Source organism: Schistocerca cancellata, chromosome 2, assembly GCF_023864275.1.
Source record: "Schistocerca cancellata isolate TAMUIC-IGC-003103 chromosome 2, iqSchCanc2.1, whole genome shotgun sequence".
Lineage (NCBI taxonomy): Eukaryota > Metazoa > Arthropoda > Insecta > Orthoptera > Acrididae > Schistocerca > Schistocerca cancellata.
The window spans coordinates 364,662,538-364,734,626 of record NC_064627.1 but is presented as its reverse complement, the minus strand read 5'-3'; positions in this window follow the sequence as shown (position 1 = coordinate 364,734,626).

The following is a 72,089-nucleotide window of genomic DNA, read 5'->3' as shown; positions in this document are numbered from 1 at the left end:
GTCTAGAAGTTCGCGGTGAGACAAACACGTGCTCCACATGGATGGTGGGCAGTAACTACTTCATCCAGTTTAAATATGGATGTACGAAGACATACGAGGTGCATCCAAGTTCTAAGGCCTCTGATTTATTTCTCCGGACTGGAAAGAGAGAGAAACATGCGCATTGTTTTAAAATGAGGCCGCGTTCATTGTCAATACGTCCCAGAGATGGCAGCACCGTACGGCAGATGGAATTTTACCGCCAGCGGCGACAATGAGAACTGTTTTAAATACTTAAAATGGCGATGTTTTCCTTACTTGAACAGCGTGCAATCATTCGTTTTCTGAATTTGCGTGGTGTGAAACCAATTGAATTTCATCGACAGTTGAAGGAGACATGTAGTGATGGAGTTATGGATGTGTCGAAAGTGCGTTCGTGGGTGCGACAGTTTATTGAAGGCAGAACATCGTGTGACAACAAACCGAAACAACCTCGGGCTCGCACAAGCCGGTCTGACGACATGATTGAGAAAGTGGAGAGAATTGTTTTGGGGGATCGCCGAATGACTGTTGAACAGATCGCCTCCAGAGTTGGAATTTCTGTGGGTTTTGTGCACACGATCCTACATGACCTGAAAATGCGAAAAGTGTCATCCAGGTGGGTGCCACGAATGCTGACGGACGACCACATGGCTGCCCGTGTGGCATGTTGCCAAGCAATGTTGACGTGCAATGACAGCATGAATGGGACTTTCTTTCGTCGGTTGTGACAATGGATGAGACGTGGATGCCATTTGTCAATCCAGAAACAAAGCGCCAGTCAGCTCAATGGAAGCACACAGAGTCACCGCCACCAAAAAAATTTCGGCTAACCGCCAGTGCTGAAAAAATGATGCTGTCCATGTTCTGGGACAGCGAGGGCGTAATCCTTACCCATTGCGTTCCAAAGGGCACTACGTTAACAGGTGCATCCTACGAAAATGTTTTGAAGAACAAATTCCTTCCTGCACTGCAACAAAAACGTCCGGGAAGGGCTGCGCATGTGCTGTTTCACCAAGACAACGCACCCGCACATCGAGCTAACGTTACGCAACAGTTTCTTCGTGATAACAACTTTGAAGTGATTCCTCATGCTCCCTACTCACCTGACCTGGCTCCTAGTGACTTTTGGGTTTTTCCAACAATGAAAGACACTCTCCGTGGCCTCACATTCACCAGCCGTGCTGCTATTGCCTCAGCTATTTTCCAGTGGTCAAAACAGACTCCTAAAGAAGCCTTCGCCGCTGCCATGGAATCATGGCGTCAGCGTTGTGAAAAATGTGTACGTCTGCAGGGCGATTACGTCGAGAAATAATGCCAGTTTCATCGATTTCGGGTGAGTAGTTAATTAGAAAAAGAAATCGGAGGCCTTAGAACTTGAATGCACCTCGTAGAATAGTGGCGTTTGTGTAGAGTTATCAGTGCTAACAGACAAGCAACACAGCAAGAAATGACAACAGAAATTTATTTAGGACGTACGACGAACGTATCCGTTAGGGCAATGCTGCTAAATTTGGGATTAATAGGCTATGGCAGCAGACGACCCTAGACTACTGGAAAACAGGGCCTGGTCAGGTGAGTCCGGATTTCAGTTGGTAAGAGCTGACGGTAGGTGTCGAGTGTGGCGCAGACCCAAGTAGTCAACAAGGCACTGCGTAAGCTGGTGGTGGCTCCATAACGGTATGGATTGTGTTCACGTGGAATGGACTGGCTTCTCTGTTCCAAATGAACCGATCATTGATGGAAATGTTTATGTTCGGCTACTTGGAATCCATGGACTTCATGTTCCCAAATAACGATGGCGATTTGTTTGAAGAACATTCTAGACAATTCGAGCGAATGATTAGGGTCATCCATCGAATGCTTATGGAACTTCATCGTGAGGCCAGCACAAAATCCTGCATCGGCAACACTTTTGCAGTAGTGGACGACTATAGAGGTAGCACCGATCAGTATTTCTGCAGGTGACTTCAAACGACTTATTGAGTCCATGCCTCGCCGAGGTATTGTACTAGGCCAGGTAAAAAGGAGCTCCGACACGGTATGAGGACGTATCCTATGACTTTTGTCACCGCAGTGGAGATGACCACCAGCTGGATAGAGGGACAGAAGTGAAAAATCAGCGGCTGTGTAACGGGGACGCGGCACGCCACGGAGGGACGGAAGGAGTGTGGTGGCCGCTAATTGTAGGTTCGGGCATTGTGGGCGCCGCCATCTGTCCCACACTTGCCACCGAGTGCTGTTTACGTGCCTCGGCAGGCCTCCTAAGTACACAGTCACGTAGCCCACAGGTGGACAGTGCTTCTGCGGCTTGATGGTTCGACCACTCGTAGGATTTACTAAGGATCTTAATGAACCTTTGACTGCTGGTAGTAACACTTCGTGGAGAAGTATAACGGCATGTTCCATGCCGTCAGCAGCAACCCCTTTCGTTTTTGAAAATTCGAATTACTGATAACTTGTACAGAGTGCTTGGCTGTTTTAGGAACAAAGGAAATGGGCGAGTTGAAAACAATAAGCCAAGCAGATTATCCTAATAAACATAGATCCAGAAACCACTGGCTTCTCTGATGCAGTGTACGCACAAGTGCAATAATGCTTACGTTACAATAGTTAATGTCTAAGGCTACGTTTATTTCGAAACACAGCAGGTGCGGCGTAAATTACGACGTGATGAACTGCCCTAGTTTGATCTTATTATCACTTCAGGTATCTAAGTACTGGTAAAAAGAGTTTCGACAGCAAATGTGTCGGTCTTGGGTAGCCAATACCATGGCCTCCCAGGTCTCCTCACTTGAAACCCATTGGGTTTTTTTGTGCAAGGATATTTAACAGCTTTGGTGTGTTCCAGTCCTGCTGATAGTGTCGTTGAACTCACGGATCGCATTGTGAATGGTTGTCAATCCATTCGGATCACATCTGGGATTTTTTAATGTGTACCGGATCTATGAATAGCTATGCTGAAAACTGCCAGTGACCACGTGGAACAGTCGTTGTTATTCGTTTCTTTTTCATTTGTTTCTTTTCAAGTGCACACTGCAGTTTTGGTCCTCGGAAACAGTTATAAGGTTAAATGCATTCGTCAAGTAATGGAGTGACATGTCTCATGCATCACTACCTTTGATTCAGTTTACAACAACTTGTACCATAAATTCTTTGGAAGTTTGTGGTAAGGACTATGGGACCACACTGCTGAGGTCATCGGTCCCTAGGCTTACGGACGACTTAATCTAACTTAAACTAACTTATGCTAAGGACAACACACACATCCATTCCCGAGGGAGGACTCGAACCTACGACAGGGAGAGCCCCGCGAACCGCGACAAGACGCCTCAGACCGCACGCTACCACGCGCGGCATAACTTGTACCATATTTCTAATGACTGATGAGTATCTGATGCTGACAATACAGATGATATTGGTGACTGCCAAGATCGAGACACTCATACGTTCAAAAGTGGTTCAAATGGCTCTGAGCACTATGGGACTTAACTTCTGAGGTCATCAGTCCCCTAGAACTTGAAACGTCCCCTTAGAACAAATTATACACGACTGTGCTTATGAAACGTCCCCTTAGAACAAATTATACATGACTGTCCTTAAACTGACACACAATATTTTTAGCGCAACGCAATCTGACTATCAAAGATCCCTGCAAAAGAATGGCCCTGAGTAACATTAAACTATACCTTTCACAAATCACTTACCTCACAACAATCTTCGTTACTCGAACTACTGCAATACGGCGAGCGCCACTACTGCCAGATAAATAAAAGATTCAAACTACGGAATAACACGTCCTAATTTCTCTTTACATGTGTAGTTAACTGCATGTACCACGTTAGTCGTATGAATCTGATGGAGCCTTGGATGGGTCACACTATGGGAAGGGGCCAGAGGCGCTGGTGACTAGGTCCTGGAGATCCCTGGGGAGAATAACCTATTTCGGAAGAGGCCACTTAGAGCAGGGGAGGGCGACCCAGGAACTGACCGCCACGGAGAAGTTTACAGGTCCTGTATTGTCGAGTGTAGTGCCAGCAAATCGTGTACAGTGAAGATTCCACAAACTGCTTCCTAACACTCACTAAACTGTCTAGAACTCTGGCTAAAAATCCAGTATTATGATCCATCTCGCCCATCCAGCCACTGCAGAATAAACTATTTCTGCAAGTCAGACTCTCTGTACAATGAACAGCTTGGTGGAATGATGTTTTGGCTTGTAACGCTTTTCCGAGAAAACTGGACGGTGCCGGGCTAGTGGAGAGATATTCATCTACTCATTTCTGCTTTTTCATGAGAACCGCGGTGGGTGGTTGTCGTTAAAAATTTCCTCCCCTTGTGGGAGTGGAAGTGCAAGAGCTGGGAGCCACTCCATGTGGATTGAGAATTTATCTGTCTCGCATGCTGGGAGAGTAGTTCATTGGGTGGTATGGGTGATCTAAAAAGATAACTGTAAGTTGGAGTTTAGTATGCTGTTTTCTAGAAAATTCAGATGTGCGAAAACAGGCTACTGGGCGACAGAAAAAGCTTATTGAGAAGTGGGAGTTGGTAAATCAGTTTTCTCAGAACTGTATGTGAGGGAAGGTAGATCTTTGGATAAGTTGTAAGACATTTGCTAGGTAGAGTGTTGGGCCGTTATTTGGAAAATATTTAGCACAGTGGACACACCAGTTTTAAAGAGGTGGACAAACAGATACTCTGAATCGTTATATGTAAGAGGACGGGCTGACTTGCATTTTTGTGGATCAGCCCGTCACACAGTGGCTAATAAGTAGGAGTTGTCAGCAGACCGGGCCATATGATGGCTTTGACTCTCCAGCTTGTTAACTATGGACAGAATATCTAACACCAGAGGATATGAGGAAACGAGTATATTTACCGGTTCTCAGTGTGCTGTTTTTAATCTTGAGTAGGTCCTGTGATTCAACACTTCGTCAGGTGTTTGAGGTTTCATCCCTGACCGGACAGGTTTAGTAGTCATTTGTAGGTGGATTTCGTACACCTTTCTGGCACGATCAGAGCAACCTCTTCTCGCTCACCCACGGTTATGCTTTCTAGCAAATGAGTCGCTGAGACGACAGTCACTCCCATCTCACTTGTTCCTCGCAGGCTTTGCCAAATTAACCTAGCACTGATTTACATTTATTTCAATGTTCATTACTGGCAGTTCCATTCACTCTTCATTTTGTTAATCACGTTAAAGTGTAATCACTGCTTTCTTTTTTATGTAGGTGCTTCTAGGAAGCAATTGTAAGAAATTGGTGTCAAATTGGACCCACATTTTTAATCTCAGTATTTAGATGAACCCCTCCTAATTAATTAATCCTTTAATGCTGTTTGTAAGAGCCATTGCCGGGAACTGAGTTACGAGTGTCACTCTATTCATACCGTTCAATCCATTTGACAGATTTATTTCTGTATCTCTGTTCATGGAGAATGATCTGTATCTCGGTGGGTCCAACTGTTGCAGATCATTATAGAAGCCAGAAGGCCTGCTAGCTCGGTTGACGTCGTATAAAGGTGGTCATGTACTCAATCGTAATACATCATATTGGAGAAATCATTGGTCACTAGACCTATGTTTGTTAGGATTATTTCCTTTTTCTATTGCCCTTTCCTGGTGTCTTTCGTGTGTACCTATACATGTCAAGCAGCTTGTATAGAGCAAAAGGAATTTGAGGATCTGCTAGATGAAGATTAGTTTGTTTTTAAGAATCAAAAAGGCGCCACAGAGACAGTTTATGTCGCTGGGCTCGAGAGACGAGGAAAATCACTTTTCTAGGATTTACTGACCTAGAAGAAGCACGACAATAGTTTTGCAACACGCTGCAATCTGCAAAAAGGTAGGTATACGCTACAGGCAAAGACAGGTAATGTACAATGTATACAGGAACCAACAGAGAACAGTAAGTTTGAAAAACTAAGAGAAACTTCCTTTAATTAGGAAGGGCGAAATGCTGGGGTGCTGTCTCCATACTATAGTGTTCAACATGTACGCCAGAGAAGTAATGAAGGATATGAAAGAATGATCCGGAAGCCGAGTACAATTTGGTGTCCAAGGATATCAGTAATACTATTCATTGATGTTATTTCTATTGCCTTTGATAGAAATATTCACAGGGTCTATCGAATGGAATGAACAGGGTATTGAGCAAAGTAAATCTCTGAGAGTGAACCAGAGAAAGATGGAAGTGCTGAGGCCATCAGAAATGAGACTAACGTTGAACTTAACATTGTAGAGTAGCGCAGCACGTGCCGGTGGGCCGTTTATCTGCATACTTTAGTTTTCCACGGTCCTTAGTATGGACAGCGACTGCAATTTTTGTGTGCGGATGCGAGCCGAGTTGGTGACACTTCACTCTCAGCTTCAGGATGTGATGGCTTCGGTTACACAGATTGAGGCTCCAGTGGATGGGCACCACTGTTGTGGGCCGGCCGTGGGGATCCAACGGACGTCCAGCTCGTCAGAATCCTCCGATCGGTTCTCACCGGTGGCCAACCCAGTTACTGTTCGCACTGTGGCTGACCCCTCACCTGTGGTCGAGTGGGAGGTCGCCCCGAGGCGAAGCAGGCGGCGAAAGACTTCCCAGGCGGCCGCACGTAAGGCCTCCCCGGTTTGTCTGACAAATAGGTTCCAGGTGCTGTCTGACACTGTCGCTGAGCCAGATGCCGTCACTTGTCGTGTTTCAGAGGAAATCACTCAGCTTGCAAGATGCAGGCAGTCGCAGAGGGTGGGATTATTGGTAGTTGGGAGCTCCAACGTTTGGCTGACAAGAAGAGTAAGAAAACCAACGTGCACTCCATGTGCATACTGGGTGGAATCATTCCAGATGTGGAAAGGGTCCTCCTGGATGCCATGAAGAGCACAAGGTGCAGCCAACTGCAGGTGGTTGCACACCTCGGTACCAATGATGAGTACCACTTTTGATCTGAAGAGATTGTCTCTGGTTTCGAGCGGCTAACAGAAGTGGTAAAGGCTGCCAGTCTTGCTTGCAAGATGAAAGCAGAGCTGACCATTTGCAGCATAGTCGACAGGACCGATTGGGGACGTATGGTACAGAGCCGAGTGGGGGGTATGAATCAGAGGCTCAGACGGTTCTACGACCGTGTAGGCTGCAGATTCCTCGACTTGCACCAAAGGGTGGTTGCGTTTCGGGTTCCGCTGAATAGGTCAGGTGTCCACTGTACGCAGGAGGCGGCTACACGGGTAGCAGGGGCTGTGTGGCGTGGGCTGGGCGGTTTTTTACGTTAGAGGGAAAGCAGAGGAAGGGCTTCAGTCACAAAGGGAACAGGCTGAACAGAGGAAAAACGTAGATGTAGGAACCATTGGTATAACAGTTGTAAATTGTCCTAGCTGTGTTAGGAAAGTACCAGAGCTCCAAGCGCTAATAGAAAGCACTAATGCTCAAAGCGTTATAGGCACTGAAAGCTGGCTAAAGCCGGATATAAGCTCAGCCGAAATTTTTGCGAAGAACCTAACGGTGTTCTGAAAGGGCAGGCTAAACACGGTTGGTGGTTGCGTGTTTGTTGCTGTCAGAAGTAGTTTAACTTGTCGCGAAATTGAAGTAGATACTTCCTGTGAGTTAGTATAGGCAGAGGTCATTGTTGGCAACCGGAATAAAATAATAATTGGATCCTTTTACCGACCTTCCAATTCAGATGATACAGTTGCTGAAAGATTCAAAGAAAACTTGAGTTTGATTTCAAACCCGTACCCGTCTCATGCGATAATAATTGTTGGTGACTTTAATTTACCCTCCATATGTTGGCGGAAATACATGTTTAACTCCGGAGGTACGCATATAATATCATCCGAAATTGTACAAACGCATTCTCTGAAAATTATTTCGAGCAGCTAGTTCATGAGCCCACGCGTATAGTAAACGGTTGTGAAAACAACAAATATACCTGAGTTGATAACGATCATCAAAACCGATTCAGTGATTAGTGAACACAGAGTTCTCGTAACGAGATTGAATATTGTAATCCCCAAATCCCCGAAAAATAAGCGAAAAATATATCTATTCAAAAAAGCAGATAAAAATTCACTTGACGCTTTCCTGAGAGACAATCTCCACTCATTCCAACTTAATAATATAAGTACAGACCAGATGTGGCTTAAATTCAAAGAAATAGTATCGGAAGCAATTGAGAGATTTATACAAAATAAATTAACAAATGACGGAGCTGATCCTCATTGGTACACAAAGCGGGTTAGAAAACTATTGCAGAAACAACGAAACAAACATGCCAAATTTAAACAGACGCAAAATCCCCAAGATTGGCGATCTCTTACACAAGCTCGAAATTTAGTACGGACTTCAATGCGAGATGCCTATAACAGTTTCTACAACGAAACGTTGTCTCGAAACCTGGCAGAAAATCCACAGAGGTTCTGATAGTATGTGAAGCATGTCAGCGGCAAGAAACAATAAATGCCTTCTCTGCGCGACAGCAATGGAGATACTATCGAAGGCAGTATTGCCAAAGCAGAGGTACTATACACATTCTTCCGAAATGCCTTCACAAAAGAAGACTAAGTAAATACTCCAGAATTCGACTCAAGAACAGCTGCCAACATAAGTAACATAGAAGTAAATATCCTCGGAATAGTGAAGCAACTTAAATCACTTAGTAAAAGTCTTCTGGTCCAGACTGTATAGCAATTAGGTTCCTTTCGGAGTATGCTGATGCATTAGCTCCATACTTAACAATCATATACAACCGTTCGCTCGACGGAAGATCCGTACCCAAAGACTGGAAAGTTGCACAGGTCACACCAGTATTCAAGAAAGGTAGTATGAGTAATTTACTAAATTACATGCCAATATCGTTAACGTCGATATGTAGCAGGATTTTAGAACATAGGGAACTGATGACCTCAGAAGTCCCATAGTGCTCAGAGCCATTTTGAGCCATGTAGAACATATATTGTGTTCGAACATTATGACTTACCTCGAAGAAAACTGTCTATTGACACGTAGTCAATATGGGTTTAGACTACATCGTTCCTGTGAAACACAACTAGCTCTTTTTCACATGAAGTGTTGAGTGCTATTGGCAAGGGATTTGAGATCGATTCCGTATTTATGTATTTCTGGAAGGCTTTTGGCACTGAACCACAAAAGCGGCTCGTAGTGAAATTCCTTGCTTATGGAATATCATCTCAGTTATGTGACTGGAATGGTGATTTCCTGTCAAAGAGGTCACAGTTCGTAGTAATTGACGGAAAGTCATCGAGTAAGACAGAAGTGATTTCTGGCGTTCCCCAAGGTAGTGTTATAGGCCCTTTGCTGTTCCTTATCTATATAAATGATTTGGGAGACAATTTGAGCAGCCGTCTTCGGTTGTTTGCAGATGACGCTGTCGTTTATCGAGTAATCAGTTCATTAGAAGATAAAAAAATTGCTTAAATATTTAGAAAAGATGTCTTCATGATGCGAAATTGGCAATTGACCCTAAGTAACGAAAAGTGTGAGGACATCCACGTGAGTGCTAAAAGGAATCCGTTAAACTTCGGTTACACGATAAATCAGTCCAATCTAAAACCCGCAAATTCAACTAAATACCTAGGTATTACAGTTACGAACAACTTAAATTTAAAGGAACACATAGAAAATGTGCGGAAGGCTAACCCAAGACTGCGTTTTATTGGCAGGACACTTAGAAAATGTAACAGATCTACTAAGGAAAGTGCCTACACTACACTTGTCCGTCCTCTTTTAGAATACTGCTGCGCGGTGTGGGATGCTTACCAGATAGGACTGACGGAGTAGATCGAAAAAGTTCGAAGAAACGCAGCTCGTTTTATATTATCGCGAAATATGGGAGAGAGTGTCACAGAAATGATACAGGATTAGGGCTGGAAATCGTTAAAAGAAAGGCGTTTTTCGTTGTGATGGAATCTTCTCACGGAACTCCAATCACGAACTTTCTCCTCCGAATGCGAAAATATTTTGTCGACACCGACCTACATAGGGAGGAACAATCACCACGATAAAATAAGAGAAATCAGAGCTCGTACGGAAAGATATAGGTGTTCATTCTTTCCGCGCGCTATACGAGATTGGAATAACAGAGAATTGTGAAGGTGGTTCGATGAACCCTCTGCCAGGCACTTAAATGTGATTTGCAGAGTATCCATTTAGATGTAGATGTAAATGGGGAACACGCAGTAGATGAATTGCAGGAATGTTTTTACAATGGGAGCAAAATATCTCATAACGGACGAAACGAGGACATGAGAAGCAGACTAGCACAGGGAAAGAGAGCATTCCTCGTAAAAGAGGTCTGCTACAAGTTATGTTATTCTTGAAGAATCAGGTTTGCGATCATCCAATGACGACAGCATAGATCTGTTGTAAGCGGTCATGGTAATTGTGGTGTCACCGCCAGACACCACACTTGCTAGGTGGTAGCCTTTAAATCGGCCGCGGTCCGTTAGTATACGTCGGACCCGCGTGTCGGCACTGTCAGTGATTGCAGACCGAGCGCCGCCACACGGCAGGTCTAGAGAGACTTCCTAGTACTCGCCCCAATTGTACAGCCGACTTTGCTAGCGATGGTTCACTGACAAATTACGCTCTCATTTGCCGAGACGATAGTTAGCATAGCCTTCAGCTACGTCATTTGCTACGACCTAGCAAGGCGCCATTACCAGTTACTATTGATGCTGTAAAACATGTACCGTCAAGAGCGATGTTCACCAATTATGAATTACAGTTAAGTATTCCAGTAGTTACGTACGTTCTTTGCTACTGTAACGTCCTTGTCCAGTTCCAGATCTCACGCCAGCCTGAGTGAGCTTAAACGCGTGCCTTTCGGCTTCCTCCTAGTGGATTGGCTGTCTTGCCAGTCCACAACAGTAATGAAAAGAATTGCTAGCGATCTTAACAAACTCGATTCTTCAAGACTAATGTAACTTTCAGAACGCCTCCGACGATTGACGTAGTGTCAAACATCTACCATTACAAGTAACTCAGACGTAGATGCTTACTAGAGATAAGAAACTTGTTACAATGCACTTCTGAGGTACTGTACTGCATGGTGGAAGTGATTCAGGGATGTCGGGAAAAACCATAAAATAGAGGAACCAATGTCTTTCAGATGTGGCGTTTAAAATAAAATCGACCAATAAAACCGACAAATAAGATAAGAAAGGAGGAGTTTATTGGGAGAATCGACAAGGGTGGAACGTATGGAGAAAATTGACCAGAAGAAAGGACATGTGTTTATATAACGAGGACTATCTTCTGCAGTACTACAGGAAGCCGCATATAAGAAGGCGAAAATGCCATTAGACAATAGGGATTGGAATATAACATACAAATGCGAGCGTTTGGTGTCAATACTACTCTGAGATGAAGAGATTGGTGCAAGAGAGAAAAACCATGTCGAGCCACATGAAGTCATTGTGACCACAAAGAAACTCACTGATTGGCTACTTATATTTGTTTACTGGGTTTTGTACTTTCCTATAAGATGATGAGTACCTTTTGCTGAGGAGACGACTGGTGAAGCTGCCACCTGCCTTCCGCGTGCGTGAGCGGTCATGGCACGTTCCCTTTACCAAAAGGCCTCCGTTATCAGACATGCTGAAGAAGAATGAATCCCCAGTAATGGGTCATGAGCGAAGTCTACATTACTACAGGTGGTAAAGTCAACTTTACCACCTTACTTAAGTATTTATAAGATTGACATCTTCAACTTTTATAGTCCTGTCTTCCTCAGTTGCGAATAATATTACGGTATATTAATAACTTTTTCTTATGGACCGTCTGACAGCAACTGAATAAAACACAATTTTAGTGCCATACGCGTTTCGCCTTTATTTTCTGCAAGGCATCATCAGTGGCCTGGAATATGTACATATGTTAGCTATTTTATTTACATTTTTGTCATTGTGCCTATAGGTTATAAACAGTTCTGGTGGTTGGTATTTCCTATTAAGTAGTAATGTTTTGAACTGTACTTACAGGTTGCGTGGACAATTTCCTACATATTACGCTCCTGTTGCATTTTTGGTGTTGTTCTTCTTCTTATGAACGCCAATTTGCGGTTTTTTCCCCCATTCCACAACACTATGCACTGAACGCTTGTTTTAAAGCAATGTTTTGGTTTCTGTTACCGACTGTCAAATGTTTTTGCCAAAGATCGAATGGTATTGCCAAACTTATGAGAAAAAAAAATAATACACATACACACACACACAGCACAAAAAATATATATGACACCAAAAAACACTCACACACACACACACACACACACACACACACACACACACACACACACACATACATACATACATACATACACAAACGCATACACGAACAGACCACAGATACTTCAATAGTTACACTCATAAGTTTGGCAATAACATTCGATCTTTAGCAAAAACATTTGACAGTCGGTAACAGAAACCAAAACATTGCTTTAAAACAAGCGTTCAGTGCATAGTGTTGTGGAATGGGGAAAAAAACCGCAAATTGGCGTTCATAAGAAGAAGAACAACACCAAAAATGCAACAGGAGCGTAATATGTAGGAAATTGTCCACGCAACCTGTAAGTACAGTTCAAAACATTACTACTTAATAGGAAATACCAACCACCAGAACTGTTTATAACCTATAGGCACAATGACAAAAATGTAAATAAAATAGCTAACATATGTACATATTCCAGGCCACTGATGATGCCTTGCAGAAAATAAAGGCGAAACGCGTATGGCACTAAAATTGTGTTTTATTCAGTTGCTGTCAGACGGTCCATAAGTAAAAATTATTAATATACCGTAATTTATAAGATTTTTCACAAATTACGAAAGATTAATCCAGAAGGCGTAGATGTCACGAAGAATGATAATAGCGGATTAGAAGAATATTAAGGGTGTTCACTGTAAAAATAGCGAGGCAAAAGTTGGAGGCACTGATTAGGTAAGAAAAAGGCTTCAAGGGGGCTAAAATAATAGATAATTAATAAATAAGTTGACAGACAACATTTTTATTGAACTTTTATATGGTAACAGTTTAAATGTTACCTTAGAAGACGGATGCATTGCCGAGTAAATTGGAAAACGAAGAGAAAATGACCGCATAACTAGTATCCGTAACATTAACACGAAATGTGGGCTGTATTGTGTAGGTGGTGTAGGCATTAAAGCGGTAACGTGAGGAAGATTGGGACCATTTTTTTTCCTTTATTGTGATTTTTATCACCTTACACAAGGCGGGCTGTCAGCAGCAGAGTACGCCGCTCTTCAGCCTTGAGTCTTACAATAAGTAATATAGAGAGGGGGCACAGAGAATACAAACAAAACGGCGGGCAAAACAATGTAGACACTAAAAAACAAAAAACATGGAGCTGTTCACGCTGGACGAGAAAACATTATTGACACTAGTGGACACGGCGCACATAACATGGATGATGGCGACGGTACACGCGAACAGTGGCGGCGTGACGGCGAAGTTTGGGACCATCAGATTCTTGCAATATATCATGGAAGTGACTGAGAGACAAAATGAGATGTAGTGATATTTATGCTGAATTAAAATCTCGTCGTCCGAGAAAATGGGAAAAGAAATGTAATATACTTCTTCGCAATGTGTGTCGACAACTGCTACCGGTACTAATAGACTACATATTACTCATCAACATCAGTTTTCTGGCGTTTGAACAGGTCCTCTTCGTTAGTTTTTGCGGCCAGTAGTTCCTTTCTTCAGTCTGACGGATTTACATTTACAATTAAGCACATAGTCTACGATCTAAGTCCTAGTCTTAGATTGCCATCTTTTTCGCTCAACATAAATTTCTATCGTCATTTTTACCTGTTTTCCGTCTTTCCCTTAGTTGCTCTAAATTCGAGGAGGTATGTCCCGTCTACGCAACTAAATGAAAGCAGTTTGTCTGTTCCCATACGCGTTTCGCTTCATTTATTTGAGAAGCCTCATCAGTGGCCTGAAACGCATGTTTCTTTTTATACGTACAATAAACGTATTATGTGATAGATATAATGTGCTGATATATTACAATTGTCATGTTTTTCGCTTGCGTATTACGTTAAAAGCAACTTTTGTAGCACAAGGTTCGTATTGTGAATGTATAGTTCGGTGTTACTTACGATTTCCAGCACTGTTAACGTATGTGTGTGTTCCTGGAGATGTTTGTTGTTCTTCATAATCCAGCTGCCGATTTCTGGCGTTGTTTCATACCCACTTGTCACATCACATGTTTCACTTTCACTTCCATTCAGTAATCAACGTATGTGTGTTTTCGGTGTGCAGTGTTGCCAACTGTTGTTAAGTGTTTGCCTCTCTTTTATTTCTGTTGTGTTTGATTTTTTCATTTGTTGTGTGTGTGTGTGTGTGTGTGTGTGTGTGTGTGTGTGTTGGTGCACGCGCGCGAGCGTCTGTATTCTGCTATTTTTTATTATAAATATGAGTTTGTGTGTGTGTGTGTGTGTGTGTGTGTGTGCGTAATTTGCTGTGTGCAAATGTATTTTTTACACCCACCCACCCACACACACACACACACACACACACACACACTCAACAACAAGAAACAAAAAAATCAAACGTAACAGAAACAAAACACAGACAAACACACAACAACAGTTGGCAACTCTACATACCGAAAGCACACATATGTTGATCACCAAATGGAAGTGAAAGTGAAACATGTGATGTGACGAGTGTGTATGAAACAACGCCAGAAATCGGCCAGCTGGATTATGACGAACAACAAACACATCTCCAGGGACACACACGTGTGTTAACAGCGCTGGAAATCATAAGTAACACCGAACTATACATTCACAGTACGAAACTTGTGCTACAAAAGTGGCTTCTAACCTAAAAAGCAAGAGAAAAACACGACAGAATGTAATATATCAGCATATTATATCCATCACATAATACGTTTATTGTGCATTTAAAAGAAACACGAATTTCAGGCCACTGATAATGCTTCCCAAATAAATGAAGCGAAACGCGTATGGCAACAAACAAACTGCCTTCACTTAGTTGCATAGACGGTAAATACCTTCAGGAATAAATTTCTAATTTATTTAGTTTGGTTTCTTAATGTCTCATCAGTTCATACTGAATCAATTTTCTTTTCCCTGCAATTATATTCAGTAATCGCCAATTGTCTCCCACTTTTTTCAGCATCTCGTCGTCGTTTCTCACTCTCTCTATACAAATGGTTCAGATGGCTCTGAGCACTATGGGGCTTAACGTCTGAGGTCATCAGTCCCCTAGAACTTAGAACTACTTAAACCTAACCAACCTAACGACATCACACACATCCATGTCCGAGGCAGGATTCGAACCTGTGACCTTAGCGGTCGCGCGGTTCCAGACTGAAGCGCCTAGAACCGATCGGCCACTCTGTCTACCCATTTCATTTTCATTAAAGTCTTAAATGTCTACTTTTCAGTAGTCTGTAATCGCTCCCTGTCTTCCTTATTCATGATTCAAGTTTCGTCAGCGCCCAGTAGGAAACTCGAAACGAAACACTTCATCAACATTTTCCTAAATCCCGTTTCCGTACCAACACAGAAAATCTTCCTCTTTTCAGAGTACGCCAACTTCGCCACGTAGATTTTCCATTCAATCTCTGTGCAGGACATCCAAGTGCTACACGTTCTACTTTCTAGGTTCAAAATGGCTCTGAGGACTATGGGACTTAACATCTGAGGTCATCAGTCCCCTAGAACTTAGAACTACTTAAACCTAACTGACCTAAGGACATCACACACATCCATGCCCGAGGCACGGTTCGAACCTTCGACCGTAGCGGTCGCGCGGTTCCAGACTGAAGCGCCTAGAACCGCTCGGCCACACCGGCCGGCTACTTTCTAGGTATTTAACGTCTTACACTTTTTCCATTTTGTCTGAATTCAGCATTGTTTTGCTCTTTTCATACCTTTCTATTGGCATTATTTTCCTTTTCTTGTTTAAATTCATTCCACCATATATTTTGGTAGTTTCTGTCTCGTGTACCATTTCTTCGGTCGCTTTTCCATCCGTAGTTAGCAGAACCATAAAATTTCCTCGTTCAGCTTATGGAAGACTGTGGAGCACACTGTTAAACTGTAGTATTGATTAGTAATCAAATAAAAGCACCAGTTGCGCTTATAGTTGTAATTTTTTATTATTGCCGCGACTGATTTCGGCCGCCAAGGCAGTTTACCTGACAGTTTGGCTCTGTACTCTCACTCCGGTAGACATATAGCCACTGGAAAATGGCCTTGGGGAACTAAAACGATCGTGGCAATTGAAATGTGCGACCGGTGCCTTTATTTGACTGCAAATGAGAAACATATCGACTGCGATCTCCAGCATCATTTCTTTCAGACCACGTACTTCTAAGCCCATATCCATTAATGATTTTCTAACTCGTAGACGAGCGTAGGTGATAGATAACACCCATGTCATACCTCTGCCAGTTCTATCCAGATGGTATTCTTTCCTTGCAGTCTTGCTGATAATAAAGTCAGTACTTATTCTTGTTCTTATTCCAATTTGTACCTCAACCTTGAAAGGTCTCTGTTGGATTCCTTTCATGTTTAATTTCTTAAATCTGTTGCCATTTATGGAATAAATTCCTCTTCTAAATGTACTGTGGCGTTTCTGACTATCTGGGAGGAGACTGAGCAGTGGAACGTGTTACTTTTACACATAAACAAGAACGATCTGTCACACTACTACACTTTAAAGCACAGTTTATATGTAATTCTTATATGTAATTCATGTCACACAGTCTCATACGGAACCTACATCCGCTTTCTTTTATATACTGTATATGATAAGATACTGTCATCCCCATTCCCTTTTGTGTGAGAGGATGAATGAGCATATGTATTTCTAGTTGCATGCTTGAGGGTAGCAGACAAGGCTGTCTGCTAGAGAACAGTAGGACCAACGTCGGAACAGGTAGCTACGCTTCCTAAAAGCAAAGAGGTTTCTATCCTTAGTATGGTCCTGTCCGTCCATTGTCATGTTGGGATAGGAAGCTGCCCCTCTGGCCACTTCCGTTGGTCTTTGTGAGCCTCCCTCAGGAAGCACACTCTAGGGTAGGGCAGTTGCTGTGTGGCCGTGGCGAGCGTCTGAAGTGGTAAGATCTCCGGCTAAGCGCGTGTCTGTTAAGTCCGTAGGACAATGGATTTCTTAAGTTCTGCCTAACTGAAAATTTAATCACTTTTATTTCGGGTTTAGGTCTAAAATATCCGATGTTATCTTAAATTGCAGCGCAGTGTAATTATCGTGTGAAGTTCAGATTATTTTTCGGTAGTTGCTTTGTTACTACTTTGTGAGTAAAGTGGAACCACGTGTTGATCAGTAACTCTAACTAAGTTCATCAATCTTAAATCCGAATGTGCGTGAGATTATAACGTCTCGTCTTGAGAATATTTTTTTAATATAGCAACTTTTCTTTATGCTTTTCTTTATGTTCAACCCACGTGGGGTGTACTTTGCGAGACCAGTACCACGTGCTTATATAACTGTTTGACCCATCAGGTTAATAGTAAGACGTTAGTAACCAGTTCATGGTTTTTCTTTTGTCAATTGCTTTTCGATCTAATGTATTTTAATTATCAAAATTATTGTGGAGTTGTACGCTTTGTGTAAACCAAGTTGACCACGTGGAGCATGTGGTGTAATCATCAAAGTAGCCCTCAGCTATTCTTTTTGCGAAGACTTCACAAAGATTTAATATGAATTTAGTATACCAGTGTGTGGTAATTACATGACGGACAGGATTGTGATATGAACGTAATTTCTTTGGGTAAAAACTGAATCTGTTGGTTGTGGTTAATTTCTTCTTGCTTATGTTTCAATGTTCTTCGTGTGTTATTTTATGAATGGAGTGTTGTATGCAGTTTCCCAAATCTTGGCTCCATATTTTATGTGTTCCGTAAGATTACAATCTCACATTCTTTTCAATCGTAAATAAGGCACCAGCTCAGTTATAACTCACGTATAATATGCTGAAATTTCAATGAACAATCTTAAAATAAATTTCCAAGTATAAACTGATTTCTTTCTTTTTATTTAAATTCTCCTTTATATATATATATATATATATATATATATATATATATATATATATATATATATATATATATATATTACCGGTTTTGTATGACTATTAAAAGATTATCATTAGTGTTAGTCTGCTAAATATCTGATGAAACAGTTGCCCAGTAATACACGGTTAATGTCCCCAGACAGATCACGGCTTTTAACCCACTTTCATTGTCAATTAGCACCGATTTCAGCATAGCAAATTAAAGTTACAATATTACACATCAGCATAACAAAATTAAAGTTACAACATTACACATGGCGACCCTGTTCTGTGATTCCGCTAGACTCTGGAATCTCTGAAATGTTAGATTGCGAGCGTGTTATAATCTTAATTTTTTTCCCTACAGCACTCAAACAACTTCTGCGTTATTTCTGAGCAGACTTTCAAAAGATTCACGGCGTTGTTGATCGGCGTTGCGTTGTTTGTCTTGTTTTGTTTTTTATAATTGTGTGTTTTATATGTCTGTGTGTTTTTTATTCTCGCTTGTAAATTCCACTGTTTCGATCAAAGATAAAAATTTGTTTTGCGTGTGAAAAAGTGTGTACTAGGTTGGGTATCTTTCGTGTGACTGTCGTAATTTTTGGGGGACACATTTATTGTGATTAGTGTGTTGCGTACTGAGTATAAATTGCACTAATGCAAACACGTAACCAAGCTAAAAGTAAGCGGTCCAACAACTTAAGCAACATGGACCAAGGGGATAATTTGATTTCCAATATTAACGCGTCGGGCGGTTCCGAAAATGCAATGGGGAATACTTCAGACGAAATGCAAAACAGCACGAACGGGCTCACAGCAGAGCCAGAAATTAATTTGCCTTCAACTAACCAAATTGATTTAGCAGAACTCATGAAAGCCTTATTGCAACAAAATAAAGAAAACACAGAGAAATCGATCCGCGAGCTAGGGGAACAAATGACGCAGAAATCAGAAAAATCGTTCGAACAAATGACGCAGAAATCAGAAAAATCGTTCCGAGAACAAAAAGAATCATCCGAAAAATCGATCCGCGAGCTAGGCGAACAAATGACGCAGAAATCTGAAAAATCGATCCGAGAGCTAGGCGAACAAATAGACGAAAAACTAATCCAGCAGACAAATAAAGTCGACAAGTCGATGCAGAGAGTGTCCGATGATATCTCACAAAGAATAAACAATCTGGCAAGTGAGATAAAAAGTGATATTATGAAAGAATTAGGCCGTACATTTGAACAAATCGATGATCGGCTGCAAGCTTTAGAACAGAGCAAGCGGAGGGGCGATACCGAATCTAAAGAAAGCGAAGAACGGCTACTTAGGAATTTCCAAGAGCTGAGGGAAGAATGCCAAAGGGAACACCAGCTGGTAATCTCGAGGATCGAAGAGGCGGAAACTCATTGTCCCACGTCCGTTAGCAACACAATAGCGGACAACAGTTTAGCGATCCACGCGTTGGAACAGCAAATAGAACAATTGAAGCAGACTGGGGCGGAGGACAAGAGACAAATTGATGATAAGATTGCGGCATTAGCGGACACTGTAGGCACGATGAAGCTAACGGAAAGCGAGAACAATACTACACCGGTAGCGGCCGCAGAGACCGAAGAAGTGCGTTCGCTTCTTAGATTTCAGAAGGGACAGTTTGAAGTGAACAGACAACACAAAGCTGTAACAGGCGAATTACAAGAACGCGTGGCGCATCTGGAAAACCGCATGGCGTGTGATTCCGAACTCGCCAATAGCACTAAAAATAGACGTACGAACAGTGCAGAGAGGGACTCCGGCCACGAGGGAGATTTTGACGACAGGGAAGAATGTAATTTAGGGGGCAGACATGAGAGAAACAGAAACATTCAAGGGCCTCGCCAGGAGGAAATGCGGGGATTTGATTTCAAACATTTCCTTACAGTAAGAAAGTTTGAGATATTCCGAAATTCGCAAAAAGGAATACATCCACGTGCATGGCTCGAGCAATTTGAGTTTTGTCTTCCCCCCGACTGGGCAAGTTCACATAAGATAGAATATATGTGTGGCTATTTGGAAGGCGAACCGGCGATTCGCATGAGGTCGGCAGCGCGTCTCTGCAACTCCACTCGGGAGTTTCGACAAGCCTTTCTGTCCGCCTATTGGTCGGAAGCGGCACAAGATAGGGTCAAACATGGCATAATTATGCTGCCAAATTTGAACCAGTCTGGTTTCGGCAGCCCTGCACGCCTATTCGACCACATGCTGCAGGCAAATCAATTTTTATACGACCCATACGGGCCTGCGGAACTAATTAGGATATGCATCACCAAATTGCCGATGCACTTGCGGCACGTCATTCTTGCGGGACGATGCAAAGAGGACGTGGAAACGTTTAAGACGCTTCTCCAAGAGTTGGAATACAATACAGGAGAATGCCCGCCTAATCAGGCACAAAGTTATTACGGGGCACAGCAGCGCGACCGCAGTCGTGGCCGTATTACTAATCAACGGCGTGACTGGTCGTCGCGACGCGAACGGAACAATAATCGGGACAGGCCGTATAGAAACTGGGGTGACAGTCGCGAACACAGGTGGAACAACAGAAATGATCGAGGACGTAGACAGAATCGTGAACGGAACAGTTACGGCAACCAGAATCGATACTACGGTGAACACGGTGGGAATAGGACTATAGGCGGAGCACCTCATGATGTTGAAATTCGGCCAGCTAACCCTAGACATAATCCAGCAAATGGAAATGAACAAAACCGGCAATGACAAACGATCAGCGCAGAAGGCGCCCAATCGGAAACAATGAACGACATGGCAAAGGAGTGCATAAGGTATATAGAGAGGGAAGATATTAGAGAGGATTTGTTGCAAGAAACTACGAGTGCTAAAATTTCGGGAGTAAATCCAGTCGTGACAATTGCAGTAAAAGAAATATGTTTTAAGTGTGTCATTGACACTGGAAGCCCTTTCTCGATAGTGAGCGAGGCAGCATTTCAAAAATGCGAAGGGACTGGGACTTGGCCCGTTTTTCAAGTGCGAGGAATTAAGGTGAAGGGCGCAATCTACGGTAAGAGCATAGAAATCCGAAGGCAGACTCGGCTTAATTTTACCTGCCAGGGAAGAGAGTTTGAGTACAATTTCTTTGTGCTCCCAATGCTGAATGTGGCAATGATTTTAGGAAATGACTTCATGAATGCCCACCATGCAGTAATTGACATGGGTGGAGGAGTAATGACAGTTCATGTTGGGGATCAGCCAATTAATTTAGTATTTGATGAATGCATATTACGTGCCGAATCAGAAATTAGTTGCCTAAAATTTCAAACTCAAACCGAGTCGCAACCCAGACTGGAGCTACTCGTGAACTACGTAAGTGAGTCGTGCTCTACGTCTGGTGAGCAGGGAAAAGATGTTGCTTTTGCTGATGCACTGAGAAAGAGCATCGCGGGTGTCAGAACCACGGACAGGGAAAAGGAGAAATTGTATTGCCTACTTAGGAATCATGAACGGGTATTTTCTGAGACTCCCGGGGCGATTAAGGGTTTTACTTACCAATTCAGGGTACGTGAACATCAGAAGTTTTCTGTTAGACCATACCCTATTCCCGTGGCATATAAAGCCCAGGTGGAGAAGGAAATAAACAAGATGTTAGAACAAGGAATAATTGAGCGGGCAGTAAGCTCGTACAACTCACCCTTGCTTGTCGTGCCAAAACGCGACAACTCGGTTCGTTTGGTGCTAGTCTCGAGACAGATAAACACAATTATTATGTCGGAAACGGACAGGCCTGAGAGCCTTGAGGAACTCTTACAACGTTTCCACGGGGTAAAGGTACTATCATCTGTCGACCTCCGTTCGAGTTTTTGGCAAATCGTGCTACACCCATCTTGCAGATTATATACTGCGTTCCTGTGTTACGGAAATTGTTTCCAATTCCGGCGCCTCCCGTTCGGACTAAATGTCTCATCAGCTGCTTTTATAAGGGGATTAAATAGCATTTTACCTGATGATTTGAAACAGCGAGTGACAATTTACGTGGATGACATATTAATTGCGGAAAAGTCGTGGGAGGACCATAATGACGTTCTGAACAGACTACTGGATGTTTTTGAGAAGGAAGGTGTAACAGTCAACTTAGATAAGTCACAGTTCGGACGAGAGAACATAAAATTCTTAGGCCATATTGTCTCAGCAAATGGAATACAACCTGACCCGGAGAAAATTGCGGCGATAGCGGAGTGTGCAATGCCGACAAATAAAAAACAGTTGCGCGCATTCTTAGGCCTGTGTAACTTTTATAAGCGATTTATAAATTTTAGTGTACTTGGTACACCCCGTCTATGTGGACTAACAGGGAAGAACGCTTTGTGGGTCTGGGATCAAGAGGCACAGGATGAATTTTATAAATTGAAAAAGGCATTGGTAGAGGCTCCCATCCTCGTGCATCCCGACCTGACACAAGAATTCTGTTTAATGACGGACAGTTCCTTGTCAGGATTAGGTGCGGTACTGTTTCAAACGGAAGGAAATGATGATATTACAACTTGGAAAACAATCTCGTTTGGGAGCAGGGTGCTCTCTCGATGTGAAAGAAATTATTCTGTGACGGAACTCGAAGCACTCGCGATAGTTTGGGCATTCTCAAAATTTAGGTATTTTTTATTTGGGAGGACCACCAAGGTGTACACTGACCATCGTGCACTCCAATTTCTTATGAGCACAAAAATCACGCATGGGAGACTAGGACGCTGGGCACTATACCTACAGGAATATAACTTCACTGTAGAATACATTCCTGGACAAAAAAATGTAATTGCTGACGCTCTATCGCGCATTCCTATAGGTTTGCCTCACACAGAAGAAAGGGAACTGGGTGAAAATAATTTTAGCATCCTATACTTACAGAATGTAGCGTTCGAGAATTTTGTTACCACCTCTTTAGGGAGTATAGCGGACGAACAGGATAAGGACGCTGTACTGAAAGATATAAAGACGAAGTGGGAGGACAAGGAGAATGTAGGAATACGCCAGTACTACTTAGTGCGCAATAGAATATTATTCAAGAAACGAGCCCCGGACGACTCCAGATGGGTTTTGGTGATTCCGGAGGAACTCGTAAACAAAATTATATGGTACATACACTTGAGTTATGGTCACTTCGGAGCACAGAAATGTTGTGAAAAACTGAAAGAGACATGCTATTTTAATAACATGCTACGGCGTATTCGTGGTGTACTTAGAGTGTGCGGACCTTGTCAGCGAGCAAAGGCGGCCACAGTGACTTATGCTGCGTCATTGCACCCGATAATACCAAGCAAACTTTGTGACCTCGCGGCCGTGGATCTATTTGGGCCACTAATACGATCTAAAGCAGGTTTTGCATATGTTTTCGTAGCGGTGGAGCTAACCTCCAAGTTTGTGTGTCTGACTCCGTTGAAGCGAGCCACAGGAAGGGCAGTGGCAACTGCATTTGCAAAGCAGTTTCTGCATGAAGTTGGGAGCGTGAAAAGGGTTATCTCGGATAATGGCCCACAATTTAGATCGCAATACTGGCAGCGGATGCTTAGAAGAAGAAAAATTAAACCTATATATATATATCTCTTTCACCCCAGCTCGAACCCCAGTGAGCGTATTATGCGTGAATTAGGAAAATTATGTAGGTTATACTGCAGTCGTGATCACCGATCGTGGGACATTCACCTAAAAGGATTTCAGAACATAATTAATGAGTTGCCTAATACGTCAACAAAGCTTCCGCCAATCACTGTGCTAAAAAACAAGGAGCCCCCAAGCAAATTCAAAGAGGTGGTGCCTTGGCCACTAGAGCCGAGACTACGCCGGAACGCAATTGTTGACTTAGCTTTACGCAACATCAAGCGAGCAGCAGAAGCCAGAGTCAAGGCGTATAAGAAACACGTGAGAAAAGCAGTGTTTCATGTAGGACAAAAAGTCCTTATCAGATCACACAAGCTGTCTAACAAACGGTCAGGTGTCTGCAAGAAATTTTTTAATCTCTTTAACGGGCCGTATCGGATAAGGAAGATTCCCCATGAAAACGCCATAGAAGTGGAAACTCTTCGATCGAAGAAATCAAAAGGGCTACACCATGTGTCAAACGTCAAACCATACATTGAGTAGAAAGGGCAGTGAGGACTAGAGAGGACGGTGAAGAGAAACAATTAATTAGTTTACATTTGTGATAAATGCATTTTGAATAATATGTTGATAAAAATTTATGATAAAGATGTTTCTGTGTGATGGATTGAAGTGATGTTTTAATTTTTTTTCTCTCCTTGTGCAATTAGGATTTAGTTTGATTCAAACGTGAAGATAAAAGGTCTTTGTGAACGAGTAAAATGCTGTTTATGTTTTTTTTTGTGTGTAAATTGAATGGAGTCGCTCCTGAGAGAAGCAAGATCGTTGCTGAATTAGTGCAAAAACTCAGGGGAATATCCGATCTGTGGGTATTATGGGTCTGGCAAACCCAGGTCCCCAGCTGTTAGTAGCCGTGTTTCCGATTTTCTGTTTTCAGTGCTACTATCTATCTATTACTATTCTATATCTGTCAGTGTAAATGAGGATCTCTTACTATAGTATGCGTGCTGTATGAATATTTTAAGATAGGAAAACTCAGGGGAATATCCGATCTTTGGGTATTATGGGTCTGGCAAACCCAGGTCCCCAGCTGTTAGTAGCCTTGTTTCCGATTTTCTGCTTTCAGTGCTACTATCTACCTATTACTATTCTATATCTGTCAGTATAAATGAGGATCTCTTACTATAGTATGCGTGCTGTATGAATATTTTAAGATAGGAGAACTCTGAGAAAGGAATGAGTAAGTTTGGAATCTTGAAAACAGGATGCGATAATACGATTGTTGAACCATTGGCTTCCAATATGCGATGATATGTTAATATTGATGATATATGTCTTTTTTGTTCTTTATAGCTGAGTACGTAAAGTGCTGTCTGTGGATTTCGTAAGTATATTGATTCCCTTCAAGGTGAAAGAAGAATTGTGGTTTGTGTAATTTACGTGGCTCTGAAATATTATTGTGGTAGTCAAATACGAGCAGCTTTTCAGCAAATGGAGAATGGAACGGAAATATGGATCCTTTTTGCAGTCTTGATTGATGTTGAGCCAAAGCCTAAAAAAAAAATTATTCTGCGTTAATACTTGTCCTAGAAAAGCGACGTTTATGTGTTTTGCTGATGCTGTGAGCATTACAGCTTACTGTTTTCGCTGGTGCGGGATGCACTGCAGCCTATATGATTTGTACTGAGGAAATTTCCCTCTTGAAGGTAGAGGATGATTAAATAATTTTGATTATGGGAGTGAAGGAAAGCTTGGTTTAAGGTAATAAGGATAAAGCAAAACATTTGTCATTTAAACTACAGGAGGATTCGGATCTTCTGTGTCTGTTGTAAGTTCAATATGTTAAGATGATACTGTTTTACAGAATAGAGGTGACCACAATTTTGCCATTCATGAGAAATGAATCCAGAATAACCACCACAGGCGAAATAACTGATTTGGAAGCGAAAGATAACGTAAAGAAGGAACGAAATCGCAGCAAAATGGGTAAGAAAATGTAATATAACCTGTATAATGCAAATATTTTTAACCTCTCAGAGTCATCTGCGTGATTAATTGTTGTGATAACGTAATTTTAGGTGAAATTTTCTTACTGTTTTACGTGTGAATATATGAGTATGATAAATGTATAATTGCGAGTCTCTTTTCAGGTGTGCGAACTGGTATAAATGTTTTGGCGTGTAAATAACCATTGTTCTTTTTAATGTGTATGTTTAAGGAAAGTTCTCCATATTTATCATGTGACAAGACGTATGGCGCGAGCGTCAAGAAGAGGACGAATTAGAACAATGTTGTAGTGGTATATACACGGTGTTGAAATAGCATTGAAGTAGCTTATGGGCTTAACTAGTAGTGGATAGAAGTAGAATATTGAGTAATGCATGTTTATGGGTAGTTAGTTTGTAGAATAGACAACAGGTGTGCATGTATGTGTGTGTAAATAACATGTGAACCCTATGCTGTCCTGACCTATACTTGCGCAAGGCATAATCCTATTCATTTTAGTGAATTAATAAATAGCATTTGATTTATTAAAACGTAAGTGAACCACATTAGTGATGTGGATTTAAATATTATATTGTCAGTTCATTTAAATTTTTATTTTTATACTGTCAAGTCATTTCACTTTTATTTTTTTTTACATTGTCAAGTCAGTTAAATTTTATTTTATATTGTCGATTCATCTAATTTTTTTTATTTAAAAAAAATATTAAGTCTCACTTTGTTCTTAAAAATTGTGAAAGACAATACTAAGTGGTATTATGTATGACATTGTGTAATCACATAAGGATGATGAAAAATTTCTGTGAATGCAGTTGAGAACGTGAAAGCGAACCGGCAAAACTCTTAAGAGACAGCGGGAGCAGCCGGACTAGTTGTAAACTGGCGGGTTTCCCAGCGGGACACGCTGTCATCCGGGCCACTTTGGGAGCGCGGCTGACAACAAAAGGAGAGTAAGCGGCAAACACTTTCCCTTGTACCTGGAGCTAATGGGCGGCCGCCCCGGGCGACCTTTCCTCGAGGCGATGACCTGAGATGGGCGAGCGGTCCACCGCGCGGAAATCCATCTGCTGGCAACGCACCACACGCACGCGACCGTGACGAGACGGCCGCGGTGAAACAACACAAGGGGCGTGGAGCCTTTTGACAGGTACTGCCCAGAGAAACTTGCAGACGTCAACGACGCCTATCGACATTTCCTGATGGATGCCTACTGTCAAGCGACAGTAAATCTTGGTTCGATGTTCTCTGGTCGCTAAGGGTGGCACAAAAGAAGAGCCATTAAGTGTCATCCTTGCCCGAGAATATCAACCTGGCGTATCAAACGAGGATACCGCACGAATTTGACAATACAAACATGGAACCAAATCTAGATGTACGTGACACGAGAGAAACTTCATGAGAGGGCAGAGACGGCGGGATCGCACGCAACAGATGGACAAAAATCCCTACTGACAGCTGCGGCGACGAAACCCCCCCCCCCCCCTTTCCCTTATATTGTGCCTCGGAACTGTGGAAGTACTGAGTGTGTCAGTGAACAGTGATTATACGGTTCTTAGTCCAGTGCATATACGTGTGTTTCTGTCAGAGAAACTCTGACTCGTGTGTTTTGCAGGAGTTCGATTTATTGGTGTTTATTAGACTGACTCTTGTATTTTGCAGGTGTTCTATTTATCTTTTTTTAGACATTGACTCTTGTATTTTGCAGGTGTTTTATTTATAGGTGTTTTTTTTTTGTTTTAGATGTTGACTATTGTACTGTTTTATTTATCAATGTTTGTTTTTGTGTGATGTATTAGATTTGTGATATTTTGTTTCGTAAATTCATTGCTGTGGCATTGCTTCGTTTATCAGTCAGATAGCTTTTTATTCTCATTGAACTGTGATCGATTAGCCTTTGCATGGGGCATATTTACTGTGAGGAACCCCTTAAGGGTAACAATCACATAATTATTGTAGTTTCAGTATAATGACACAGTGCTCATTGTTTGCTAGCTAATTGAAATATAGTAGAGTGATTAAATGAGTGCCACATAGTTATTTTAATTCTACAAATTATTAGTTTTATACGATATAGAATTTTTTTGCGATAACCACTTTGTAAAACATGTTTTTTTCTCTTATCATTTTTTTGCTTTTGCAGATTGTGCATTGTAATGTTCTGCTTTTTAATACCGATGTTATTTGATGTTCTTTTTTAATTGCTGTGGCACCTTTGCTATTTTCATAAATTTTGCTTGTTAATAAACAGTCATAAATTTTCCTGTGATCAGTTGGCTCTTGCAATGAGCAAATACTGGTGAACTCCATAAGGGTAACAACCAGAAATTGTTTTCATATTAATGACACAGGAACCATTGTTTTTACTTGCTGACCGAATTAGGTCTACACTACCTTTTAAATAGGTGTCACAGATTGTGTTCTTTTTTTTCTGTTTGAAATTGGTAGATTCTAAAGATGTGTTGAAATTATTGTGTTTTAGCAGGTAGCTGGTGTCCTTTTGCCTTTTCTTTTACACTTTTGGTTTAAGTAGGGTGTGAGAAGCCTGCTTGGGAATGTCCTAGCATGGCCAGAAAATTCCCTGCACAGTCTTTTCCCGGAGCGTTGGGGTTATGAAAGGTCTCTGTTGGATTCCTTTCATGTTTAATTTCTTAAATCTGTTGCCATTTACGGAATAAATTCCTCTTCTAAATGTATTGTGGCGTTTCTGACTATCTGGGAGGAGACTGAGCAGTGGAACGTGTTACTTTTACACATAAACAAGAACGATCTGTCACACTACTACACTTTAAAGCACAGTTTATATGTAATTCTTATATGTAATTCATGTCACACAGTCTCATACGGAACCTACATCCGCTTTCTTTTATATACTGTATATGATAAGATACTGTCATCCCTATTCCCTTTTGTGTGAGAGGATGAATGAGCATATGTATTTCTAGTTGCATGCTTGAGGGTAGCAGACAAGGCTGTCTGCTAGAGAACAGTAGGACCAACGTCGGAACAGGTAGCTACGCTTCCTAAAAGCAAAGAGGTTTCTATCCTTAGTATGGTCCTGTCCGTCCATTGTCATGTTGGGATAGGAAGCTGTCCCTCTGGCCACTTCCGTTGGTCTTTGTGAGCCTCCCTCAGGAAGCACACTCTAGGGTAGGGCAGTTGCTGTGTGGCCGTGGCGAGCGTCTGAAGTGGTAAGATCTCCGGCTAAGCGCGTGTCTGTTAAGTCCGTAGGACAATGGATTTCTTAAGTTCTGCCTAACTGAAAATTTAATCACTTTTATTTCGGGTTTAGGTCTAAAATATCCGATGTTATCTTAAATTGCAGCGCAGTGTAATTATCGTGTGAAGTTCAGATTATTTTTCGGTAGTTGCTTTGTTACTACTTTGTGAGTAAAGTGGAACCACGTGTTGATCAGTAACTCTAACTAAGTTCATCAATCTTAAATCCGAATGTGCGTGAGATTATAACGTCTCGTCTTGAGAATATTTTTTTTTAATATAGCAACTTTTCTTTATGCTTTTCTTTATGTTGAACCCACGTGGGGTGTACTTTGCGAGACCAGTACCACGTGCTTATATAACTGTTTGACCCATCAGGTTAATAGTAAGACGTTAGTAACCAGTTCAAGGTTTTTCTTTTGTCAATTGCTTTTCGATCTAATGTATTTTAATTATCAAAATTATTGTGGAGTTGTACGCTTTGTGTAAACCAAGTTGACCACGTGGAGCATGTGGTGTAATCATCAAAGTAGCCCTCAGCTATTCTTTTTGCGAAGACTTCACAAAGATTTAATATGAATTTAGTATACCAGTGTGTGGTAATTACATGACGGACAGGATTGTGATATGAACGTAATTTCTTTGGGTAAAAACTGAATCTGTTGGTTGTGGTTAATTTCTTCTTGCTTATGTTTCAATGTTCTTCGTGTGTTATTTTATGAATGGAGTGTTGTATGCAGTTTCCCAAATCTTGGCTCCATATTTTATGTGTTCCGTAAGATTACAATCTCACATTCTTTTCAATCGTAAATAAGGCACCAGCTCAGTTATAACTCACGTATAATATGCTGAAATTTCAATGAACAATCTTAAAATAAATTTCCAAGTATAAACTGATTTCTTTCTTTTTATTTAAATTCTCCTTTATATATATATATATATTTTACCGGTTTTGTATGACTATTAAAAGATTATCATTAGTGTTAGTCTGCTAAATATCTGATGAAACAGTTGCCCAGTAATACACGGTTAATGTCCCCAGACAGATCACGGCTTTTAACCCACTTTCATTGTCAATTAGCACCGATTTCAGCATAGCAAATTAAAGTTACAATATTACACATCAGCATAACAAAATTAAAGTTACAACATTACAACCTCCTCCTTCCCACCACAAGGCTGGAGTTCCGATCGAGGGACTACTTGAACTACGCATACTAATTAAACACGGAAAGAAGTCGTCATATATGCAAACAGTGAAGACTGCGTTTGAAGAGAAATTTGTCTGCGGTGGTATTCCGTAGCCTTTCCCATTTACTGAGACCGCCCCGAACATTGGGTGGCCTTATGCAGCCGCACGCTACCTGTCATACGTTGTCTGTTAGTGACCAAATAAGAGAGCGTGATTTTTTTTTTTCAGTCCGTTTCATATCCACTACTACACATGCGCGTCCTCAATCGAAAATTGTCCTAGTAGCGCAGTATCAACGTTCATCTTAATTCGTATTTTCTAAACACAGACTTTCGTCACAAACAAAGACAATCAAAGCCCAATAAGGATCGCGGAGTATTTATTTAAAATATAAGGGGTGATCAAAAAGTTTCCACTTTAGGGTGTGGCTGCAGTGTGTATTCAACGTAGCCTGACCCCATTCCGCTATGGGACCAAACTGCTGTCATCGGTCCCTAGGCTTACACACTACTTAATCTAACTCTAACTTATGCTAAGGACAACACACACACACACACACACACACACACACGACCGAGGGAAGACTCGAACCTCTGACGGAGGAGCTGCGCGAACCGTGGCAAGGCGCCCCTAGTCCGCGCGGCTACCACCCGCGGCTGACCGCTTGGAGGCATACAGGTGTGTTCGGATATTCCCGTAACAAACTTCTAGGACTTGAAGAGGGGATACGAACCGATGTAACCAACTTCTAGGATTTGGAGAGGGGATAGGAACCGATGTCCTCAAGTGTACGTTTCCGTACTACAACCATTTGAAAATTTATTGATAAGACTACCGCTTTTACAAGTAATTTACCATGTACCTTACCGGGCAGTGCTGGGAGCAACATCGTTGCACTCGCAGTTGATCGTGTACTCCTTCACGGGTTCTCTTCAACGTGATTCAGTAAAACCTGTTCGAATTTGGATATGCGGCTTATCCTTGCAGCACCACAGTCGCGTCTGCTGTCGCTGAAGCCTTTGCGTGATTGCGGCGAAAAAGGTATGCGATGGAGTCGGAAGTTGTGCATAAGATTCCGATAAAGGCGACGAGCAGCTCTTCCATTACCGCAAACTTCGCCGTACAGAAGGATGGATCATGTCTGCCTATTCTGAAAACGTCTACTCAACCATGTTTCTCTAACCACTCACAGAAGCATAAATAAGGCTCGAACCAGGCCAGCGAGTTAGAATAGATATCAACTGACATCAGCTGATCCGTCGTAAGAACCCCTCCATCATGACTATCCTAATGCATACCTACTTGACAACATGTTTTCAAACGGCTGTAGTGCGGAAACGCTACGTTTGCGGACGTGGCATCCTGTTCTAAATACACTCCTGGAAATTGAAATAAGAACACCGTGAATTCATTGTCCCAGGAAGGGGAAACTTTATTGACACATTCCTGGGGTCAGATACATCACATGATCACACTGACAGAACCACAGGCACATAGACACAGGCAACAGAGCATGCACAATGTCGGCACTAGTACAGTGTATATCCACCTTTCGCAGCAATGCAGGCTGCTATTCTCCCATGGAGACGATCGTAGAGATGCTGGATGTAGTCCTGTGGAACGGCTTGCCATGCCATTTCCACCTGGCGCCTCAGTTGGACCAGCGTTCGTGCTGGACGTGCAGACCGCGTGGGACGACGCTTCATCCACTCCCAAACATGCTCAATGGGGGACAGATCCGGAGATCTTGCTGGCCAGGGTAGTTGACTTACACCTTCTAGAGCACGTTGGGTGGCACGGGATACATGCGGACGTGCATTGTCCTGTTGGAACAGCAAGTTCCCTTGCCGGTCTAGGAATGGTAGAACGATGGGTTCGATGACGGTTTGGATGTACCGTGCACTATTCAGTGTCCCCTCGACGATCACCAGTGGTGTACGGCCAGTGTAGGAGATCGCTCCCCACACCATGATACCGGGTGTTGGCCCTGTGTGCCTCGGTCGTATGCAGTCCTGATTGTGGCGCTCACCTGCACGGCGCCAAACACGCATACGACCATCATTGGCACCAAGGCAGAAGCGACTCTCATCGCTGAAGACGACACGTCTCCATTCGTCCCTCCATTCACGCCTGTCGCGACACCACTGGAGGCGGGCTGCACGATGTTGGGGCGTGAGCGGAAGACGGCCTAACGGTGTGCGGGACCGTAGCCCAGCTTCATGGAGACGGTTGCGAATGGTCCTCGCCGATACCCCAGGAGCAACAGTGTCCCTAATTTGCTGGGAAGTGGCGGTGCGTTCCCCTACGGCACTGCGTAGGATCCTACGGTCTTGGCGTGCATCCGTGCGTCGCTGCGGTCCGGTCCCAGGTCGACGGGCACGTGCACCTTCCGCCGACCACTGGCGACAACATCGATGTACTGTGGAGACCTCACGCCCCACGTGTTGAGCAATTCGGCGGTACGTCCACCCGGCCTCCCGCATGCCCACTATACGCCCTCGCTCAAAGTCCGTCAACTGCACATACGGTTCACGTTCACGCTGTCGCGGCATGCTACCAGTGTTAAAGACGGAGCTCCGTATGCCACGGCAAACTGGCTGACACTGACGGCGGCGGTGCACAAATGCTGCGCAGCTAGCGCCATTCGACGGCCAACACCGCGGTTCCTGGTGTGTCCGCTGTGCCGTGCGTGTGATCATTGCTTGTACAGCCCTCTCGCCGTGTCGGGAGCAAGTATGGTGGGTCTGACACACCGGTGTCAATGTGTTCTTTTTTCCATTTCCAGGAGTGTATTATGTACTCACTCCCCTCTACATGTCCTTGAAGTCTGTTTTGGAAATCTCCGAACACCTTGTACGGACGAGTAAGCAAGGGATTACTGTGGCACTCGTGTCTTTCCGACGTGCGTGCGGTAAACGCGGAAACGCGAACGATGGCGGCGTTATAACGAAATGCGTCCAAAGGAACAACGTATTGCTGTACTTCTCTTGGCTGCCGAAGGACAAACACTGATCGACATCTATCGGAGAAAGAAGAGTGTATAAGGGGCAGCATGTCTGCCGAATGATGAGCGACAAAGGGTGCTGCAGCTTCATGATAACGCAAATTTCATAGAGCAGAAGTTACGCCACCTCTCACACCCGCCCTACAGTCCTGGTCAGTTCCCATGAGATTATCACTCCTTCGGCCCCATAGAAATGACCTGTAAAAGTTGTGATACTAAATGTAACACTTCTGTCGCTAAATGTAACTGGGTTTTCTCTTTTGATGCTGTCAATTGTCAGGATGAGCATACTAAAACATTCTGTCAGAGTGAAAATATTAAATAAATTAACTTTTTTCTCTTAACAACATGTGGGCAGGGTGGGTTCTTCCTTGGCTCGGGTATGAGGTAGAATGAAACAGCATTTTTACATAAGATAACCTTTATTGAAAGTTTCGTACAACTGTGTCTTACTGGATGTTCTGGTTCGGAGAACGGCAGCTGTGTCTTTTGCGTAGCCTTCTGCTGCGGCAGCGACGGCGGCGGCGGCGTCTGTTTACGCGTAGCGGTGTGTATCTCGTGTCGCCGTCTCGCCCAGCTGACCGGAGACGCGCAGCGCGAGGTGGCCCGTTTAATTATTGCGAGCGAAGTCGTGCATCGGATGGTGATACCTTGGATGTGGCGTCCCCGTGTTTCTCTTCTCTAAGCGGTCGCGTGTGTTGTGCGTCGGCCAGCGGAGCGGCGCGGCGGGGGAAGGCCAGTGTCCCGGACTCGAACCACGGATTCCCGCTTGCCAGTCTTCGGCTGTCAGGTCTTCATCCCAGCTCACAGGTGACTGCTGATGTGAGGCGTTCTCCTTCCCGTCCTCACGAGTCACCCGGGTACGTAAAAATCAGACTTCAAATACCTTTTAACTTCTGTCTTCTGGCGCCGCGGCTGCTGCTTGCTATTCCATTACAGCGGCGGACTTGGTGCGTCTGTGCACGATGTAGTCTCTTCTTGCATGACGGTCTTCAGCACCGAAACTGACTTAAAACAACTGCTACGCTCCTTCACTTCTTCACTTCTTCGTCTTCTTCGTCGCTCGTCTCGGTCTTCGTCTGTCGGGCCCACCGCGTCTCGCGTATTTATTCACTTCAGTTCACTGGAGGTGAACGACTTCACGGCCATTGCCTCTTCTGTCACGTTGAAAAGCTTCTCGAAGAATCTTCTTAACGTCGGTCATTGGCTCTTGGGATGTAGGCGAGGGCCTTTGCTCACATGCGACAACTGAGAAACACGTGAGCCGGTCGGGCGATGCCCTGACGGCTGAATCGACAGCGCCCGCTTATGTGGAACTTGCTGACTTCACGGTCATTGTCTCTTCTGTTCTGCTGTTCTGCCCGCTGAATGCCAGTATGTAACTCTCTAAACTAAACCATGTTTTTCATTTATATTCTAATTTCTACTTCACTTTGATTTCACTAATTTGTTTACTTAAGTACCACTCAACAGACCATAACGGCCACGAAGGGTCAACCATACCTGTCAGACGGGGATGTGCTGCAGGGTTACTGAACTATTCACGAAGCAGGACACGCTGTTTTATCAAAAGCGTATCTTCAGCCTGGTACATCGGTTGATTATTGTTTTAACGCTCACGACGTTTTTGAATGATTGGCATGTCATTTCTGGGCTGTACGGCCTTCGAACGAAAACAGTTTGGTCATCCCATTATATAAACTCAACAGACAAAATATTAGTCACCCTTAAAAGAGGTGACTTTAGAGCACTGTGGCCCTCCATAGCTGACGCGAGTCGTGGCAGTGATGCGATGAGGATGTATCAGCCTGTTTAAGGAGTGTTCAGATGAAAAGGAGCGTTCAAATGAAAAGGTCCGGAATGTCGTAGCAACCAAACCGGTTGAAATTTGCATAGGTCACTTTGGGGTAAGAGTGAGACATCCAGCGACGCTAATGCAATGTCACCACCTCCCCCTAATAGTTCCAAGCTGTGCCTTCGACCTCCGAGGTCCGATTCTCATCGAAGTCTGTGAGTAAAGGAAAAATCCTTAACAGTGACGTGTACTATGAAACACTCCGTAGCCTATGCAACTCTATCAATAGCAAACGGCATGGACTGGTGACGGAGGGCGTGATTCTTCTTCAAGATAACGTGTGTCCACACGTCCCAAACGTCACATACAGAGTAATGGCCAAGTTCAAGTGGGAATTTCTTGAGCACCAGACCTACAGCTCGGACACTCCGTCCTGCGACTTCCATGCGTTTGGTCCGCTAACAAACATCTCACAGTGAAGCGTTACAACTTGGAAGACGAATTGAAGGACACAGTGGAGGACTGATTCCTGTCACAGCCACAGGAATTCTGGATCCTGAAACAGTGGGGAAATTGTGCTCAGACCACTGATGTTTACTTTGAAAAAATACTTGAATTGTGCCCTCAGAGTTGTTTCGTACTTTTTCTTTTGAACACCCCTCATAGCTCTCGTGCTTTGACGTGGCCATAGCCAGGGGAAACAAACATCTTTTGTGTCAGGTTAGGGACGTCAAGAGAAACCCCCGCAGCTATCTTGGATTTTGTACGTAGCACAGGTGACCTACTTCCACCAACTTCTTGGATTTTCTACCAATCTTTTTGTTAGGACAAGAGCCCTACTTCCACAGTGACGTCATAGGAGTGGGGCAAAACCCACGTCCATAACTGGGCTATTTTTTAATTTCTCAGAGAATTTTGAATTTCTCACCAGTTTCTTACTTTCCCCCTTTTTTATACAGGGAAGTTGCCCTACACCAAAGGGGCTGGGGAAGGGGAGGGAGGGTAATGGAGCAACGATGCATGACTGATGATGTCATCCGAATTCTGGAAATAATGTACTCTGTCCTCGAAATGGCACAGCAGGCCTACTTTTGGATAATGTCTCCACTTGCTCACTTTGCCCTGTCAGGTGACTGGTCACTATACCTTACTGGACGTCATTGAGCTCAATGTTGTCGTAATAAGAAATTACATAACCTGGGCAATTCAGAAACATGTGGTTACGTAGTATAAAGCATATCATTTAAATGTTCAAATTTTTCTATACAAACACGGACCAAATGGATGAGTTCCAAGACAAAATGATTGTTTAAACATTTTTATTGGCTGAGATCCAGCAACCGTATGTTATTTAATTACAGGGTGTATGTATAGCCGCCTCGGTTGCACCACATTATTGTCAAATTTACCATGGTTTCGAGTGCACCAAGGCAGTCTTGATCAGAATTTAAAAAAAATTGCATAGGATTAACTAGAAAATATAAAAACATGGCTTGAAATACAAATTAGTTATTAGGATTAGTTCCATAAATTGTACAAACAGAGTGTACATGTAATCACACCATGGGTGAGAAACGTCTGAGCAAAAGCGGTCTCGTCAAATAGAAAATGTCACAAGAATAAAAACTAAAAATGTGAAAATGTAATGTGTTTGTCAACTGGATAAAATATTCCATAGAAATACAATGACAGCCGCAAGGTCGCTTAGGACCAAGAGTTGCATCAATACAGCCGCTACCGTGAGACTAAACGGCTAAGAGGGCAAGGCAGCCACGAGGTGGACACAAAAACAGATTCGGCCTGTAGGAAGAAGTACTCGAATTACAGAGCAAATGAGGCATTGCAAAGACAATTTTAAACATTACAGGTAAAAAACAGGAATCAGTGTATGAAAGTTACAACATATGGCAACAGTCCTTTTTTACAAAAGAAAATACAGTTCAAGTAATGTACAGAGAAAACATGAAAATTGGAAGGGAAACCGATGTTTAAGAGACTACACTGAGGAGAGTACCGCCATTGAGACCATTTTTAATTAGCGGCTCTATACCTCGAAGGGGTGAGTAAATGGGCCATGAGGCGACCCGGGTGACGACAGGGCCGCCACGCGCGGCGCCGCGGAGTGTGCAGCCCTGGCGGTGCGGCTCCCACACGTGGTCCTTATTACGGCCGTTTACAGCATCGGCTGGTGTCGCTGCGCCGCCAGCCTGCAGATGCGGACCACCGGCGCTGCTGCCGCCGGACCGCGTCGCCCTCCAAATTAGCTGCGCCCCCGCAATAAATCCAAACTCATTTACCGGCGTGGAGGGCGCCCGCTGCCGGCCGGAAGCTCCTCCGGGCCTCCGGCGCGGCTACCGGCGGAGGCGACGAAACGCCCGCTGCTCCAGGGTTCGGCTGCCCGTGGCCGCTCCCTGGGCGTACACAGATTTACGACGCTTACTGGTAGAGTTTTGCGCGAATATATCGGCCGAAATCTCCAGTAATAGTTACTTTGCTGACAAAAACTTACTTAGATGCGAATATCCGCTTAGTATATCTGCAGTGATAGCTACTAACGATTAAAAGTTGAAAGGCAGTTTTAACAGTATATAAGGGGCGACTGAAAATTTTCCATTTCAACAAGTTGCAGCAGAGGGTAGGGTAACGTGGGGCTATGTGGATAGAAATAAGAAAATATTCTACTGCATACTCTCTGTGCGCAGCTCGGACGCCATTACGTTAGAGAATCTTTGCTAGACAAGTCGTGCACAAGCTCAAAGCCGGCCGTTGTAGCCGAGCGGTTCTTGTCGCTTCAGTCCGGAATCGCACTGCTGCTACGGTCGCAGGTTCGAATCCTGCCTTGGGCATGGATGTGTGTGCTGTCCTTAAGTTAGTTAGGTTTAAGTAGTTCTAATCCTAGGGCACTGATGACCTCAGATGTTTAAGTCCCATAGTGCTCAGAGCCATTTCAACCATTTTTGAACCAAGCAGCAAGTAGCGTTTACAAAATATATTTAACTCAGACAGTAAGCTTCCGGAAGGAAATAGAAGAGGTAAGACAGTACTGCTTACAAAAATCTGCCGTGCAACATTAAGTCAGTTTGAAATAAGAACCAGTGTTGGAACACATGAATGCTACTTATAAATCTTTCCGCTACCGCTTGTGTAGGATCCATCAGTTCGGTCAACGGAACAACTAGCGATATCTGTTGCAAATTTGAACAAATGGCTACATCTTAAAAATGATGAGGCAATGGGGCTATGTGAACCGGTCTTCATGGGGCTTTGAGAATCGAAATATAACATGTATTATTTCTTCCTCTTCATTGAAGTATTTATGTAGCCTATTGAGTGTGTGTGTGTGTGTGTGTGTGTGTGTTTATTCCTAAGGGACCAAATTGCTGAGGTCTTCGGTCCCTAGACTTACACATTACTTAAACTAACTTATGCTAAGAACAAAACACACACACCCACGCCCGAGGAAGAACTCGAACCTCCGGCGGGAGGCGCCGCGCAATCCGTGACATGGCGCCTCAAACCGTACCGTCACTCGGCGCGGCTAGCCTAATTATTATGTTACAATGATAATTCAATCAAGTTTTAATTTAAACTAGATACTAATTTAGTAACTAGAAAAAGAATTTTTCATTTTTCTCTTTTTCAGGTGGCATGAACATATGAACGAAGCCATTCATACGATCTTCCATCATGCTTGGGTCGGTAACTTTTGTTCATTAATAGAACGAAAAACCAGTCTAAGTTCCAGATATTTTATTTTTCATTCGATGACTAGTTTAGGGCGGAGACCCATTTTCAAATCAACATAACAAAGTCGAAAATGTCATTTCCGAAGATGTCTACAAAATATGTAATGTACATTCATACTGCATACAGGTAACTAAGTGCAGTTATGTGTATGCACTGTGAATGTACAGATAACTAAGTGCAGTTGTTGCCTGCATGAACTGTGTATGTACCTTACACATTTTTTTGACATCTTCAGATACGCCATTTTCGACTTTGTTGAGTTGAAAATGGATATCGGCCGGAAACTAGTCATTGAATTAAAAATAAAATATTTGCAACTTGGACTGGTTTTTCGCTCTGTTGAAACCATTCGTATTTACAATGGTCTGAAGACTATAACCAGGAACTGTGTTTCGTTGTCTGCGACTTTTCCCTTTGTGGCACTTGGGGAATTCGACATGGTTGTCAGACGGGCCATTCTGCAAGTCGCCTGGCTAGGGTTTATGTCTCCCACGGGCACGTTGCTACTATCCAAGATGTAGAACGCCCTAGGCACTTTGCCTACGTAGCACCATCCTGCTGCTGCAACAAGTGGTGTGGGGCAGTCACGTGGCATGGAATTAAAAATTACATGCCTTACCAATCCCGACTGCTGGTGTCTTGTGTGAAGTTTTTGAATGCTGTGTGAACGCGCGGCATTTAGCGTACACAGTAGACTGGCTTGGTGGCTGGTGTGCGCCAAGCCCACAATATGGCGAGTATTGATCAAATTTTGCAGGGAAGTGTCTGCATGAAACCACCGTACAACAGACTACTACTTCGCTGTACTCCATGACCTAGATGTGCAACCAGCATTTCAGAGGGACTGCAACAGGATCAAGGCTCACACAGTGGCACTGATACCTGACTGGTTGCAGGGAGTGGTCGTTAGGACCCACCGTCAAGGTACGGCATGGCAGGAAGACCTTTCAGTGCATCACCATCTGACTGCCAAGAAGCACAACCAGCCACAGCTGACCTGGAAGCTAGTCACTCGCGAGGGGCACCGGGCCACCAATCAGACGGACATTATGGGTGTCTTTGTGGAACACTTTCGCCTCATTTATCAGTATGATGAACGTTAAGTTAAAATTTGGAGCCGGTTTTGTTCCACATCACTCATACAATCTCAGGTGTCGAGGTGGAAACCCTGACAGAGAACTTCACTTGTGATGACACCCAGGATGCGATAGCGAAGGGCGCTCCAAACAAGTCGCCTGGTGCAGATAGTCTCCCTGTGGAATTTTACTGGGCTTTGCAGGATTTGGTGTCGCCAAGGTTGACTGTGATGTTCCAAGAACTGTTGACGATGACCACCGTCGTCCCACCAGCATACAATGGAGGCATTATCATCCCCATTCACAAGCCATCACAGCGGCAGATGCTTATCCTTTACCGCCCCCATTCCTTACTCAGTGCTGACTACAAGATACACTACTGGCCATTAAAATTGCTACACCACGAAGATGACGTGCTACGGACGCGAAATTTAACCGACAGGAAAAAGATGCTGTGATATGCAAATGATTAGCTTTTCAGAGCATTCACCCAAGATTGGCGCCAGTGGCGACACGTACAACATGCTGACTTGAGGAAAGTTTCCAACAGATTTCTCATACATAAACAGCAGTTGACCGGCGTTGCCTGGTGAAACGTTGTCGAGCTGCCTCGTGTAAGGAAGAGAAATGCATACCATCACGTTAACGACTTTGATAAAGGTCGGATTGTAGCCTATCGCGATTGCGGTTTATCGTATCGCGACATTGCTGCTCGCGTTGGTCGAGATCCAATGACTGTTACCAGAATCTGGAATCGGTGGGTTCAGGAGGGTAATACGGAACGCCGTGCTGGATCTCAACGGCCTAGTATCACTAGCAATCGAGATGACAGGCATCTTATCCGCATGGCTGTAACGGATCGTGCAGCCACTTCTCGATCCCTGAGTCAACAGCTGGGGACATTTGCAAGACAACAACCATCTGCACGAACAGTTCGACGTCGTTTGCAGCAGCATGGACTATCAGTTCGGAGACCATGGCTGCGGTTACCCTTGACGCTGTATCACAGACAGGAGCGCCTGCGATGATGTACTCAACGACGAATCTGGGTGCAAAAATGGCAAAACGTCATTTTTTCGGATGAATCCAGGTTCTTTTTACAGAATCATGATGCTCGCATCCGTGTTTGGCGACATCGCGGTGAACACACATTGGAAGCGTTATTCGTCATCGCCATACTGGCGTATCACCCGATGTGATGGTATGGGGTGCCATTGGTCACACGTCTCGGTCACCTCGGGTTCGCATTGACGGCACTTTGAACAGTGGACGTTACATTTCAGATGTGTTACGACCCGTGGCTCTACACTTCATTCGATCCTTGCGAAGCCCTACATTTCAGCAGGATAATGCACGACAGCGTGTTGCAGGTCCTGTACGGGCCTTTCTGGATACGGAAAATGTTCGACTGCTGCCCTGGCCAGCACGTTCTCCAGATCTCTCACCAACTGAAAATGTCTGGTCAGTGGTGGCCGAGCAACTGGCTCGTCACAATACGCCAGTCACTACTCTTGATGAATTGTGGTATCGTGTTGAAGCTGCATGGGCAGCTGTACCTGTACACGCCCATCCAAGCTCTGTTTGACTGAATGCCCAGGCGTATCAAGGCCGTTATTACGGCCAGAGGTGGTTGTTCTGGGTACTGATTTCTCAAGATCTATGCACCAAAATTGCGTGAAAATGTAATCATATGTCAGGTCTAGTATATTTGTCCATTGAATACCCGTGATATGGTTACCTATTCACTATCTTGACGCAGTACCCTGTGCTGTCTCTATGCCTCGTCCAGGCTAACGGTCATATCACCATACCGGTACCGGTTTCTTACGTCAGGGATGCCTGCTATCGATGCTCCTGTACACTCTCGGCCTAGAGCTGCTTACTCAATCTTACAATGCACTTGTCAGGATTCACCTAGCAGCAATACACATTCCGCTGTTTTGCCTATGCAGATGACATGTTGCTGCTGGTACGGTCATGGGAGGAGACCGTGTCCATACTTAGTCTGATCTCCACGTACGAGGAGTTGATGGCCAGTGCTTTGAGTGCTGCCAAACCTAAGGCGATGCCATTTGCCCGTTGACTCACGTGAGGAGAATTGACATCTCCACCTTGCATTCAGAGCTTCCGCTACTTTGAATCGACTTTACGTCCGCTATTTTTCGCACTGCAGTGGTCAACGTCCAGCATGGCCTACAAGTCAGGAGCGTGACCGTTCGGCAACATCGTCTACACTGACTCGATTCACTGCTACGTGTAAATTATCAGTGTTCATGTAGTTTCCAGGCTGCTGCATCTAGCACAGATCCTTCCAAAGTTGCTGGTGGTTGGTCGTAGCCTACAGGCTGCGCTAGGCTATTTTCTGACGTCTGCTAACATTTTTAAGGTCAGCTATGATACATTTACTCTCTCCTGGTAGGCCAGGTTGGTGTCACGTGGCGGCGTTATAATCTAAACACCATGGACACAGCGGTTGATAACAGACAACTCACTCACGCGACATCTCTTGAACATTTACACGCCAGCCACCATCTCCCCGCCTTTGTCGGTAGGACACATTACACCCCTATTTGCTTACCTGTCTGTCTTCTTCGACGACATCAGCTATGTACATACTATCTCCCATGGACACATCCACCATGCCGGAAGGATTTCTACATACAATTACTGTGCAGTGTGTCTTTCAACGTTGAGATCAAGTGTCCGTTAATGAAGTGGACTGCAGTGTGGTGCAACTTTCGTCAGCTGTACCTCCCGACATCTGTCCGCGTGACATGGCATCATGTCGCCTGTGGACCAGCGTTTGCATACGATTGTTTTGAGGGACACTCGTTTATGCTCCAACTGTCACTCGGTGGACGATGATACCCATATCCTGACCTGCACCAGTGTTCGTAAAGTCTGGACACCGGGGCAGCAAGTGGTCGCCTGTTTCTTATACACCCCTCCAATCCTGGTCGAACCTTATGCGACCGGCCAGAGTGGCCGAGCGGTTCTAGGCGTTTCAGTCTAGAACCGCGCGACCGCTACGGTCGCAGATTCGAATCCTGCCTCGGGCATGGATGTGTGCGATGACCTTAGGTTAGTTATGTTTAAGTAAGTCTAAGTTCTAGGGGACTGATGACCTTAGAAGTTAAGTCCCATACTGCTCAGAGCCATTTTGAACCTTATGCTTTCATTACTTTGGAGGACGTGTATATCCCTGCAACCAAGACTCATACGATAATCGGGTTTGAAGGGTGGACGGTGGTCTACCTTCAGGGAGTAACGGAGTCAGGATCAAATCGAGGCTTGGTCTTGGGACCCTCCTAGAGAAATCTCATACGGTGATTGAACGACGTCCGCGCTATCGCACTGATTTCGTCAATTAACTACGTGGACTTTCGCACGATCTCCCGTTCAACTCGAATGTGCTTGGAGTGGTTCTGACTGCTGTCGAACTCCCCCCTCACGCTACTTCAAGCCCCTGGCAGCACTTGCTACCGCACTATACTTGTTTCCCGTTTCCCCCTCCCTTGCCTACCACTGCAGTGTCACACGATGGATTTTCATGATTACAGTTAAGTATCTTCTTCCTTCACTGTCCTTTCTTGTCGACCTCCGGTTGCTATTTGGTGTCGGGAACGCCATGACCAGGCCTTATGTGATCGGCCTCTGCCCACTTCGCCTCCGTCCTGCCATCAAGGCGGAGGTGCCCAGCCCTCAATCTGCCAAAAGGAACGGTCAGTTTTCCCCTTTTGCATTTTCTGACGTTATCTGCTGATTTCGCGGCCTTTTTTCTGCAAATAAATTTTATATTTCCCGCTCATGTTCCCAAAAAAGAAATAAAAGAAAAAGAAAACAAAAAGAAAGGAAATAACCAGAAAAATAAACAAAAAAGGAAACAAATTAAAAAAGCGATCAAGCTAAAAAACTGGTTCAAGCTCCGTATTTGGTAGAGCGCTAGATCGAATCCTACTCTTTTTTCGTAAATGTATATTTATTTCAACTCTAGTCTTTTTTATATAAAAAAGCGCGTTAAGGCACCCGCTTTTGGGACACGGGAAGCACGTCGACCTCGAACGGAATCCGCCCGGTGCAGTAATAGGGGTATCCGGTACGTCGGCCAGCCTGAATGTGCTTTTTGGATGGTTTCCCATATCCAGCTAAGTAAATACGAGATCCAGAGGTACTGCATGTCTATACCGACGGATCCAAAACCAGTTACACTGTCGGAAGTGGGTGCCGTAAACCACGTTTACGGAATTCTAGTTGTTTATATTACCAGCAGAGGCAAGCATCATGACCACAGAACTTGTTGCGACACTACAAGTACTTGGTTTTTGCTCGTTGATGACAACATCCCTGTGTTTCCTACTGTCTGTCTTCTTTAACAGGACTTAAAATTTTTAGCACATGTTTGAATGAAAATCCCATCGTATACAGGATTATCAAAGTGTTGGAATCTATGTTCGAAGCAATCCTTTCTGCTAATTTCATGTTAGTGAAATCACACCGTGGAATCACTGGGAGTGAAGCTGTTGGCCAAACAGGCAAAGAAGTTGCTAGTACAGGGCATACCAAATGCGCTGCAACCCCAGGTACGAATTACTTAAACGTCCTACACAGACGTATGATAGAAGACTGGCAATGCAAATGGGAGGAAACAACCCTGTCCCGCGGTTATATTGTGAATTAGACTAACGCCAGACCACGACCTAGTTATAATTCTAGGAGAAATGAATTGAAATCTCCGTAGTTAATATAAAAAATCGTAGTAATAAAAGAAGGGCGAGTGCACTGCTTGTTGCTGTCATGGAACAAGTAAAACTAAATCGTACTGATACCAGACAAGGTAGTACACTGCTTGTTGCTTTCACAAAATAATAAGTAAATTATCAGTCTATTTGGCCCATCTATACAGGAACAAGGCCGACACAGTGAAGTTAACCAGTTCGGTATCAACAGGTTATACAACTTCGTCCTCTTACATACAAGACGCACATTTCTGAACACTAAGTTGAGACTGGGCCGAAGCAAAGTCTTCAGGATTGACAAGCCTTACACACCAAGAACACTGTCCAGAACGACTAAGTTGTATTCTCTGAACAAATTCTTTAGAGCGATTGTAAATCACTCTCTCACATTGGTTAGATGCTGCTGTGTTTTGGTCTTTCATTTTCATACAAAAAGGCAAAAACGTCATGTTCTATTACTCTCTGGGAACTGTAGGGCAGCCGTGGCACTCAGTGACCACAGATGCTGGCGGCACTAGCCAGGCTTTCTAAAGGCACGGAGTGGGTCACTACCTGACTTCCATGAAAACTTCCCACATGCCCAAAGGAAGGACCTAATGGGATTCACAGACTGCCTTCTCCCAACAAAAGACGCTAGGAGATGTTTCCGGGAACACACCATCCCTGCATGGAGGAGGGCACAAGGTCGCCTTACCAAGCTCACGACTCCAGTGAGAAAATGAAATTGTCATATGCTACTGATTGCCGAGAGTCCCGAACTGGGGAAGCTGGGCCGCCGCGTTGCAAATCTTTTCAGGTGGCACCACATTGGACTACCTGTGTGTCCATGATGATGAAAAGATGATCTCACTAAAGCAGCCATGAAATACCATCGGAAAACGAAGTAATATTACATAGCGATATTTCACAGTAATGTCGCAGAACGAAGGCAAGAAATACTCGGCAATCCAGCTGTTTGTCCCCTATTCCATGAAATCTTATGCAAATTCAGTGCCTAGGCACCTCACCCCTCTAATAGCCAGACCATATTTAACCACAAGAAGAGGACGTAGATAAATTTCCTTTGGGTACCACAGACTACATGGAAGTACTACAATGATTTTACAAGAACTTGTGAGGTTGGTCATTGGTCACTTCCGACCTGTGTGATGGCTTTTTTGACAACGCAGAATCATAAATTTTTACACGCAATGTAAAGATTCACTGTTGCAGCAGGTATCTGCATCTAAGTCCAGCATATCACTGACAATGACTGCACAAAAGTGGCTCATAACATCTGATTTTGCACAGATTATTCCTTATTGGTCTATCTGAAAATATGTATATTCTGTCTAGTGTGTGCATGCGTGCAAGCAAACAATCGAACCCTATCTTACTATCAGTACCTGTCAGTTTTATGTAATTATGGTTTGGCTACGAGCCAATAAATTTCGTGTAGAAAATACCAGTGCCGATCCCTTCTAGAAACAGGAAAATTAGCATAAGAAGCAACGATGCACAGTAAAACATGAATCACGTTCATAATAGTGTATTCTACACCAAAATATTCGTTATAATTATAACACTTCAGTTCATTTATTCATATTTAAAAACCTGCTTCCTGATATTTTAAAAAGCATGCCGTACATTATACAACTTAACATGTAATATTACATTATTCCTCGTTACTGGTGAAATTTGTTTTGCGCAAAAAAAACAAGAGTAAAAAAAATGAGTTACAAATAAAATTAAATTAGTTGTAGGAAACAAAGAGTTAAAATAATAAATATTATTAATTTAGATAGTAAAGGAGCGATCTGCAAATTTTCTTTTTACTGTGAAAACAAATATAACAAATAAATTATGGTTCATGTTGTTACTATTCCAGGTGGGAGGGCCTGGACAGAAACATAAAGCCTCTCCCACGTGAGTGGCGTACAGAATTATGTCTTCTTACGTCACTAAATGAAATTCATCATGAGTGACTCAGCGTTTCTCTGCTAAGAATTGGTACTACTTGATATATCTTTTAAGTGCCTATGTAGGGCATACTCATCGCACTATTTGTGTTACTATATCTACTCGTACATGTTGTATGTGTGTTGTTATGTTGTATGTTTGTGTACATGAAGCCTCGGAATTTAAACTTCGAGCTTCGCCTCCCTGTATGGCTCATTCCTCAAATGTAATGATTGCCTCGTTGATTATGCTAACATTTTACTTTACGTTATCATATTTAAAGTGCAGTTTAGATACATGAATAAACCAAGAGCTATCTCTGGTTTTATTGTAATTATCTTATTTATTTAATTTCTGTGGCTAGTCTTGATGTCGTTGTATTTGTGTCATTTTCTGTGTCTGTATCTACTTCAGTATCTGTAGTTACGACTGAGTCTGTGTCCTCGTAAGGACCCTGTTGTCGTATTTATTGTGCGTCTGTTCGAGATCTGCCGTATGGATATTCTACTCTGTAGATGTCATGCAGTGTTCTTGAAATCTTATCAGCGATTTTACCTAGAGCACGCTATTTGTCTGGGTCGCTTAACGATTCTTTTACTTCATTATATTCTGTTACAGATGACATTTATTCAGAAGATCCATATGCCCCACATCTGCACATAGCGCTTTGTCTAGGGCCCACGCAGTTCAAACATGTTGGGTACACTCCGTGGCCAGTCAGAAAGTGAACCATGCCACGGCTTGGATCCGCATGCTTCAGCTTCAGTCGTTTCCATATGTTGAGGAAGAAGGAGAAAACGTGACGGCCTTAGTCGGTAGTGTCCCACTCCCGTCGTCATATATCAAGGCACCATTTTTCCCTGTGATTTCTCTGACCTTGTCCTCTCTGCCTCTCTTTATTCAGTATGTCACTGCGCTGAAGGGGGTAGTGACGTCAATCGGGCAAGTCCCCAGAACCAACCCAAGTCTTCTCCTGATGTGGTGCCAAAAGCACCCAACATTCTGAGTAGTAAGCCCCTCTGACCTCACGTCAATGTGTTTCTATAGGTCACTAGATATATTAGGTGCGCCCACGTATTTGCTGCAAAGCATACTAAGGCTTCCAAGAGAGCTGTGTGATACGTTAGTAGTGGTTTCAAAGGTAATCTGTATTGTGTGGTATTTAGCCTTTCAAGTTTGTGTATCAGTTTCATCGCTTTGTGAATTGCCAGTCTTGTATGCACATTGAAAGTAAGTCGTTCGTCAATACATATTCCTAAATATCGTGTTATTTGTTTTCTCTTTATGTTAACTTTAGCTAGTTTAATAACTGGGTTCATCCAGAGATACATGGAACTGTATGACATTATCGTTTATTTTGAGAGATGCATATGGGGCCTGAAGATGGCCTAGTGGAATGCCAAAACTGCTTGTCGTCAAAATAAAATAAAATAATATCTTAGTTACACAGCTATTGGAGAATTTCATTGATATTGACAATCACTTAACCAGATGATGTCCGCTGTCCATGACGGGTCAATTAATATTGAAGGGGCTTTATGTAAGGCCCATATTTTGTTGTGCCATGATGGGGTTTTAATTTCGGTGTCTCTGCTGTTTGTGTGAAAAGTGTTTTATTACTATTTTGAGATATGTTAGTGTGAGAGCGGAGTGAATGTGTGTCCAGGTGTATGGCTATTTCATTAATTTCGGTGTTTTGGACCTGAATTCTACAATCATTCAGCTGATGATTCTGTGTTTCTACATGTATCTGTGCATTATAACTATCTCGCCGAAAGATTTCCTTCCGAGTAAGATTCTGGTACGAAAGATGGCACATTCACACATGTCGTGCTTGATTTGTCTGGCTTCTTTGAAGGGAAAGGTTCCTGGATATTTACTATGACAGCGAATTTGTAAAGAGAAAATGTTTAAAAAACTGAATGAAGTAAATTAATACTGTATAAACCCCAAGAACCCGTTATACTTCCGGAAACTTCAAAAGCGAACCTCTGTATGAGAAGTCTCCCAGGCCTGTTAAAATTCTGATGTAAAATCCTTTGACAGTGAAAACAGTAAAACACTCTGTAGCTAATTTTCTTACATAAGGACACAGTGTACTGTAATTTTGCTGACCAGTAACAGTTAAACCCAGATAAACTTGCATCTAAACATGAATGAATGGAAATATGACGTTAAGTGGCTTGTAAACAAAAAAAGAATACCTTGACAGCTGTTAGATTCAAAGTTCCCTCTAATACGTCAGTTTGAACCAATGGCGAGTAAGATGCTTCTTTGTAATTGGTCCGTGTAAATAATTTTAATGGCGGATGCCTCAACGTACACGTATGGCCACATTTCACAGTACAACACATAAATTCTCCTGCCTAAAATACTGTATACACCCATCGAAGCACACACTTCCAAAAGGCACACACAACACATGCGACGACTAGTACAAACACACTGAAAAGCAAAAACAAATGAGTGATGGCAGTAACTACTGTTAGTGGTGGGGTCAATAATCACTCAAGGTGAACAGTCTTTACAATACACTACTTTTATTTACGAAGAGAAACATAAAGAGATCGTCTGTTACAAAGCAGAAAGAAGTTAAATTGGTTGCAATTGTGAGTTTCTGGAAGGTAGGAATTGTTTTCATTCTTGTCTGTTTTGGGTCGGCGTGATTTGGCGACAGAGCTAGAAGCAGTTTGAAGTTGCTGATATGAATCCTGTAAGTTCCTCCAGTCGTGTCCTCGCATTAATATGTATCCTCTTTCCTTACATCCTATTTCGGCTGGCGGTGGAATAAGCTGCGTAGCATCCACTTTTAGTGGGCCGAAACAAAGTAACAGTTCATGCAGCACTTGAAGGTCGTATTAGTTCAACAAACGATAGTTTGGCACAGTCCACACGTCATGTTTAAATTAATATTCCATTTGCTATAATTTGCCAGTTGCGAATTAAGACAGTCCATCTGCTGTTAATATTCATGGTCCCCGATAACACTGTTCCTGCGAAAACAGTCACTTATGTAGCAACAGAGTTCACTGTTTCCACATTGGCGGTTAGTGTTTTAGCACACGTCATATTTCGTTGTCATTAAAAATGAGCAATATTAAATTAATAGTTTACGTAATGCAGCTCAATTCTAAAACCGACGACAATACTGTCTGCCCACGAGTGCATTGTTACTGCCACAAGTATCTTTCTGCAAAACCCAACAGCGTTCGCGTAATACAACGTCCGTTTAGAATGTCCGTTATAAAGTCAAGTCTCAAACTGTGTTTAACACACGAAAGTCTGGTATTAATACCGCGTTAAACGCACACCATTAATGGTTCAAATGGCTCTGAGCACTATGGGACTTAACTTCTGAGGTCATCAGTCCCCTAGAACTTAGAACTACTTAAACCTAACTAACCTAAGGACATCACACACACCCATGCCCGAGGCAGGATTCGAACCTGCGACCGTAGCGGTCGCGCGGCTCCAGACTGTAGCGCCTAGAACCGCTCGGCCACCCCGGCCGGTGCACACCATTAATACACACAACTACAATCTGTGACTGCCTGCCACACACTGTTCGGCCCAACAGCTACCGATACCACTCTCGCTCCACAGTTCTTACAACACATCTGCCTCTTGCATTCCCTTTCACACAATACATTTAATAAAACTATTTGAAAGATCATCAGAACAAAATCTAAGTCCTTACATAGGGAACTCATAAAGAAAACAGCAAAGTAAACATAGTCACACTTCATGTTCTACACTGCATAACCAAATGAAAAAATTCTACATAACAGAATTATATCGAAAAAGTACAAGGTAGCAAAAGAAAGGGGAAAAAATTATATCTATTAGTCACGGCATCACACTACGTAACAGTGTATGGCACTTTGCACACATGCATCGTCATTTCGTCTATTATATGAACGTATCTCTGTTGAATTGTGTCAGACGAATGAAACGACATCAGTTTGCTTGTTTCTAGGTCCGTATTTGGCAAAGTCCCATGTATTGCCTCCAGGCAACCAGAGGACGCCAAGCTCTCTCTGGTCCTAGTTGATTTACACTTTTTTATAACTATAGTTTCTGTTTTATACTCCATACCTACGTCTGAGAGCTTCTCTACATAGTCGTAGATAATAATTTGACGTTGTAGATAAGATTTCTGTTTCAGAAAACTTCACTTCGTGGCGTCCTGACTGAAGAGCATGCTCGGCTACAGCTCATTTCTCTATTTTCCCTACATCTACATCTGCATGGATACTCTGCAAATTACATTTAAGTGCCTGGCAGAGGGTTTATCGAACCACCTTCACAATTCTCTATTATCCCAATCTCGTATAGCGCGCAGAAAGAATGAACACCTGTATCTTTCCGTACGAGCTCTGATTTCCGTTATTTTATCTTGGTGATCGTTCCTCCCTACGTAGGTCGGTGTCAACAAAATATTTTCGCATTCGGAGGAGATAGTTGGTGACTGGAATTTCGTGAGAAGATTCCGTCGCAACGAAAAGCTCCTTTCTTTTAATGATGTACAGCCCAAATCCTGTATCATTTCTGTGACACTCTCTCCCAAATTTCGCGATAATACAAAACTTGGTGCCTTTGAACTTTTTCGATGTGGTCTGTCAGTCCTATCTGTAAGGACCCCACACCGCACAGCAGTATTCTAAAAGAGGACGGACAAGCGTAGTATAGGCAGTCTCCTTAGTAGATCTGTTATATTTTCTAAGTGTCCTGCCAATAAAACGTAGTCTTTGGTTAGGGTTCCCCACAAAGTAAAGACTTTTGCGCTCTTTTAGCCGTGTAATTACGCTCCTCCTGGTATTTCCATTGTAAACTTTAGCACACGTACATGGAATTTTGAATGCACCACATGTCGACAGAGCAGGGCGTTTAGCCTTCACAGATCGGAGTATTTGACTTATTCCGATGTGCATATCCGTTCGGCACTATCCACAAAACTTTTAAGGACACCTCTCTTTTGATGTGGATGATGATTGGAATTTTTATGCAAATATCTGTCCGTATGTGTTACTTTCCGAAAAACTTTATATTCGAAACTTCCATCGGACTGTCTCACAACTAAAACATCCAAGAAAGATGTTCTGTTATTATTTTCCAGTTGCATAGTGAACTGGATTTTTGGATTAATTTTATTTAGATGATCAAAGAATTCGTCCAAAGCCTTTCCCACCATGGGACCAAACCACAAATGTCTAATCTACAAACCGATACTAGCGAGATAGTTTCTTATTTGCTTTGTCCAGGGCCGAATGTTCGAACTTCTCCATGTACAAATTAGCAATCGCAGGATCTAATGGGTTACCCATTGCTGTACCACCAAGCTGCTCATAAAGTCGCTAATTTCTATAGAGCGGAAGGACGTGTAGTGCTATGGAGACAATCTCATCAATCCGTGGACCCCGCATGTCAGCAGGGGACTGTTGAAGCTGGTGGAGGCTCTGTAATGGTGTGGGGGGTCACGTTTTCCTGCTGGAATTGCCCAAGACGGTCGTAATGCACAATGGACATGAATCGATGCAGGTGATTAGACAGGATGCTTACGTACGTGTCGCCTGTCAGAGTAGTATCTAGAAGTATCAGGGGTCCCATATCATTCCACCTGCACACGACCCACACCATTACAGAGCCTCACAAGCTTGAACAGTCCCCTGCTGACATACGGAGTCCATGGTTTCATGAGGTTGTCTCCATATCCGTAAACGTCCATCCGCTCGATACAATTTGAAACGAGACTCGCCCGACGGGCAACATGTTTGCAGCCATCAACAGTTCAATGCCGGTGTTGACAGGACCAGGCGAGGCGTAAAGCTCTGTGTCGTGCAGTCATCAAGGGCACACGAGTGGGCCTTCGGCTCTGAAAGCCAATATCGATGATGTTTCGTTGAATGGTTCGCACGCTGACACTTGTTGGCCCCGCATTGCCATCTGCAGCAATATGCGTAAGGGTTGCACTTCTGTCACATTGAACGTTTGTCTTCAGCCGTCGTTGGCTACATTCTTGCAGGATCTTTTTCCAGTCGCACCTATGTCATAAATTTTATGTTTTACCGGATTCCTGATATTCACGGTACACTCGTGAAATGTTCGTACCGGAAAATCCCCACTGTATCGCTACCTCGGAGATGCTGTGTCCCATCTAACAACTGCGCCAGACACTTCTTGTCTTATATAGGCGTTGCCGAACGCTGCACCGTGTCTGCCTGTTTACGTATCTCTGTATTTGAATACGCATACCTACACCAGTTTCTTTGCCGCTTCTGTGTAAATCCTCACTAAATTCATGCTGTCGGCTGTAAAAAACACGGTGGTTTGCCTTACTAATCTTGAGTTTTTATTTTACATAGGACTGTTTAAACCTTGAAAGGCCTCTGCGAAGACAAAAGAAACATGGCATTCTTACTGGCTACAAACGTGTACATTCTACAGCTGTGTGAGCCGAGTCTCAGTTATAATGACACCATATGGTCACGAAAATGGCGAGATTGAAAATTCCATTGGCTGCTATTGCGTAGTGCATCATGAAATGTACTCCAAAACTATGATATGAAAAGAAATGCCAGTTAAATTACAAATTCGCACAATGACGGAAGGTAAGTAACCTTATTGGAATGGAACAAGCTTTCATAAACTGAAATAACAGCTAATTAATGTGGCTGCAGGAAAGGAGTGATTTCAACGGGCGAGAGTAGTCTTAGTAACTGAATCGACCTAATCTGTTTGCTGGTTTTGCTGATTACAAATATACTAATGGCATATGCCTCGAAATATTTGTGCTGACTTCTGAAGAATAAGCTTTTTTACCTGCTCACTGTCGACCACACTGAATTTGTCAGGCCGGCCACTAAGGCCGAGCGTTTCTAGGCGGTTCAGTCCGGATCCGCGCTGCTGCTACAGTCGCAGGTTCGAATCCTGCCTCGGGCATGGATGTGTGTGATATCTTAAGATTGGTTATGTTTAAGTAGTTCTATGTCTAGGGGACTGATGACTTCAGATGTTAAGTCCCACAGTGCTTAAAGCCATCTGAACCATCTGAAGTTGTCAGATATATCCAAGCCAGCACAAATTTTCCTTTATGAATGAGATGTGACTTATTTACTGTAAATTATCTGTGCAAAGAACAGAAAAAGTGTTAAAAAGAATTAATCTGCTTAGTTCGTATAACGTTTCAATAGTGTAATGAGCTAACGAGTGCAAATGTTACGGTATTATATTTTGTTCTTGAAGTGTCGATAACATACACAGATCAGCCCGAACGTTATGACCACCGGCCTACTTTCGATATAAACCCTCCCAGGCGACAGCAGAGTCACCTGGCGAGGAATATCTGCCAGTCAGACATACGCACGGTCCACAAAGTATCACTGAACGTGCTGTCCGTGTGTGTAGAATGGGGAAGGCGGGCGATCCATCTGAGTTTGATCGAGGGCAGATTGTGATGGCCCAGAAGCCGACTTGTCTGGTGGTCGAGGAGTGATGTGGTGTCTTCAACACGTGACTAAACCAAAATGAAGCCACGTCCAGACGTCGTATGGTTGGGCAGCCACATCTCATTACAGATGTCGGCCTTCGTAGGCTGGGCAGGATGGTAAAACAGGACAGGCGAAAAATTGTGGCGGAACTAACATCAGACTTTAATGCTGGGGAGAGTACAAGTGTGTCTGGACACACAGCGCACCAAACATTCCTAACAATACGCCTCCGCAGCCGACGATCCATGCGTGTGACAACGTTGACATGTCGACATCGGCAACTATGATTGAAATAGGCACGTGACCATCGGCACTGGTCGCTGGCGCAGTGGCAGAGCGTTGCATGGTGTGATGAATCCCAACACCTTCTTCATCCTGACGATGAGAGCTAGTGAATCCGTCGTCTTCCAGGGAAATAGCTGCTTCGTACCTGTACTGAGGAATGGAGACAAGCTGGCGGCGGCTGCATTATGCTATGCAAAAACTTTACTCTGTGCTTGATGTAATTCTATGCCTACATTAGGGATATTAATCATATCAGTGAAACATTTATTAAAGCAGGAAAAATACTTTGTTAAAAACAATAGAACGTAAATGGCCGTGCGAAAGTGTAACGCTACAGTAAAACGGGGAGCGTGAATTTCGGAAACTTTATTATAGTTGTGCGTCAATTTATAATCGAGGCCAAACTAGGACTGCGGATTGTCCTGACAGGCATGAAAGAAAGGAGCTTGGTGGTGTTTTACTGAAGTGAGTCAATTTGGAGGCTGGAAAAATGATTTAGTGCGTCGGAAACTCTGGACCGTGTCCTTGTCGAATATCTTACAGAAAATGATAATTACATGATACGGTACTGTGTGATAGTGTTTATGTAACGGGCCTGGGATCCGTTCCTGGACGGGTTGAAGATTTTATCCGCTCAGTGGACCGAGTGGTGTATTGATCTCATCATCATTTATTGTTTCGCTTTCGCGAATAACGGATAATTCTCCCACACGATCGGAAAGTACACTATTGGCCATTAAATTTGCTACATCAAGAAGAAATGCAGATGATAAACGGGTATTCATTGGACAAATATATTATACTAGAACTGACATGTGATTACATTTTCACGCAATTTGAGTGCATAGATCCTGAGAAATCAGTACCCAGAACAACCACCTCAGGCCGTAATAACGACCTTGATACGCCTGGGCATTGAGTCAAACAGAGCTTGGATGGCGTGTACAGGTACAGCTGTCCATGCAGCTTCAATACGATGAAGAGTAGTGACTGGCTTATTGTGACGAGCCAGTTGCTCGGTCATCATTAACCAGACGTTTTCAATTGGTGAGAGATCTGGAGAATGTGCTGGCCAGGGCAGCAGTCGAACATTTTATGTGTCCAGAAACGCCCGTACAGGAACTGCAACATGCTGTCGTGCATTATCCTGCTGAAATGTAGGGCTTCGCAGGGATCGAATGAAGGGTAGAGTCACGGGTCGTAACACATCTGAAATGTAACGTCCACTGTTCAAAGTGCCGTCAATGCGAACAAAAGGTGACCGAGACGTGCAACCAACGGCACCCCATACCATCACGCCGGGTGAGACGACAGTATGGCAATGACGAATACACGCTTCTAATGTGCGTTCACTGCGATGTCGCCAAATATGGATGCGATCATCATGATGCTGTAAACAGAGCCTGGATTCATCCGAAAAAATTAAGTTTTGCCATTCGTGCACCCAGGTTCATCGTTGAGTACACCATCGCAGGCGCTCCTGTCTGTGATGCAGCGTCAAGGAGTAACCGCAGCGATGGTCTCCGAACTGATAGTCCATGCTGCTGCAAACGTAGTCGAACTGTTCGTGCAGATGGTTGTTGTCTTGCAAACGTCCCCATCTGTTGACTCAGGGATCGAGACGTGGCTGCACGATCCGTTACAGCCATGTGGATAAGATGTCTGTCATCTCAACAGCTAGTGATACGAGGCCGTTGGGATCCATCACGGCGTTCCGTATTACCCTCCTGAACCCAACGATTCCATATTCTGCTAACAGTCATTGGATCTCGACCGACGCGAGCAGCAATGACGCGATACGATAAACCGCAATCACGATAGGCTTCAATCCGACCTTTATCAAAGTCGGACACGTGATGGTACGCATTTCTCCTCCTTACACGAGGCATCACAACAACGTTTCACCAGGCAACGCCGCTCAACTGCTGTTTGTGTATGAGAAATCGGTTGGAAATTTTCCTCATGTCATCACGTTGTAGGTATCGCCACCGGCGCCAACCTTGTATGAATGCTCTGAAAAGCTAATCGTTTGCATATCACAGCATCTTCTTTCAGTCAGTTACATTTCGCGTCTGTAGCACGTCATCTTCGTGGTGTAGCAATTTTAATGGCCAGTAGTGTAATACATGATGATAGAACTTATTATGTTTAGTTGTTCTAATATCCTACTTCATTATAAGTGTAATCAAAAAGTTTCAGTTTGGGGGATATTGTTGCAGCGTATATGCAACCTAGTGCGATTACAATGTGGGTATGTATCCACGGACATGAAGGAAACGGATTACTGTGGCATTTGTATCTTACCGACGTGCATACCGTATATACGGAGAAGTAAACTATGGTGACGTTATTACCAGACGCGTCGGAACAGGACCAACGTCCTGTTATTCTTTTCTTGGCTGCCGAAGGACAAACATCGGTAGAAATCCTTTGGAGGATAAAGAATGTGAATGGGGCTGCATGTCCGTGTAAAACCACCGTTGTGGAAACTGTGAAGGATGCTGATGCTTCATGATAACGCACGACTCCATATTGCAAATTTCGTATCGCAGAATTTATGTTAAATCACATAGGAGACGCTCGAGCACCCACCCTACGCAGTCTGTCCCAACTCAGTCAGCACTGCTTGTGTGAAATTGCAAACTGCAATGCTATCTCGTGGCGAGTTTCAGAAACAGCTCTGTCGGAAGTCAAAACGCTATCTTTGATAACGCAAGCATGCTCGTCTCGAATGTAGCAGTTCGTTAACATTACTGACACACGACGGAAAATGGCAGTGGAGCAATGAGGCAATATCAAGTTTTTTGAGACTTCCAGCGTTTGTAGGCGAGAATTCGTCGAATTCGAGCGAATATCGAGGGGACTGGTTCGTGGTTGCTCCTGCATGAAGACATCCCAGCCCACGAAGCGAAGACTGTGCACTAGTTAATGGCCAGCAAATTGATCAGAGTCCTGGACCAACCTCCGTATTCGCCGGATTTGGCCACAGGCGACTTCTGGTTCTTTCCCAAATTGAAGTTAGCAGTGAGAGGATACTGTTGTGACGTAGTTGAAGACATTAAAGAAAATTGTTCTGCATTACTTAATGCGACTTCAAAAACAGCACTACGATGACTGTTTCAAATGGCTTTTAAAATGATTTTAGCTGTGTTGTGATTCTGGGGGTGTCTATTTTGAATAAATACCCGATTTTGTGAACGTAATACATGACTTTTATTTTTCGTAGCAACAGTCCTAACGGAATTGGACACACTATGTATAGTACGTATCTCTCCCCATGCGATTATCATGTGTTCAGTCCCTTGGATGGTTGACGATTCCGACAGGACGAGGACGTTCAGCAGCAGCTACGGTCTTCCTCACGCAGCAGAACACGGTGTTTTAGCAAACGCGTATTTTCAATCTGGTGTGTCGGTGGGATGACTGGCTTGATGCTCACAGCGATTTTGGCTGATTGGTAAACCGATTCAGGACTGTACGATCTTGGAATGAAAACTTCTTGGTCGCCCCTTATTTTATTGTTAGTTTTCATGTTTTTTCGACTAAGTGAGAGCATCAATCTGAGTTCGGTATGCGTAAATACCACGATTTCTTTCGACGATAACATCAATTACATCGACGCTGAGAGCTGATTTTGATTCATGTTGCTGCATTTCAGTATAAACTCATATGGAAAGTGATTAGTTCTCTAACTCATACATAAATTAATATTAATTCTGTTATGCTTAGCGAAATGACAGGAGAATACGTCTCGCTCCAGGAATTTACACTGTTAACGAAAAGAATCATTTAACCAAAAAAAAAAAAAAAACTAAAAATCTTTGTCGCGTACCTTTAGTAGAATTTTTATTAAAGGTTGTCGCGGTCCCGACCCTCATAATAGTACAGGGTTATTACAAATGATTGAAGTGATTTCACAGCTCTAGAATAACTTTATTATTTGAGATATTTTCACAATGCTTTGCACACACATACAAAAACTCAAAAAGTTTTTTTAGTCATTCACAAATGTCCGATATGTGCCCCTTTAGTGATTCGGCAGACATCAAGCCGATAATCAAGTTCCTCCCACACTCGGCGCAGCATGTCCCCATCAATGAGTTCGAAAGCATCGTTGATGCGAGCTCGCAGTTCTGGCACGTTTCTTGGTAGAGAAGATCTAAACACTGAATCTTTTACATAACCCCACAGAAATAAATCGCATGGGGTTAAGTCGGGAGAGGGTGGAGGCCACGACATGAATTGCTGATCATGATCTCCACCACGACCGATCCATCGGTTTTCCAATCTCCCTGTTGAAGGATGAAGTCGGCGCTGTCGGTCTCCAGTTGTGGCATGAGCCAATTTTCCGCGGGCTACGCGTGAAACTTGTCCGCACGCGTTCAACCGTTTGTTCGCTCACTGCAGGCCGACCCGTTGATTTCCCCTTACAGAGGCATCCAGAAGCTGTAAACTGCGCATACCATCGCCGAATGGAGTTAGCAGGTGGTGGATCTTTGAACTTCGTCCTGAAGTGTCGTTGCACTGTTATGACTGACTGATGTGAGTGCATTTCAAGCACGACATACGCTTTCTCGGCTCCTGTCGCCACTGTCTCACTGCGCTCTCGAGCGCTCTGACGGCAGAAACCTGAAGTGCCGAACAAAATTTTATGAGTTTTTCTACACATCTGTAGTGTGTCATGACCATATGTCAATGAATGGAGCTACAGTGAATTTATGAAATCGCTTCAATCATTTGTAATAGCCCTGTATATTTTAATGTGATGCAATGGTATTGCAGCGCACACGTTTCCAGTGTGGTAAAGGTTTGTGTGACGTAGAGAGGAATGGAAGTCAATTTCTTTCTGAAACATCTGGAATCACAAGACACGTGGTTTAACTGATACTCAAAAACCGGCGAACTACAGTCTAGTAAAAAGCAGTCATGGATAAGTTTTCTGCATCTTGCGCAACGTTTTGAACATGACAGAAGTCAACGCCTACTGGAATCCGTGACAGCCGACACCAATTCAAACGGGCAACGTAACTGAGGCAGGTGTGTCAGGCCAGTAAAGACCACTTCACTGTTTAGCCACCTAATCACGATGAAGGAGTGCTGGGTGTTCCACAACGAAGAAGGTTATGGAAACACGTAAACACGTGGAAAGAGGCACGGATTGGACCTCCAACGGGCAAGATGATGGTAGGTGTTCATTATCAGAATTTATTGTAGCATAAAAGATTTCAAGTACATATTTTTTCTCTACACTCAAGTCCCAGGTCATTCTACACAGGTCAAAGCTACTCATGCTCCCTTAGACCTATTAAACTTTTCCTCACCCTCCGAATTATCGTTAGATATTAACCAGTGTGTAATTCGCCTTTCCTCGGATTAAGAGACCATTGCGAGGAAGGCGCTTTCAAAATGACGCGATAGAACATATCCCGAACAGCCAAAACGCAGATTCCTGCAACCAGAGTCCCGATCCACGTCATACATCGTAGGGATAAATGTGTTGCATTGAAGAATGGATTTGCAGAGAAGGACCGACATCCTCGCCGATTTTAAAACTTTGTTACTACTACAAGAAATTACTAAAACTCTATTTCGAAGACTTAATTGTACTCTAGAAAGTAACCTCTTGAGGATATTTAGCTGTCTCTGGGATTTTCGTTCTTCTATTGTTTTAAAATGCGAAAAAAGCGGTGTCCAACTCATTTTTGATTCTTGTTAGGGCTTACAGATGAGATGGTTCTGTGTTTTTTTGCTACCGTAATTACTAATAAAATAATAATTAAATGCTTAAAAATGCGTTGTATTTTATTTGAAGTAGTGTAATCAGCACCATGCTACACTAATCCAATATCTTATTGATTTTCAGCTCGTTAATTAGGTGAAAGTGATCGGACTGGTGACCCGACGCAGGCGCACCAAAAGGGCCTCACGTTCCCAAATTTCAAGGTACAACACTCAAGCCTTCAGTTCATAATGTAAATGAACATTTAAAAAACCTATACCGGCCGGAACAAGGCAGCATTACGCTACCCTTATTACTGTCAACTGATCCTGTGGCTTGGCTCAGTTGCTGTTATTCTTTTCAGCCAATGTTGTACTCTTGAAACGAGAAAATTTATTCTGCATTTATATCTACATATTTGGGCGAGAAGACGTACTCATATCTAAGATGTTTTATCATCAGAAAAACAATCAGAAAAATACAAACAATGCTATTATTAGGACTGTATATAAGGCTACAGCAGGACCAGCTTTTGTTTTACTGCAGATTTGACTGTAAAATATAAATTCTCCAGTTAGAAGCAATAGATTACGTGTGTGCTCTTTACATGCTTTTATGTGTGCGTATAGAAGGGGGTGAATCCATAACATCACAAGTTCCACATGCGTGTTTGCCTGTTCCATAAGACTAGACTTAGCAAGGCCGTAGAATCCAGAATCGATATGTCAGTCGGACAAAATCGCTGTGAGCATTGATTATATCATCCTACCGATACTCCAGGTTGAAAATACCCGTTTGTTAAAAAAAAAAGGTGTCCGACTGTGTGAAGAAGTCCGTGACTGCGTGCTAATCATTCTCATCTGACAGAAGACGTCGATCCTTCTAGAGCTTTTTTAAGGGTCCGAGGGCGTGACAATCGCATGTCGGAAGATCAGGAGTGTCTTCCACTTGGGTTGGCTAACTTCTACGATATTTCCGACGCGTTATCATGGAGCAGCAATACCGCTTGTCGCGCACCATCCCGCAACGGTGGTTTTCGATAGACACGCTGCGCCATACACATTCCTAAATATCCGATGAATGTATACCTGTGTTTGCACTTCGGCAGCCAAGAAAAGAGTAACAGCACGTTGTTCTGTTTGGAGGCATTTGGTAATAACGTCGCCATGCCATACTTCATGTTTCCAGTTTAGTACACGCACGTCAGAAGGACACAGATGCCATACTAATCCCTTGCGTACATGTGCTTAGATACCCGCATCAGGTTCGCGTTAGGTTGCATACATCACTGAGGGCTCAGTGGCATTCACACCCAGAAGTAAGTTCTGTGGCATATTGTTACGTGTTTAAAATTGCGAAAAGGCCCAGATGCCATTTAGAACTGTTTACGACCGATTCTACCTGACATAACTGTGTCCGAATGTGTGTCAGCCTTGTAACGATGACTACTGAGTCGATTTTACCGAAAATCTACACAAATTATTTAATAAGTTTAGGTGATATACACATTAATTTGTGCAGAATTTTTCAGCCTCACATGACATTCGCACCATTCAGTTACTAAAATTCATTTTTCAACCTAGCATTTCTGTAGTGAAACACGTCAAGTTTTTGTTAACATTAATTAGCTTTCTCTTACCATTCCCTACACACGGCTTGCTAGTAAACGGGATCGTGTTACCTATTCTCTTCGAGAAAATTTGAAATTACGCACGGACATACTATCAACCAAATATTAAAGTTTATAATTTATTCCTGGAATAATTACTGTATTTCGCAATACATAGCTGTTTAATTATTTGTTTCCTAACACCATTAGCACATATGTACTGAAGCACTGAGGTAGATACTATATCTTTTAACGTAATTCATTCAAATATTTACAACACAAGTCACTAGAGTCTGATATACAATATTATCATTCTGCAGTTTGTTTATTAGACACGTTAACAGTTTTCAAGGCTAATTTTTTTTACATTTTTTGACATACACCTTTATAAGATATTTTCTTAACATTCGAAGCAAACCATTATGGACTACGAGTTAACAATCACTATCATTTTCCAATTTTAATACTTGTTTGCTGTCATCGTTGATGTGCTGTCGGCATCTCTCGAATCTATCACTCAGTGCCTCATTCTCGTCTCTTTACAGAGGGAGCCTTTGTCTTTTGAGTTCTTTTCCCAGCTTAAAAGCCCGATGTTTTTCCACCATTTTTTCTAATTTCAGTCGTATCCATGATTTGCTACTCCGGGCTACAGATTTATTTCAGTTCTTTATCACATTCTTAAAACCATCCCAATTGTTTTGCCTTTAGTCTGATTAAGTTTCAGATTCTGCTTGTTAGACAATCATCAGACTTCTGAAGATGTGCCTCCAGAAAACCTTTTCTTTTTCATCTTCTATCTTTTTGTACAATTCCTCATTTGATCTCAAAAATACGTGCCCATTACTCCATATATTGCTAAAATTCTTTCTTAATATCCTGCAATCTATTTTGACTAATATAATGACTAATTCCTGTCTGTTCATAATCAAAGTCTCTGACTTGAAAATCGTACCGTAGTAAGTTGTTTCTAATGCTCAGCAACTTCTTATTACGGAAATTTTTCGTCATGTGATGTGCGCGATGAATTTTGCAGATCATAAGATCGATCGCTTCCTAATCTAAGCCATTCTGTTGGATTAGCTAAACTAGGTATTTATTTCTTAACATGATCAATACTTCTTAGTTTAAAATCATCCATTCTGGTCCGCTTATGATGTTTGTCAACTATTTTGTTTCATCAAAGAACGTCTGTAACACTACTTTCTCAGTTTTCCGTGAGCCGATCAAGTTCTATAATAGATGAGTTAATATTATTGGCAAAAATGGTTACATCATTCGCAAACATCAATCAGTCAACTTACACCCCTTTCAGTTTAGGCCCTAGTATGATAATATTATGATAATTTTTTCTGTTCTGTGAGAAAATACATGAAAATTGTAATATAACATGGAGTAAATGTACTGAATGGTATAAATTGTATATCTACTTAACACATACTTTGGAAGTTCGAGATACCCTGTGTGACATATAAACAGAATGAACGTAGGTCTCTTACTTAGTTTCAAACCTGACGATGTCACGCGATATGCAGCTTATTTGACGACAGTGTAAATGTAGTTGTTTAGGTACGTATGTAACACATATTCATTGGTTTATCATGCTTATCGGTACACATATTAACTCAGCGATAAATATCGTGGATCACTTTTGAAAACTGCAAGCTTGTAATATTATGCCATGAATAATTGAAAAGTAAATGCTTAATGGTTTCAGTGGTTGGTAATGGTAATGGAATTGTCTTATGTATTTTCGCATTACTCTTAAGCTCTTGTTTACGTTCCGTATCCAGGTTCTGCTAGATGACGACCGCTGCTAGATGATGACCTTTAGGTCGAAACTTGAAGCAGAATAATAAATCAAAAACTTTTAGCAGCGTGGTGATTTTATAACGAAATATCGAATATGACTGCATGTCTTAAGGACAATCAGCAAGGTATCAAAATGTGGAAGAAAAGAGAAAGGCAGTGCAAGATCAGGCATTATTGCAGGTACTTTATATCTACGGAAATCTGAAGTTTATGTACTTCCGCCTCCGGCTCTGTGTATACATTCCCTACACCTTTTCTTTCCTTTTTTTATTTATTTGGCCTCTAGAGTAGACTGAACTGCTGAACTGCGTGAATGGAATACATGTATCCATATTTATACGAGCTCAAGCTGTCTTAATTTTGTCCACTATACATTTAGATGTAAATTTGATGGTTTTGATTCATAAATTCACGTCATTTCCGAAAGTTCACCATAGGTGAGACAAAAAAATGAAAAATGCCTGCCTTTAAAAGTTGAATATATTTCCCAATGCTCTGAACACTCACTTTAGGAGGCGAAGTTCTTTACTAATCAAAAGAGAAGAAGGTGAATGAGATAGGTGTTATTCTATACTAAGCAATGTCGTGAAAAAGTCCAAAAGTTTACAGCCATAATTGGCACACCAAAACCATATGACCTTGAAATCAGCTTGTGGCTCACAGTCACTTTCATGGGCAGAAGAACACTAAATGTCGATTCGATATAGATTGAGAAGAAAAGGCGTGGTCGAAGCGGAGGCGAGTGATGGTGAAAATAGCTGATCGATCCATATGACTGTGTCCTCGTATACCACGACTTTGTTGGAATTCTAGGTTGCAACACCGCATGATAACAACCTTTTGCGTGGTGGAACACATTCCACATCTTTTGCCAATGACGTCTTACGTGGCTCTTGACTTCGAGCAGGCAATTTCGCATCTACATCAGTAAGTACCTTGCTTCGCTAATACGTCGCTCATTATAGCGTATGAGGTACCCACAGCAAACGGACTCTCTGCCCCCTCCACTTATCGCAAACATACTCCAAAAATCGCATCCAATATATGCGTTGGTTGTTCTATCGTGTTCAGTACTTTAAGTATGCTTTAGTATTCAGACACGATTAAATCCTCGAGAAGGGAGTTCAAGACACAATGAATGTTTCCAAAAGTGCCAGTGTCTCCGCGTTAAAAGTAAAAGCACATTTACGCAGTTCAAAGGATTTCCTGGCTTGGATCTAAGGGCACAGAAAGGCACATCTAGTATATTCCTCATATCGAATTTTTAACCCACTGGCATACATACAGAGATAATCAGACCACTGAGCTGCAACAAGACGATTAAAAGTGTAATTTACAACAACACTCTCCGAGCTAGTCGTATTAAAATAATAGACTGGATTCTGTCAGCTGAATATATGGAGATCATAACGTTACAAAGCGGAAACCCTGTAACAAATATGTTTCAGAAAGCCCCAGGCAAGATGCCGGTTTGGAGGAGGGGGGCGGGGTCTTGGTGATCGGTTCTTACTTGAGCTAGAAACATGTAGTAAAAATTTTTGTTATACTATGGACCAGCAGCCATTTGTATAGCCATTCGCACATTGCTACGTTACAGTATATTTAGCAGAGTTTGAACGACGAACCGCAGATGGAGCCCAAGCAGATCGTACGAATCGATTAATTACTTTTGTAAAAGATGTTAATTGGGCTGAAATCATTGAAGAGATAATGGCACCACTTATACGTGCACAGTTCGTATTTTATATGCAACTACGTGAAATACACACGTTTTTGTGCGTAGTTTATGAAGCGCGCCACTTATATACTTTAAACTTGTACGAATCGGTTCAAATTTTGTAAGAAGTTAGACAAATATATGTAACTGATTTTCGTCCTATTGTTTTGTAAAAGCTTTATACGATTCCAAGATATAAGCAAAATGGTTCGAAAGACAATAAAGAAACATATACCTCATCAGTCTTTGCCCGAGTCAACGAAAACCGGCATCTGCTGCCAGGCTATGGTGGTCTAATACCAAACTTAAGATGGGGTAAAACTTGGAAACCATACAAAATGCTCCTATCGTAACAAACGAAAGGTGAATATCTCGTGGGCAGAGCTATGGCTGTAAAAGAAGGAAACTAACTTTTCGACTTATCTGGCAGCTTGAAAGGCATTTAAATCGGAACATCTTGACGTAGTCGCACTTTTTTACGGGTTAACCCTACATTCCGAGCGCAGTGAGCTCTCTTAGCTTCAAGGTGTTGGCACACATGTTCTTGAAATTTATAGGCTGAATTCCCTGGTCCAGTGTCCAAAAACCAGAAGAGTCAACAGCCACAGTAAACAATATAATACACTCCTGGAAATGGAAAAAAGAACACATTGACACCGGTGTGTCAGACCCACCATACTTGCTCCGGACACTGCGAGAGGGCTGTACAAGCAATGATCACACGCACGGCACAGCGGACACACCAGGAACCGCGGTGTTGGCCGTCGAATGGCGCTAGCTGCGCAGCATTTGTGCACCGCCGCTGTCAGTGTCAGCCAGTTTGCCGTGGCATACGGAGCTCCATCGCAGTCTTTAACACTGGTAGCATGCCGCGACAGCGTGGACGTGAACCGTATGTGCAGTTGACTGACTTTGAGCGAGGGCATATAGTGGGCATGCGGGAGGCCGGGTGGACGTACCGCCGAATTGCTCAACACGTGGGGCGTGAGGTCTCCACAGTACATCGATGTTGTCACCAGTGGTCGGCGGAAGGTGCACGTACCCGTCGACCTGGGACCGGACCGCAGCGACGCACGGATGCACGCCAAGACCGTAGGATCCTACGCAGTGCCGTAGGGGACCGCACCGCCACTTCCCAGCAAATTAGGGACACTGTTGCTCCTGGGGTGTCGGCGAGGACCATTCGCAACCGTCTCCATGAAGCTGGGCTACGGTACCGCACCCTTAGGCCGTCTTCCGCTCACGCCCCAACATCGTGCAGCCCGCCTCCAGTGGCGTCGCGACAGGCGTGAATGGAGGGACGAATGGAGACGTGTCGTCTTCAGCGATGAGAGTCGCTTCTGCCTTGGTGCCAATGATGGTCGTATGCGTGTTTGGCGCCGTGCAGGTGAGCGCTACAATCACGACTGCATACGACCGAGGCACACAGGGCCAACACCCGGCATCATGGTGTGGGGAGCGATCTCCTACACTGGCCGTACACCACTGGTGATCGTCGTGGGGACACTGAATAGTGCAAGGTACATCCAAACCGTCATCGAACCCATCGTTCTACCATTCCTAGACCGGCAAGGGAACTTGCTGTTCCAACAGGACAATGCACGTCCGCATGTATCCCGTGCCACCCAACGTGCTCTAGAAGGTGTAAGTCAACTACCCTGGCCAGCAAGATCTCCGGATCTGTCCCCCATTGAGCATGTTTGGGACTGGATGAAGCGTCGTCTCACGCGGTCTGCACGTCCAGCACGAACGCTGGTCCAACTGAGGCGCCAGGTGGAAATGGCATGGCAAGCCGTTCCACAGGACTACATCCAGCATCTCTACGATCGTCTCCATGGGAGAATAGCAGTCTGCATGGCTGCGAAAGGTGGATATACACTGTACTAGTGCCGACATTGTGCATGCTCTGTTGCCTGTGTCTATGTGCCTGTGGTTCTGTCAGTGTGATCATGTGATGTATCTGACCCCAGGAATGTGTCAATAAAGTTTCCCCTTCCTGGGACAATGAATTCACGGTGTTCTTATTTCAATTTCCAGGAGTGTAGTAGACGAGGTACTAGCGGAAGTAGAGCTGTGAGGACGGGGCATGAGTCGTGCTTGGCTACCTCAGTGGTAGAGCACTTGCCCGCGAAAGGCAAAGGTCCCGAGTTCGAGTCTCAGTCCGGCACACAGTTTTAATCCGGCAGGAAGTTTCAATATGTAATGTCATACAGCTGAAGAACATACACGTAATAGCTAAAAACGTTTTTCTGGGGAGGGGGGATGGGGGGGGGGGGAAAACTGACAAAATTTCTGATTTCTAGCGTTGGATTTGTTCCTGGAGGGACGACATCACATATCATGTTACTTTACTTAAAACGGTGTATATATTACACGAATATAACATTGGTACTAATACTAACAAGTAAAAAATGTGAATACTTCAAGATGTTTAGATTTAAAAGTCTTTAAGCTGCCAGATAAGTCGAAATCCTTGTTCCCTCCTTTTACATCCGTAACACCGCCCAGGACATAATCGCCGTTTTTGTTCTATGATAGGAGAATTTTTCATTCTGGTTCAAATAAAGGAAAACGCGAAGAGCGTCGAATAACACACAACTTAGGAGACTAGGTATAAAGTCTGGTACAGGCAGCAGGAATGTCCCACTCCTTCGGCCCCATACTTAAGTACGGCAGTGGTTTATAGGCGGCCACGTCGTGCACCGTGGCGGGCGGGCGCTGAGTGGTGCCCGCGATAAGTCCGCCCGTCGTTTTTTGGGAGCGCGGCCGGCAGCTGCGGCGTGCGCACTACATCTGCTTCCCATAACGCGTCCTCTTCGTTAGTTATGCTTCGCAAGTTGAAAACCTGTGACTAATTTTATGAACCCGTGTTCAAAGCAACGATAAAAGACTGTCTACTGTTAAATGTTACTACATATCTTCTTCACTTCATTGTATTACATTACTGTAGCTGTACAAGACGTATATGAAAACCACGAACGTCTTTAAAGAAACGGTGGCGGTTTAGTGTCTCACGCTAATGACGAAACCTGTTGAACAATGAGTTCAGACAGTTTGTAGAAGAATGGCGACTGGCAAATGAATTTACAGTATTTTTTTGTCGTATATATACGGTGCATAGAGGAGGTAGCCGTTCGAAGGTCAAAGTCGACAACGGCCGAGAGAATGGTGTGCTGACTCCATGCCCCTCTATACCGTATCCGCATGACGATATATATATATATATATATATATATATAAATATATATATATATATATATATATATATATATATATGTGTGTGTGTGTGTGTGTGTGTGTGTGTGTGTGTGTGTGTGTTCATAAATTAGGGATAATGCCTATACATGGTGAAACAACCCTCTGGTGGGCGGTTTGCCGGCTTAAATCACATCGGGGTATGACCATGCGGCACATTTGGCCTGCAGTCTTCTCACGGTGGCGCTGGGAGCAATCCACATTCGCTGTGTGTTTAAAATGGCTCGAAGAACACATATTGATGTTATGAGGGGTAGAATACTAGGACGACTGGAGGCTGGTCAAACACAGCAGGTCGTAGCACGGGCCCTCCGTGTGCCACAAAGTGTGATCTCTAGATTACGGCAGCGATTCCAGAGGACTGGAAACGAGTCCAGGCGCTACAGTACGGGATGTCCACAGTGTACAACACCCCAAGAAGACCGATATCTCACCATCAGTGCCCACAGAGGCCACGGAGTACTGTAGCACCGAGCGAGGTAGCGCAGTGGTTGGCACACTGGACTCGCATTCGGGAGAACGACAGTTCAATCTCGCGTCCGGCCATCCTGATTTAGGTTTTCCGTGATTTCCCTAAATCGCTCCAGGCTAATGCCGGGATCGTTCCGCTGAAAGGGCACGGCCGACTTCCTTCCCTAATCCGATACGACTGATGACCTAGCTGTTTGGTCTCTTCCCCCAAACAATCTAATCCAATCCAGTACTGTAGGTAGCCTTGCTCGGGACCTTACCGCAGCCACTGGAACAGTTGTTTCCAGACACACAGACTACAGACGACTGAACAGACATGGTTTATTCACGCGGAGATCTGCAAGGTGCATTCCACTGACCCCTGGTCACAAAAGACCCCGTAAAGCCTGGTGTCAAGAACACAGCACATGGTCACTGGAACAGTGGTCGCAGGCAATGTTCACGGACGAGTCCAGGTATAGTCTGAACAGTGATTCTCCCCAGGTTTTAATCTGGAGTGAAACAGGAACCAGATACCAACCCTTTAATGTCCTTCAAAGGCACCTGTATGGAGGTCGTGGTTTGATGGTGTGGGGTGGGATTATGATTGGTGCACGTACACCCCTGCATGTCTTTGACAGAGAAACTGTAACAACAGGTCAGGTGTATCGGGACGTCATTTTGCCTTTTCAGGGGTTCAGTGGGTCCCACCTTCCTCCTGATGGATGATACCGCACGGCCCCACCGAGCTGCCATCGTGGAGGAGCACCTTGAAACAGAAGATATCAGGCGAATGGGGTGGTCTGCCTGTTCTCCAAACCTAAACCCTATCGAGCACGTCTGGGATGCTCTTAGTCGTATCGCTGCACATCTTCAAACCCCTACTACACTTCAGGAGCTCCTGCAGGCACTGGTGCAAGAATGGGAGGCTATTCCTCAGCAACTGCTCGACCACCTGATCCAGAGTATGCCAACCATTTGTGCGGCCTATGTACGTGTGCCTGGTGATCATATCCCATATTGATGTCGGGGTACATGCGCAGGGAACAGTGACGTTTTGTAGCACATGTGTTTCGGGACGGTTTTCTCAACTTATCACCAATACCTGGCTTACAGATCTGTGCTGTGTGTGTTCTCTATGTGCTTGCGGTTTCGTTGCTGCAATACGTAGCTGGTGTCAGGGAAAACAAAAACTGCTCGTCTTGTTTTTCATACGAAGCCCAGTGTCGGTGGAAAGCAACGGTTTGTTTTCCGTTAGAAACAAAATGGTTTTAAAAATGAAATTTTAGTGCCCATTCGATACAAAAATGTTTGAAATGGCTCTGAGCACTATGGGACTTAACTTCTAAGGTCATCAGTCCCCTAGAACTTAGAATTACTTAAACCTAACTAACCTAAGGAAATCACACACACCCATCCCCGAGGCAGGATTCGAAGCTCTGACGGAGAGAGCCGCGCATATGTGTTATGTCACTGAAGTTTTCTTAGAAGATTCTTTCAAACGTCACAGAAAAAGCTATATACTTCCATTACAGCGAAACAAAGTCGATGTCGTAATTCCGCGACTATAAGCGATAAAAATGACAGGTATGTCAGGATATTCACTATATTCTCCGCTGTAACTTGGAGAAACCGCACCTCGGTATATTTATGCATTCTGGATACATTTGTGCTAGCCAGTCTTAGCTAACTGCAGTTAGCTTTCATGGAGTCAGAGCGCATGCTCCCTTTACCGCCACCGTCTACAATCTAAAACAGAGCTAAACCGGTAACCTACATTAAAAAGAAGTTTCTTGCGGTTGTGACAGTGCATGTGCATTTTTAAGAACTTGTTTACATTCATCTTTTGTCTATCTTCAACGAGTCCATTGTGTACATGTACTATAGGTATAGCGTCAACTGAAAGTGCTCCATCCAAAACTCGAACATTCATTTCGTGAATAGACAGACATGATCTTTATGTGCGACCACTTAGATGTTAATGTGTACTATGCTGAACCGCTGTATCAGTCAGCTGTTTCAGACCAAGGACAGCCGAGTCCTCCAACCTTCCTTTCCATGCATCGTCGACATGCCGAGACAGGATCCCTAACTCTACAGACTATAGTTCGAGGAAGACGACGTGTTGCTCGTATACCTGGCTAGGAAGAGCACGTTCTACAGGCTGTCGAAAGAGCGCCAGGTATCAGCGCAAGACAGCTGGCCCTGGTATGTGCTGCGTAGCCAAGTTTAGCGTGGAGAATACTTCACGAGCAACTAACGTAACCGTATCATCTTCAGCGTGTGCATAGTCTTATGTCTACCGATCACACACCACGAGAGAACGTTTGTTGACGGTTTTGTCGCACAACCTACCAATCAAGTTTAGTTTACAGTAAAGGCAACGTTTAGAAGAGAACAGAATATATGGGCCAGTCGCGATATTCGTACTACAGCACAGTATTACGGGACAGTTTTTCCAAAACTGCTCCGTAACCTTATTAAGGGGAGGTTTACTATCTTTTGGTTCAAAAATTCGATTTTTTAAAAATTGCATTTTTGATCAATAAAAGTGTTTAGAATCCACCCCTGAAACGGCTTTTCAGAATACGGAACGGAAATGTTTGTTATTCGCGGTTGAACAAAATAATGCACCTGCCTGAAATCGGCCTTTTTCACGCACCAGTTTTTTTTTTCTTTCGGAGGACGAATTATTGTACCTTTGCTTGGGAGGAAACACAAAAAATTCAAATGAAAGTTTGAACGCGTGTGTTTGGAAGTTAGCCCCCAATCATTTGCATTCTGGTGCGAAGACTTTAGAGATTGCGACTTTCCAGGCAGTGAGGAGCTTCAAGAAGGGCATTCAGCAATTCTGAAGACCATGACAACGATGGACGTCACACTAGAACTCTATTCGACGCTGTTCGTCAAGCATTCGGACGACCACCGGATTCAAGCGGCCGAAAACCGCTTGTCACCGCCCGTAAGAGCGGCTCTGGAGCAGCGCAGAATGGCCCAGATCGAGCTGAACGCCCTCTATGAGGAAGAGGAGGGACTACTTTATGAACCCGGAATAGCAGATTGAACGTACGTTGCATAATATTGCATTTATATTCCGTCAAAACTTCAAACGCGTTTTCCTCCAAACGACGTTTTTTTTTATCGCGCGGTATGGTAACTTCAAATTTACTGAACCAACTGGCATGATTATTTGTTTCCGACGAAGCTAACTAAATTGTCTAGGAGTTGTTCCACTTTTATTCCGACCCATCAACTATAAATATTTTTACTTGGCCGACAAAGTCGAAAAATCGATGAAAAAACCCTATTTCTTCAAATGGCCGCCATTTTGTTTCCTATGGTCCAAATAACTTATGCGAGGTACAACGCCTAAAGAATCTTCAATACTTCGC